The 60,679-nt window shown below is 43.8% G+C and overlaps 1 long non-coding RNA gene across 22 annotated transcripts; it reads right to left on the reverse strand.

The window, feature by feature from the left end:
* Positions 1-12,805: 12,805 nt before the first annotated feature.
* On the reverse strand, positions 12,806-45,526 carry LOC139829200 (uncharacterized). 22 transcript variants are annotated; one of them, XR_011741564.1, is made up of 11 exons: positions 45,327-45,526; positions 42,300-42,450; positions 41,407-41,482; positions 31,122-31,709; positions 30,198-30,304; positions 28,401-28,573; positions 26,484-26,534; positions 22,667-26,119; positions 20,035-20,742; positions 19,611-19,748; positions 12,806-17,600 (listed from the first exon to the last, which is right to left on the reverse strand). It is a non-coding gene; the product is annotated as an uncharacterized lncRNA (long non-coding RNA). The 22 variants fall into 22 exon arrangements; XR_011741558.1 differs by having other exon boundaries at positions 26,479-26,534; XR_011741573.1 differs by having other exon boundaries at positions 22,667-22,880; positions 26,060-26,119; positions 26,484-28,573.
* Between the last annotated feature and the right edge of the window lie 15,153 nt (positions 45,527-60,679).

Raw genomic sequence — 60,679 nt, forward strand, 5'->3', positions numbered from 1 at the left:
TTTATTTTTAGGAGTCCGAGAAAAAATAAAACACTTTAGAAAACAAACGAACAGACACATTTTAAAATGTTTTTCTACTTCTACAGCAAATATGTTTGCCAAATTCAAAAAAAGAAATAACACACATGAATAGCTTCATCCTGGAGCTCCATTTTTCCATTAAATTTCTACTCTGATAAATTAATCCAATTATTGAAAAACAACCTTTGCATAAAGGGGGAGTTTGAGTCAAACTTAACTTTGTGTTGTCACTTCTTGCCATCCATTGCCATCCATGGCAAATTGCAACAAAGGAGCTAAAAGTTTATTTTTCCGTGTAATATGTGGTAGAAAGGGAGTAAATGCCCTTTGCCAGTGATGAATCTCTCTTCCATAATCTCACTTCCCCAGCTAAGAGCTATCTGTAGTTTGTGTTAGTTCCTGCAAATCAAAAGCGATGGGTTTTCCTCTGTTCTACTTGTAATGAACATGTTTTGTTTCTCCATCGGGAGAATTTTGTAGTAGAATTAATGGGGCTGTAAGCCCATAAAGCAGAGTACATTTTTGAGGTGGGTTACTTACACCTTGCTTAGTATCACATGTTATTTTATAGTTGCAATGAAGAGAGAAAAAACCCCCAGCCTAAGCTCAGAACACTTTAAGGGTATTGTTCAGACTTGTTTAAATGGTGTTTTGTTTAACATATTCGGAAAGTAATGAAAAATAAAGAGAAGCAGTGTTACATGCTACTTCATATAGGTATGGAAAGAAAAGGGCTTGCTTTTGGTGGGGTTTATATGAAAAGAGAAGGAAAGGATGAATACCTGCGTGTGGAGATAGGGATGGCTAAGAGGGAAATGAACTTACGGAACCACCAAAGCATCGTTCATAGAAATGATGATTGGGGAGAGGGATCAGCAAGCAATTTGGCAATGATCTATTCTGGCGAAACAACAGCGTTTTGAAGAAAATGTTTTTCCTTCTGTGAAGGAGGAAATAGTTCCCATGTGGGTTGTGTCATGAGGACGGCGATGGCTGCAGTGGCCACAGGTGAGAGTGCAGAAGGGGACAGGTAACCAGCTGGTAACCAGCTGGTTGTGCAACTCAGTCAAGACCATGCTAGTCTTGAAGATACAGAAGATATCACCTCTGAATTAAGCTTGGGAAAACATCCAGCCATAACTCCCCATAAACAAGTCCTGATTCAGATGCAGGCAAAGCATATTCACTGCGTGGGGCTCTACCGCTAGTATAATAGAAAAAACTATCTTCAGTTATGGGTTTCTCTTGGTCTGGGTAAGTACCTGGTGATTCCATCTGAGGATGTATTTTTGGGGCTGCAGAAGTAAGCTTGACATCCTAAATGAGGTCTAGGACTTCCAGATCTGGCTACTTGTGGATAGAGACCTGGGATAGAAAGGGTGGGATGTGAGTGCTCAGAGGACTGCAGACCTGCTGTGGCGCCCTCCCCAGAAGATGCTGCCTTGTGCTGCACTTGCATCTCGAGACTGATGCAGAAATCTACCCCTCACTGCTTTAACAGGAATTTCTGGTAAGTCTTTATCCATTTGGTTGACTTTCCCTTCTGCAGCTAATGGTTTTTATACAAAGATTATGGAGTGAGTTTTCCTAGTCATGAAGACAAGATTGTTCTGTGGTTACATCACTTTTGTTTGATCCTCTGTAAGTCCTCTCCTTGGAAAGAGTGACGTTGTAGAGAAGAAAGACTCGAAACATCTAATTCCCCTAACACAGGCGTAACTTTCCAGCGAGTTTGTATTCTGTTTGCTAGCATTTAGTAATGCCCAGAAACAACTTTTGCATGAGGAAAGCGCAAGGCAACAACTCTTTGTCCGCACAATTACTGTGATTGTCTACACAAATCAAGTGGTTTTGTATGCAAATGGCCAGTAAGCATCTAGTGGATGCAATGGCTTGAATTTCAATTTGCAATGAATAGTCGCATATGCAAACACGTGTAAAAATGTGTATGTGTATTAATATCTGACAAATCATCAGCCTCCCTTTCAAACAGTTTTTTGGCTTATGTCAGTTAAAAACTCTTTGGTGTGCCACATGTAACCCCTTGCAAGTGAACAGTGGCTCTTCCGAAAGCAATGATTACTGTTCACTCCCAGTCACTATAATGCTTCCAGATACGGTAGCAAGCTTATTCCCAATAATTAGTAATTAGCAGTAACTATTTTATGGAGCAGAAAAGAGTTGATTACAGTTGTTTTATCAGCTGGTATAATAATAGGGGAAAAAAGCTTGTATCAGAGAAGGGAGAAAAAGGGACAATTTCAGAAAGTTGGCTGTCACTTGCCAGTCATCCATCAGCAAAACAACAGCTTCAGGGATCAGGAATTATTGATTTTAAGGGGATTAACTCTCAGCTACAGATAGTTCCGTTTCAGGGCATCATTTGTAAGCTGAGCTGTAGCCATAAACCAGCTGGTGCTGAGGACCTGATCCAAAACTGCCTCAAATGATTTGGACACCAATTTCAGGGACACCTTTGGGTTAATCAGTCCCCAGGTTGAAAGGAGTCTCAGTTCTCAGAGCACCTGGCACCAGGGAGAAGCCCATTTACAGACAATTTGCTCAAGACAGAAGAAAAGTGGTTTCCGAAATGAGGAACAGGTTTTTTTTCCGTGGAAGGGAGCTGTGGGGATTGCACCTGACACACATCAATTCCTGCACAGCCCCTGGTGCCTTTTGAGCCAGTCGAGAAAGTCCAAACAGGTAAACACAGTCTCTGCTGACACCAGGCTCTCCCTTCTAATGCTCACCGAGTTAATTAATTTTTGCTCAATTTGATTTGACATTCAGATCTGTGATATGTTTACCCTTCTAATGGGCACTTCTCCCTATTCCTGGCTTCCTCTGAAAGGTTTAATAAATGACAGGGACTTTTGGGATGGGTAATGAGCCTTTAATTTTGTACTTATTTATTCATTAAGCTTCAGTAGTATCTGGAAAACAACAAATTGAAAGACTGTCTGTGGATTTAGTCTCTGTTCTTGAAGAAAAAAAAAGCTCTTACACCGACAGGTCTATTACAACCTTGGCACAAGTTAGACCTAAGGTATCTCAAGGATTACATTTGTTATTCTGCAACTAAGGCATATATCATCATAATGAGTCAAATTTCTCTGAAAACCTCTGTGGCCTACTCAGTCCTTGGGCTTTCTATGGGGACTTCAAACAGTTACACCCAGCAGAACTAACCCTAAATGTCCTTGTGCAAACCTGAAATAAAACTCATTTCCCATTTTCAATCGATCCCTGCACATTTCTGTTACCAGGAACCTGTGCTTCACGTGGAGGGTGGGGAAGTGGCTCCATTTCCCACTTGAATCCTATGGAACTTCGCGTAGTATCGGTGCAGAAATGGATCTGGTTACTGATAGCATGGGGGCTGTGAGACAGAAGAGACAGTGATTTAGGAAGGGGGGCAGAGACAGAAAAGAAGGAAGAAGATGGTAAATGAGAGAGGTGTAAAACAGTGAAAGACACAGGAAAGAAAGGAAAAGCTGGTAGAAAGGAATAAAGAAATAGAGACTGGAGCCAGCCCTCTAAAGCATCTTGCTATGGTGACCATCAAGACAGGACACCAGACAGGATGAACCACTGCTAAGATCTAGTTGGACAATTCCTATGATTGGCAGGCAGGCAGCAAAAACTATCCCACAGCTATAATTTTAGATCTGGTGATGTTAGCAAAAGCTGGCAGACAGCTGGCTACCAGGCAGAGACATTCAGCAAGAAAGCTGACTTGGAAATGGTATTTTTTCCTCAAAGACAGTTATTCACAAATAAGACTGAATTGCGAGAGGGGAAGAGATCCACTTCAACTTATTCTGTCGTACATATGGCGAGGACTTAAAGGAGCTCTGTTTTATTTTATTAAAGTGCTCTGCCCTAGAGCACTAATTCTGCTTCCATTACCCAGGGAGCACCATGTGTGCCCAGCTCAGCTGGGTCTGTATTGCAAAGGGCTCAGAGAAGGGACACCAAGAGCAACAGGATGAACAAAAGATGCCAGTGGGAGCTCTCACCCGATCCTCCTGCTCCTGGTAAAGTGAAAATTGCGTTTGCCCTGATATTATCCAATACCACTTGTGAGAATGTCTCTCCCACATATTGCTAATAACACAAGACAGGTTGGTCCTCTTCCAGGGTGAACTCCAACAATGTGGGAGCTGCAGGTGTTCACTTTCTGCTCAGATGATTTTATTAGGCTGGAGCCTGGTCTTGTAATGATTGAGCATCTTTGTGCACCAGCCCACAGCTCTGCCTCTCCCTGAGACAGCTCACTGCTGACCGCGAGCACCTGGTCCAGCTGTGTGTCCCCCAGCCTTGCTCTTCACTGACCCCCTCTTTGGTTTTATTTATTCAGGAGCACTTTGTAACCCCCCTGATTTCTGTCTTCTCCTCTTTCCTTTCATCTTAGTCCTTTTGTATTTCACTTACTCTCTTTCCCTCTTACTCATTGTCTCCTCTGTTCCCTGAGTCCTACATCCTAGCTGCAAGAGACATTTCCAAGAGTGGCCCTTGCAGAGGACCCTCTCCCAGCACTTTCCTATGGCTTCCCAGGGTTCCCAGGAAAAAAAGGGCTTGTTGGGGTCCCCCTTCCACACAGTATTCCTGTTGCCATGCATACTGGCAGGCAACAGCTTTGGAGCTCTTCCTACCTCCTTTCTCATCCTGTCTCTATGTCATTTTACTCTTCAAGTTTTTTCACAGTTGCACACACGACAGCCAGCAGAACTGAGAACTACTGGAGAGGCAGCAGAAGCACAAAATGACCAGCACAGGTGAACGAACAAGTGAGTAAAGATCAAATTTGAAGAGAAGCAGGGCTAAGTCCCCTGGAGACGTCCAGAGGTCCCAAACCAGCCCTTCAAGCTCTCTAGTCTGATGTTCTGCACATGGCAAAGGCAAATCCCAGCCTCCTCTATTCTTGCATTTCAAAGCACCTTCATTTTCCCATCTTTCCTAGGCATTCCCCCGCTGTCAGCAATAGAACTGTTTTCCTGCCTCAGTATTGTGCTTTCAATGCTCTGCGTGCGTGTGTGAAAAAATACGAGTGTGTGTGTGTGTAGGTCTGACCAAAAGGGCTGATGTGCTTTCTGCCCATTGAAACACATTTTCCTACTGTGTAGCACAGCCCTCAGGACACTCTCAGCTATTCACTTCTGAGCTTAATCCTATAATTTTACCTAGTGGGTGGCTCAGGCATGGTTGAAACTAATGGGAAAGAACATAATGTTGTGATTGCTAATTGTTCTAGAGAATGTGGCACTTTACCTTTGGATGGGGGTCTGTGGGTACACTTTGTTCCTGGTGTCTGTGGTGTGGTTTGTAGGGTCCATAATCATGCTTTTCATTCCCTGTGCAACATTTCCAAAACAGAGGTGGTTTTTGTTGGCTATTTTTGCTGGTTTTATCTACTAGACAGTGTACATGGTCATTTTACTTTGGAATACTTTTAATCCACTATGTGTTTGGAGATTAACCAAGGGCATATTGGAACTTAGAAAATAATCTTAAAACTAGTGTCTGAAAAGCTGGGAAGCTGGAGGTTTTGTCTGTGATATTTCAGAACCAAATTGAGCAGCAAGCGTGTGTCACTGGACTCTTCCAGTACCAGCATCTGCAGCCGTCACAGCCCCAGGGACACCAGCAAAAGGCCAACTCAGGTGCTGGTGGGGGATCCCTGGGTGCTATAATGTTTGTCTCTATCTTTACAACCTCTGTAACACCTGATCCTTGTGTCTCACCACCCTCTTGCTGTCTTTGCTCAGCCCCACGGTTTGAATCCAGCTGGGGATGGCACTGCCTGATTTACCGTTGGTTCATCAATAACGGATGCCTTTTTAGCTCAAAAGCCTGATTGTTTACTGCAGCATTTCACAATTTCCCTCATAATTAGGTTGTCTAGAAATTAGACCGCGCATGCATAGCAGGAAGCCAAATGCATCTTCCCTGCTGTTAATACAAGAGCCCACCCACATGGCAGACAAGAGCCCCGACACCCGCTCTGATGGGAAATAAATCCAGAAGATTCATCGAGAAGGGAACACGGTGAGAGGGCTAAAGGCAAAGTCACCTGGAAAAGCAGAGGGGTTGTGGGTCCTTTTGGCCAAGCACACCTGGCAGGTGGACATCAGCCGTTTCAGGGCCGGGTGTGCACATTGCAGCTTCCCTGCGATCCGGCTCACGGATCTCAGTGCACGAGCAGTTGTTTACCTGGGAGCTGATCTCAGTGCAAAATTCATGGTGGCAGCTACCCAGAAAATATTGTCCTTTACATGTTGCCCTCAGCCCAGACCCTCTAGGCCCTTTACTGGGTAATAAACCAGTCCTAACCTCCCCTGCTGCCTGCTTGTCGGCTCTCTTGGCCTCTCTGCTCCCTGTGCCTCACTTGTACCCTCACTTCATTTTGCTTTTGCAGTCTTTTGGTGGGATACAGCAGGCTGTGCAGTGGCCACAGGCAAAGATGACCCATCTCCAGCCTCCCTGTCAGCCTCACCACCCCATCTGGCCAGGTAACTGGCTTCTGGCCGAGTAACCAGCTTCTTCTGGCAATCTGGGTCTCTGTGAAAGGTCTTGGGACGCTGGTGGCAGCAGGCAGGGCCAGATTACAGAATCACAGAATCCCAGAATGTCAGGGATTAGAAGGGACCCTGAAAGCTCATCCAGTGCAATCCCCCCATGGAGCAGGAACACCCAGCTGAGGTTCCACAGGAAGGTGTCCAGGCGGGTTTGAATGTCATGGTCATCCTGCTGTCCACCAGAACCCCCAGGTCCCTTTACTCTACACTGCTCTCTAATATTCTCTAAGTTTATAAGGTAAAGACATCACCGATCTTCACGCTGGTCTTCACTCACATGCTAAAATAAGCAGGAGTTTTCTTGCCCCACAGTCTTTGCTGGACCATCTTGCACGGTCAGTAACTGGCTCCTAATTTAGCACAGCATGGCAAAACTCCTTCAAACGCTGTGTTTGTCACTTTGACAGCTTTCTCCATGCTGCCTTCTTGCTGCTTCTACCTGATACTCTCCTACACATGTGGAGAACCCCTCCAGTCCATGTCCCAGCGCTCAGTTTTTCTCTATCACTGCCAAGAGAAACCTTTGATTAGATTTAACATCCAAGCAAGCACGGGATGTGCCTGTGTTTTGGTGGCAGCTCCCCCAGCCTTGGCAGCCTCTTTCTGTGCAGAAACTCACTTTCTTTGGGAAAGAAAGTGAAATCCCCGGTTCCATCCTCCATGCTTAGCCCATACAATGCAGGACACGACCTTCCAGTGCATCAGATACTTCTGAGTTGCCTAAGGAAGCATCAGGAAAGCGTATCTGTGTTCACCCAGTGTGGCACAAAATAATGAAAGGGGAAAAAAGATGCAGTCTGAATTTTATACCTGAATTTTCTATTATTACTATATCACTGTGTCAGAATTGAAAGCAATGTAAGCTTTCTCAAGAGGGGCCATCCATAATGCATTGCAGAGCTGTGTGTAGGTATTTTATGAAATATATTTTATTCAAACCAGTATATACAACACTAACATTATTGAAAGGAACTGAAGGCGGCCCAGTCTTCTCTCCTTAAAATATTCATTATTCATGTTATAGTCCTTTAACAAAAACTAAAGCCAAATACATATTCAATTTATTTTTTTCCCCATTCAGACTTAGCTGCTATTCATCTTTGGTGTCCAATGGAGATGAAATGTCCTCTTATTATTCCTGTATTAGCTTCTGACAGTTCAATTTCTCTGAGTGCTGTGTTTGAGACAACCCTTAACAAATAGCCACATAGGTAATTGCTCTGATCCAAATTTCTTGCCAAATCTTTTAGATCTGATGTAGATCACAGGCAGTAGGATGTTTACACATTCTCATTCAGCCCTGGCAGCTGCCTCCTGGAGGCTTTTTCTTCTGATAAATATCATTAGGATACCTTTCAACATATGCACAGTTTCATTCTCTCCTTCCGAATCAGACCTTGCAAAGCTATTGTGCCAGAAATGCTCTACAACCTTGTTTCTGTCTTCATTTTGCATTCGCAGAAATTATGAGGGTACCTGGTGGGTTTAAATTGCTGTTTCTTTCCAGGTGACTTTTTGGAAGACAGATCTCACCTGTTCATATAACCTATCAGCACCCTGAACACCCAACAGCTGTTCAAAATACACAGTAAGATTACTCCATCTCCCACCAGTTCCAGGCCATACGTGCGGTTCCTGAGGAGAACTGAGACAGAGAAAGATTAGGGACCATGATTCTCAAATCATATTTAAAAGTCTAAACTACCTAGTTGTTTTAAAGGTGTCTAAATTATTTTCAGGATCTAAGACTCCAATGGGCCAGTTTTCCCTGGCAGTTTGTAAGAGAGGTGCAGAGTGACACAGCCAGTCCTCAGTTTTAGTCACAGGCTCACTAGCCCTGCTGCAGGCTACCATAATTTTGCCTTGTCCCCCCAGGTGGGATTTTGTGTTCCAGAAGATTTTGCCTGTGATGAGTTACTATTGATTTTTCCAGGCTGCCATTAATCTTTCAAGCACTTTTAAAATACAAAAATATCCTCTGGATTATGAACACATGTCTGGACCTTTGTACCACTGAAATCTGAGCTCAAAGTGCTTTGTCTCCTACCCAGCCCCTCTCCCTCCCCTTTCCCTTTGCTAAGGGAACTTACATCTGTCAAACAAATACAGCAAACTGGCAGCAAGAGCTTAATAACAGGGTCTCCAAACAGCTAGAAAGACAAAAAAAAAGCCACACTCCTGCCATAGCTCCTGGGTTTTGTATGGGAGCAGTGATCCTCTGTGCTGAACTAAAAATGTCTTTAGTTCTAATGGTAAATGATAGGCAGCTGGGTAAGGTGGAGAAAATAGCACTTTTCCACTGGGATATGTAGATGCAGCACTTACTCTGGGTCTCTGGAGGGAGCAGCTAATGCACACCACAGAGCATGAATGAAGAAGACCCCTCTTTGTTTTCAGATAGACGGTTCTTTTTGCATATGCACAGTTGCAGCTGAGATTTGCACGTTAAGTGCAAAGCCAGGCACAAGCCTGCCTTTTCCTCCTGTTCCAGGCTAAATGTGAGCAGCAGAAACATCTGTCTTGAATTTCAATATGAAATTTAGCAATTAACTATAAATATTGAAATTATACAGAAACAGCAGTGCTGATGGGCAGTGCTTTAGCAGAACATGGGCTGCATGCCATGGACTGAGAGCCAGGTGTCCGTTGCATTCACACACCAAAGCAGGGCCTGTAAAACAACAGTTGTTTCCTTTTTGTGGTTTTCTAACCCCAAGAATGATTTAGGGAATTCTCTAGTCCTGTCTTTGTATTCCCCAGCACTGTGAAGCAGCAATGCCACTTGACTTGTCCCAGCAGTTCTTTCAGTCTGGCCATGAACCTGCTCTTGAGACCAGATAATGTCCTTTTGGTGTGAGAAATGGAGTTTGTGATAGGAGAAAAATCACTTACTGGTCCGTTAGCTGCTTCGAAGACTCCAGAGACCGAAAGAAGACTCTACATGAGCAAATCCTGAACACCACAGGGAGTGGGACAAGTATTATCCCACCTTTCCCTGAAGAGAAGGAACAGGTAGGCAGCAGCAGAGAACTGAACCCCATGGCTCATTTCAGGCTTCACTGGCAGAAATGGCTCCGATTAAAGTGTTGCACCACAGCAACTGCTAGTGAGATCAGTAAGGAGCAGCGTGACATAGGAAAGTCCATTGATCTGATCCCACCGTCCCAACTACAAACATCTTAACCGCAAAATGTATCTTATCATGACCCACAGTAGCTCAACAAACTGGCAAAAACTATATTATGTGAATTGATTACGAAAATGTTGCAAAAATTGAGGCCATCTCACCAAAGGACATTTGGCTGCCTCTGCAAAGCTAATTCTAGATAAAAGTTGAGGGTGAGGAGCATTTTTTGCTAGAAAGTGAGCAATGTAAAGAACAGCGCGAAGGGGCAGTGGGGAGTCAGCATCCCAGCAATCACGGAACAGAAGTCCCTACCTACCATACGAGTCAAGACTGATTGCCCTGGTACTGCGTCTTTCGTACCATTTGGCATACAAATATGTGAAAGCATATCTAAATGTTGCCAAGCATTGCCCAAGACAAATACTAACAGTTATCTGTTTTTTTTTCTGAGCTGACTAGATGTGAACTTCTAAGCCAAATCCCATAGCAAAGTAAACTGTTAGTATAGCTGTCCCCTGAGAATGCTGAAACGTAATTGTACATTCGCACAGACAACAGGAGAAGACACCTGACAAGCAGTAGCTGTATTGTCCAGCCCACAGCGATGTGATGGGCTGAGGACAACAAAAGACAGTCATGAAATCATTATGATGCCTATTTGCTGTCAAGTCCTATTGTTATTTGGGTAGTGCTAGGCATTATCAAACGTGTTGAGTTATATCTGTTCTTATTGTAGGGGGGAAAAAGCATTTTTTGTGGAAAAATTGGTTACTCATGTGATTATAGCGTGTTTTATTGATTTTGCAACTACCAAAAAGTGGTGTTATACACAAAACAGGGTGGATGTTTTCTTCTCTGTGTACTTCTTTTTCAGCAAAAGCTATGTGAATTTTGGGTCTAATAACACTTGGGAAAGTCAGTTCAGAGCTCCAGTAAGGGCTCATTTGTACAAGGGCGAATGTATCTTCCAAATCTGTCTGTCTGAAAGGAAGTAAAGCTTTAAAAAATAATTAAGATTTCCTACAAGTGCCTCATTCACAATAGAATTTCATAATATAGTTACATTAAGAGGAAATGAATGCCTCTCATTTGAGGCTGTTACCACAAATTGATTAAATGAGCAGATACCTTTTAGACACCGGTTTTCAAACTTGGATTCAGCTCTGAAATGGATGAGTTCCAAAGATGCTCCGCTAGTGCAATGGCACATGAACAAGACGTGTAGTGCCCAGGTTCTGGCACCCAGGTCAGGTTGACCTCGCTACATATTTAATCAGGATGTGCTGCAAACAGCCTGCACCTCATTACCAGGGGCTTTTGGCAGGATGAAGCCAGTGACTTTATGGCAAAATAAAAAAAAAAAATGAAAATGTGTTATTTTTTGAAATTCATCTGAAATAATGAACTTGGAGAGGCCCCAGTATCTCCTATCCTGACCCTACCAAAATGAGCAGATGAGCACTACGCAGATGTGCTGGCCTGGATGCACATGACCAGATCCATTGCTCTCTGGCTCTAGTTCTTCACCAATAAGCTCTTCTGAAGAGCAGGTGGATAAACGGTGTATTGAATCAGACTATACGTGGTTATCTTGGCTAAATATGCTTACTGAATCTCATGAGTGGAGTAGGGTCAGTAGTCTAGCTGATATGAATTGCTCCATATTTAATTAGAATATTTTGCTTTTCCTCTGGGGATCCCCAAGTTCCATTGTTAGGGGACCCTTCTCTTTTACTTAATCTTAAATACCAAGCCTGCCTGCTTCTTAGTGAGCCACAACCCTATCCAGGGGAAGGTATGGATTGCTATCAAGTTTAAACCAAGTCTTTTACTTAAGTAGAGACAAACTCTTGGTTAGTCCAAAGCACTATTCAGGGACCTCCCACAAAAGACACTCAAACATCCTCTCAGGACGATACTGAGTGCCTAAGAGCATAGATGTACAAATTACCTCCCTCTAGCAATACCAACAGTCCAGGCTGCAATTGAAATAACTTTTCAAGCTTTTAAACTCATCTTTTGTATCACACTGTTTGCAGGTAGGACTTGGTTTATTTTCTAAGCTGATCCCCTGGTTTTTAGTATGGGCTCCACTCAAACCTGTTCTCTTTCGCAGCTCTGTGAGTTCGGTGTCTCCTCTCTTGAATCACTGCAGACCCGTGTTTTAAAGTCGGTCCCAGAGAGCTGCAACTTGGCTTCTAGAGAGCAGAACTTATGCTCTGGAGCAGCGGCTCGTGATGCTGGCCACCCTGCCCTCCTCTCCGCTGGCAAAACCGGCCAGTCGCAGTTTGCTGTCAAGAAGAGCAAGAACTCACTTCTCCTGTTCAGATGAATAAGTAAGTAAAAAGCAGAAACAGGAATGTGAGACTTTAGTGATAGGAATGCTGTTGTGTTTCCAGCAGGACACTTTCTGCTCCCGGCAAGAGGAGCACGAGCTCTGCACGTCATTATTGAGACATCAAACCCCTGTTCCCCAGGCTCTCATTCCTGCCTTCCTCAGCCCACCTCTACATAGAACAGCTGGGTGTCCTCTTTGCTGGAAGAAGGGGATTGATGGTTTCCTAATTTCTGTCCTCGTGCTGCAAGCAGCATGGCGTTTCTGGTGAGCAAGGCGGACAAATCTGAAGCTCAATTTGTTCAGAAAAACATTTGAATTGGTGACAGTAGCTACGTTGGTTTGTGGTTTGCAATAAATTCCTTCAGCGTAAAAATTAAGACCTAGAATAAATACCTTCTTATGCACTTACCCTACATGTTCAGCCCGTCTACCTAAGGTTTTATAACCTTCTTAATAATTAATATTCATTCTCCCTGCAGTAACTTCTCATTACAGTTGGGTTTTGTCTTCATACCTGACCATATTTTAAATAGCATTTGATGAGTGTACTATGATTTCCTGATAAAAGACATTAAGTCTGAAGCTCGTCACTAATTCTGCAAGATGATTACTGTATTTCAGCCACATGCTTTGATAATATCATTAAATGTACAAAAAGGATATTAATTCCTTAGCTGTGTCTGCTCAACACACACAGGAAAGGCTTTCAAACAAAGTCCAAATAAATAAGTAAAATACAGGTTGACGTGGAGACTGGTTTATTAGCTCCTCGGTAAGTACAGCTGTAAATAAATGTGTCTCTGGTGTTTTCTCAATATTTGAAACAAGATGACACAAAGAAGGGCACACAGACTTCAGCCCCATGAGGCTCGGCTGTTGCATAATCGTAAAATAAATATCTAGCTGGTGCTTTTCACTTCAAGTATCAACTGTGTGGAAGGGAACATAAGGGCCTACAATCAGTTGTTTAATCAGCTTTAAATAATAAAATGAAAAACCCACAGACGTTCAGACAACCTACTTGTGCGTAAATGATATGCTTGATTTGTGAGAATTATGGGCAGTAATCATATTATCATTTCCATTAGATTTTCCTCTTCCACACTTTTGATAACTCAAGTGATTCATCTAGTCGATGAATATACAGACGCAGACAAATACTTCAAAACGGTTCTTTTTCGGAGCTGTTTACGTTTGTCACATAACAAGTTCGTCTCACCTGATTTTCCAAGAGCTGAAGTTGTAATTACGAACACAAAGACATAAAGATTGTCATGGCCATGGAGTAGAGAGGGAAGAAGAAACTAGACAAGGAAATGGAGCCTATAGAGTGCCTACCGAAGGAAGGGTGCAGCGTGAGAGCAAATAGAAAGGAAGAATCGCAGTGAAGAAGAAGGTTTAGGCTTGCAAATTTGCAGATTCTTGCAGATTGAGAAGGATCTGGTTTGGATGAGGCGATGACAGCAGGCAAGTGCCTCACTCGGGAGTCCAGCTGGTCAGGGGAACACAAAGCTGTCTCGGCTGTCAGGACTTGAGGGTCACATCATGTGTCATCGGAAAGATCAGCTCCCCAGACTGACAAGAACCCCGGTGCTCCTATTCGGGACCTTTACAGTTGAAGCCAGTGATGATCTTGTGCACCTCAGGGAGGGACGAAGATTGACAACTGCAAACAAAGAGTCACAACACTTTCATTGTCTTGTGTGTGAAAAATTCCTAGAGCATTATTAATTTCCGATGATACTTGCAATCAGTCCAACTCATTCATTTTTTAAGTTTTGCTTATTTGCGGTGAGTGGATCCGTTTCTCAGCTGGGTAGCTGCATTCATTTTGCAATAATGGTGTTTGTTTGACATCTGAGAAATTAACAATGCAAATGCCTCCGCGTCTTAGTAGCACATTTAAAATAAAATATCTCCTCCTGCAGAATTGATGGCACGACTGTGAAAAGGGCTCCATAATAGCTGAAACATTTTTTAAAACCTGTTAAAATGTTAGGTACTTTAATGCAATGGGGTCGTCTCTTGGGGCCCAGCTCTATCCACACTGCCCTGCTTGTTCCTGAAAATGGTGATATCAACCAGCAGATACCCCCTGGACACCCTGATACTGAGCACTTTCATTGAGAATCTTGCAGTGTTACACTTTATAATTCAGATTCATGTGCTAAAAGAAGAAACGTACTGACAATAAATGTGGGAGTTTTACCCTTATGTTTACAAATAAAGGTCTAAAAATGTTTAACAAATACTAAAAGTGGGAAAGAGAAGAAGAAAAAAAAAACCAAATGGAGGGCACTATGTTCACAGAAAAACCCTCATTATTTTTAAGCAATTCTTTTTTAATGGGTGAGGTAGAGGCTGAAGAAATAATAGTGCATTCCTCCCCTGCTCTGACTGACGTGAAGGCCCACAAGGATTCACACTGTACAGCTTTCCAGTGCTGTCCTGTTTCTATAACCCACCTACACCTGCTTATTTCTATATTCTCTTTGGTTCATAACTATGAGGAAAGCCCTTAGTTTACAAGCCATTGATAAATTGTCATTTACAGGAGGCAATAACTTGCTTAAAAATTTGCATAATGTTTTTACTGGTCATTTAGGGCTGTTGCATATTATATTAAACCTCAAATGGCAGATTTTTATTATGCATTAAGCTTCAAATAGTATTACAAATCCACCAGCCTCACTGGAATATTTTCTGTTTCCTGAAATCTAATTGTGTTGCAAGCCAAGGCAGCTCATAAGCTTCAATAAGTCCCATTAGTAAATTGAGATGTTGAACTGGCTATTTGAGATCGCTTCCATTAAATAAAATGGACACATCATGTTGCCGGCAGGTGCGCAAGGACTCAGGTCACAGGGAACAGATTCAGAGATGGACCGAGGAGCAGCCCGCCTTGAAAAGCACTTTTCAGCCTGGTTGTGGGTCTCCTCTCTGCCTCACAAGCTCTGGCACTGGCAGCAAAGGATATATTATATATATAGGTGGACATATAGAATAAGGGCATAGCCTCCAAGACATCAGGTGTCCTCCAGGAGTTTCCCTTATGGCAAGGACATATAAGCGGCTGTAGGATGGTGCCAGGGCTATAAGCGGCTGTAGGATGGTGCCAGGGCTAGTGCAAGAATTGATGTGGTCCAGATGAGTAGGAAGAAAGAGAACTTTGGGAAATTGCTCCTTATTTCCTGGAAACGTGGGTCACAGGCTGGTAAATCAAGTGATTACTGCTGTTGCCTGAGGTCTACTTCAGGGGCCATTAAGTCAATTGAAAGCCTCTCATGGACATCAGATAGCTTTGAGTTAGAGCCCAAGGTCAAGTTTACCTGCCAGTGAGATTTGTACTCATAGAAGTAACTGTCCTTAATAATACGTATTCGACTGTCGTGGACCAGCTCACTGCTTAAATTAACTTGCTCAGCTGGACTTTCAAATAAAACCGCTTTAAGAATGCGGTGTGCCCTAGAAAGTCATTTGTTTCTTTCAGATTTGGTACCAAAAGCCTAGTTTGATTTTGATTTTAGAGAAGGCAGCAACTGGTAAAGTGGGTAATTTGAAACTTAACATACTTCTCCTCCCTAAGATCCGAACGCATTAAAATTAGGTGCAAAGTGCTTCTAATTTGTCAATCATTCCTCGGGTAATTTTAGCCCTCCAAGAAAATTGCCTCGGAGAGTGTTTCCTTTTTCCTTCATCGCATCGTTCATTTGACTTGATCCCGGTTCAGGCAGGCGAGCGGTACCCCCGCACCCACCTTCACGTCGTCTCCCATCGTGCCAGCTGCTGCCTCCAGATGACACCTCTCTCTCGCCATCTGAAGAACAGCTCTGTAGACAGGGTAAAGACAAAAGGACAACTGAACAAGCCTTCCATCCAAATGGCAAGCTCTGATTCGTGTCTACGGTTAAAATAGTCTTAGCAGAGGAAGGAATGGAAGTATCCCAAAAGCTCCGAGGAAAAAATGGTTCTGCTGATGCTTCCCGTTCATCCTGTCGAGTGCCAGAAATGGCTTGTGAAGTTTCCACCTCATCTCTACAGCAAGGAAAGTTCAGATAGATTTCTGATTTGGAGCCATCAAAATACACGCAGCGTAACATAAAACCAAAGTAAAAACAAAAAAATATCAGTTCTTGGGGTTTGTCAAAAATGCTTACATTTACATGAATTTCACAGTGCAGTTTGGAAAGGTTCGTAAAATCCAAGCCCAAGTTTCAGGGCTGCGTTTCGTGCAAGCTGTTCAGAGAGATACAGATAGTTATCTGCGGGCTTCAAAATCAGTTCATGTCAAACAAAGCTGGGAGGCTGGATGAAGCTCAGAGTTATGTCAAACTACTCAGGGAAAACCTGTGCTAAGCAATCCTGCTTTCCAGCTCTAACAAACCAACCTGAGGAGTGTTTAACTGGAATTACAAGAGATCAGCCCACCAGTAACATGGGATTGTGAGAAAATGTATTTATCTATGGCTCGATCATAAATTCTGCTCAGAATTTAAATGTACCGGTGTCATTTGCAGTTCTAGACCTCTAAGCCAAGCATGAAGTACTTTGATGATTTGATAGCAGCTGTCTTGTCTCAAATGCAGGAGCCTTGGATTTGCTGTAGTGGATTGATTTCTCTCTGAGAGTGGCCAATATCAGCTCAGGGTAAAAATACCCCCGTCTGCTACTATAGTAACAGGTGTGCAATGCTACACATGGAGGGATGCAAAAAAATGGGGACGGAAGAGCAAGAGAAATTCCTTCTGCAGATTTTATTCCTTCTATTTTTCTTTCTAGCTTCAGCTTTGGGTACTCCGATGAGTGTTTGTAACTACAGGTGTAATAGTGCCAGAATCACCCCTAAAATTCAGCGCTAGGTTTGGCTCCTCAACCTCTCGGCAGTGGAGGGGGCTCATCAGCTGGTTACACCCTGCGTGAAACAGGATTTCTTGTCATAAATTCAGCTGCTGCTAATGCCCCCGGGTGACCTCGTGTTTCTTGTGTTATGAGACAGGCATAAAGCCTCCAATGGGTTAGTGCCACACTCTTCAGCCTTCATCCCCACCCAGAGAGCTCCTGCCAGCGGCAGGTGGATGGTGAGCACGGAGATGTACTCAGAAGCTTGCTATGCATCACCATGAAAACTCTTTGTTCATAAAATGTTGTGGTTTTTCAAGAACAGCAGTAGAAGAGATCCAGAAACAATTTTCCCAATTCTCTTCCTTCTCAAGAGCTGGTTGCTTCCTGCTGAAGCCGGCATTTATCAAGCAAATGCAGCCTTTTAGCTTGGCAAAGGATGCCACAAAAGGGCAAACTTCATTCTCCCCTTTCCCTTTTATGCTTTAAGTTGGAGAAAAACAGGTCACTTGAGGGAATTCCTCCCAGTTGCTGCCCATCCGTAGCCTGTTGGCATAAACAAGCCTGAACTGCTGCACGTACCACGAAGCCAACGGAGCCGCAGAGGAGCATCGTGCCTCATGCATCACCAGCATCATTGCTGCAACAGGACAAAAAGCATAGCTCGGTTTTCAGCCATTGGATTTAGCCTGCAGCGCTGGCAGAGAAAGGAAAAGAGAGAAGAGGGGGAGAGGAAAAAAAAAATCAAGTTTTGATTTTTAAAATGAGCAAATTGATGTGAAAGTCACAGATGGTGAATAAATATGGGCCACAGAATTGTCATTTGGCAGGCAGTTCTCCTGACCAATTTAAGAGGGTATGCTGTTATCAAGTTTGGTACAGGGAAAATATATTTTGGGCAGCAGTTAGTCATCTAAGAGGCCTCATTGTTTCATAAAATATATTTGGGTTTAATACAAACACAATTAATTCAGCTTTCTAATATTGTGTTTGAACCAAACCCAAAATACATGTTGTAAACATTTATTCTTTTATGTCATTTATTGGTTCCTGGTTCTTTTCTGAAAGCTTAAATTTAAAAAGGGATTTGCAACAAAGAAAGAACATTTGGGGTGACTTCAGCTGGTGCAGCAAACTCCATTCTTATGCACTGTTTTGAGATGTGCCTCCAAATTATCTGACAAATGATATGTTCCAATTTAAGTCCCTCATTACCCATGCTTTTCTATTGCTAAGTGCTGCACAGCAATCTTCATTATTATAGCACTGTATTTTGGGGACTTATTAAGCTTTGCTTGTTGGGTCTAGCAATTGAAGCAAAGAATTTGCGTCAGGCGTAGCACAGGCGGCACTTCTGCCAGCTGAGCACCACAACTGCATCTAAACTCTCATGCTTTGGTTTCCCAAGTGATGCCTTTGAGGACATAATGGTCTTGTGAAAGACCATCAAGATCTCCAGCCCTCCTGATCCAGAGGTTTCTTTTCTCCCAGCTACCCACACAGGGTTTGTTTGGATAATTTGTGCTTTGCATGCTGAAAACAAAGGATATGGCAAATGAGTTGTAATGCAGAACAGTTTTTCCAGGTCAGGAAGTAGCTTGTTGGTCTCCATCTCATCATGCTGGGTGCTGCAGCAATATAAGGAGTTCTTTGGCAGGAGAGGTGGTGCAGCGGGTCTTGCTTTGCACCCAGGCCACTGCTGTCCCTGTCAGCAAGTGTCACAAAGCCCATCAGCAGCTACCAGAGCGCAGCTTCTGCCCAACCCAGAAAGCACCAACCACCACAAATAAGCGCTGGTCCTCGACCTGCACATCAGCCCTGCCTCTCCTTCCCAGAAATGTTTATTAGCCAAAGGTTTCTATAAAATCCTGGTTTCCAACATGCAGCACACAACTTCCAGTGGTTCTGAGTTAGGCCAGGTTCGGCATCAAACTTCTCTGAGTTCAATTGACAATTACTGACACTATGGGTGACAGATTGGGGAAAATATTCTAATATCTCCACTTAGACATCAGTCCCCTCCTCCACATCTGTGCATCTTTAGGGAGAGAAAGTAACTGGACACAAATATTTCAAGACTATGTTTGGTTTTTCCACTCATGTTAGAGACCCCATGATGTAAAACTCTGCTGCAGATCCCTCTCGATAACCAAAGTGAACCGAGCTTTTTAAAACAAATGAACAAAGCCTACTCTGCCATACATTATCCCTCATCTGGTGGTAAATCAGGGCTGCTCATGCCATCACTGACTTGCAAAATGCATCCCTCCATCCCAGACATAAATACTAATTAGCGAGATTTCTGCTTCAAATTAGTGATGCCAAAGCATTTTGAGATCCACACATGAAAAGAGCCACAGAGGCCAAAGTGTTACTGCTTTCTTTGGTCACGGTGTTTGAAATGGATATCCTTTAAAAAGTCTGTTTTCTCCTAACAGGTAGTTTGGTAAATGAGCCCTAGCGCCCAGCCCGCCTCAGAAACAGAAGGCAGGAGCAGAGCTCTTTGAAGCTCCTCCACAATTACAGTCCTGTGATGGGAAGAGGGAGCAGGGCGTTAACAAGTTTCAAAGTATATGTGTAAACCATAGAGATCAGGACTTTCAGAAAAGCATTCAATAAAAGTCCTTTTCAAGTCTAAGATACATATCTAATTTATTCACTATCTCCAGAGAGGAAAACGACTCCTGATGGTATCTTCTCTACTCACCACATTATCATATCAATGATGAAAAGGCCAGGCAAGCTTCCTGGCTTTGGAACTCATAACGCAATTATTACTATTTGCATGTTGTCCCCTCCTTTAGGTGGGTGTCTGGATGAAGGAAGGCTCGAGGAGGGCAGGCAGCTGAAGAGGAGAGAACAGCACAGGAGCACCAGCATTAATTCTACCACAGTGAGAAAAGAAGGTTCCTGCTCCTCAGCTTCCCTGTCATCAGCAATAAGGGGAATACACTGTGCTCCTTGCCAGCTGCATCTTTCTCAGGATGCACCATTACTGTGGCTACTGGGATGGAGCCAGGAGACAGGGAAGAATAGAACACTCCATGGCATCGAGTGCTTGGCCTTGAAACACACGGCACCCAACACCCTGCGAGGTCGCACCAACCCACACAGGTGAGACGTGTTTGTACCTCTCGTCACGAACAGGTTTTCTGAAGCTTATTGCATTCATGAAATGCCTCAGGAAGCCATGTCAGGGACCTGCTATTGTGTCGGGTAATGTTAATCATCTCTGCGGGATCGGGAAAGGTAGGGGATGCTGCACACAATGGAAAGGAGATGGTGAGACGTGTATCGTGCTGCTTCGATAATGCAAGGTGTGAAAAGTGCCTTCTGCAGTAAAGAAATAATAGTAGTTAGGTTTAATTGCAGGTTTAGAGCTAGGGAATCCCACTGGGTTATACACATATGGTAAACGTCTTCTCCACTTTATGGATGGAGAAAGGAAATCATGAAAGAGGAAGAATTGCCTGCAAACACACACCAGGACATATAAAAGCAGAAGTCCAAAAAAAAGCTTTTCAAAAGTACAATGAGATATTTTTCAAACCATAAATACCTTTTTGTTTTAAAACCAAAAAATGTCTGTTTGGATTCCAAGATTACATGCTCACCATGTAATCTCATTACAATGTATGACATACCTTACACTACAAATGCTCCATCTGGATGTCACAAGCTTGTCACTGCAGAGAAGAGGAGGGCAAACCAACTCACCTGTCTCACCCAGAACTCATGGACACTTTTGCAGGAACTAAAGGACTAATTTTCTTGATTTCAGCTTATTCAACTACTGTAGTACTGTGACCAGCCAACTCAGGAAGTCGAAAAGTCAGGATCTGTTCAATTCAAGGGTATAAATTAAGGGTGAGAGTAAAAGATCTGCTTTTTCTAAAACAACATCACAAGATGACCAGAAATACTGGCCTCATTCATTGTCCGTTAACACCCAGCACCTTCATGCGAATAAGACACATAAGTAAAATACTGCCCTCTCACACCCTTAAGTCCTATGTTCCATCCAAGTGCAACTTGAAACATATTACATGTGAGAACCTGATTTTCTACTGGTATGCCATTCACCATTTCTATGTTGTAAAATGTAAAAATGAAAAATGAATGAATGTACAGTGGAACAACATGCTTGTTTAAATCACTTTGTCTAGGTGTACTACATTCTTCTAGCTAGCAGAAAATAAAAAGGCCAGCTAGGATATCAACCATCTGTTTACTAATTATTTTACTAAAAAGTTTCAAGTTTTTCCATGAAAAAAAAGATATTCCTTTAAGTAACAGTATAGCTAAACTATAAATTGTCCATCCAACCAGGCTTGGCATTTTTCTCTGAATACCTTTATATCCACATTGGAAATTCCAAATATCTGGGCTGTAGGTGGCTCACGCAGCTCCTGTCCTGCGTGAGCATCTCAACCGATTCCCGTCCCCATCCCATCGCAGGGCGGTCACTGCTCAGCCCCATGGGGCTCAGACGCACCCCCGTCTGCTCCAGCAGTCCTGCCAACCCCGGCCCTACGCTTCCCAGCCCTTTGCAGCGCTGTCCCTTTTAGTCCTCCGCTCAGCAGGAGCCAAGAGGTACTTAATACCGAACCATTTGGCACCTTCACTCTGGGCTGCCTATTCCAGGTTGCCAATACAAGCGCAGCAGCTCCAAACTGCCCAGCCATGCCAAGAATTCTCTCCCTTGTGTGCAGCTCGCCAGCCAGAGGCAAATACATGAACTTTAGAGACTATCTAGGGGGAATATTCCAGGAATTTAGATTTCAGCCCCAGCAGTATGACCATACATCATTAAAGCTGTCTCTCCTGCCAATGCGAAAAGCAAACATTGATGATTTAAATCACGGTTCCCTGCTGGCTCATTTAAATCACTTGGATGGAAATCAGACCACCTTGTCGCTGTGGAAGAGGTAGAAATGAAAGTTGTGGATTCATGACTCCCAGGTCAACACTCTGCATTGGACATGGACCAGGTGACAATAAATCCTGCAAGGCACAGTATATAATAAGCAATTTTATGAGGTGTGGCACAGATGAATCCTGGTTCTTACAGTTGTGTGTGTTGTGTTTATAGTTTCTATTGTCTGTGAAGTGTGACTATTGACCAAAGCTTTTCCTGCAGTCATGATATGCAATACAATGCTCTTCGGTGTCTTGTGAGGGTAAATGAGTCTTCCATTCTGTAAGCACTTCCATACAGTCTTTCCCTATTTATTTATTTTTTTTTTAACCCACCAGCCTATTATCAAGAAACCTGCACAAGATGCAAAGTTGACATTTGCATTTGCTGCAGAAGCTGGTACCATGTGCACGAGGGGACACCTGGAACCACAGAGCGTGGGACAAGGAGCCTTGAAAGCATACGTCTGATGGCGCCTTCCCAGGAGAAGCTTGACCTGGACACACGCGGGCCTGGACCCACATACCCATACACGTCCTGGGATGCTCTGTGCAGCCTGCGAGATGTGGGACACAAAACAGTTGTCCAGCCCCCATCACTGAAGCATCGAGCAGGGCACATGTGTTAGCAGAGGTGGTCTCCACCACAGAAAATCTACTGTTTGACTGGGGAAGCCTAAGCAAGCTTGGCAAAGTACAGGTGAGTAACCAACACCAACAAAAAACAACCAACCAAACCAAACCAAACCAAACCAAACCAAACCAAACCCCAAACAAACAAAAAACCAAACCAAACCAAAACACCCAAGACAAAACCAAAATAAACCAACCAAACGAACCCCCTACCTTTCCACACAAAGACCAAATCCTGATCTCTCTCAAGCGAGTGGAGCTCTGCCAGCTCGCTGGCACACAGACCTCTTTACATTGGTTTGAATTTTTACGGCTGTACAATAACCAACCAGCAGCAGAACCTGCAATGTAGCAGAGATGCGTTGGCTCCACATTTTCCTGCCTGTTGGGCTTTTCTGAAAGCAGCAGATTTTGTTGCCTGTGTTACCTACAGGAAAAGACAACATTTAGTATGAGAGCAGGTATGAGAACGCAGCCCCAGAAGAATGCTTTGTGTGCAGGCAGCTGCCCACATTTTGACAAACTTGTTTGACACTTTCAGCATTGGGGAGGCGTTTGAGAGGTGACAGCTGATTTTGGTCTCCGTGGCATTGAATTCTGATTGCTGACATTCACAAGTGCTGTTAAAAAAAAATATTCCTGGCTTAGGAACAAATAAATAAAGAAGGAAAGAAAATAGAAAAATAGAAGTAATGTCACATCACTGCTCTCTCCAGCACAGGTTTATGGGAGCGAGAGAGAGAAGACGACATAGATTTAAGTCTCTCTGGCTATTTTGGCTGCTAAAGTGCCTTGTCCATGGCTGGCTCTTTATTGACTATGGCTAGGACAACATTTAGGGGTCTCCCGCGCTATTTAAAAGGTGATACACTCCACACACCAAAAAGGGGAGAAAAACTCCACTTGAAACAGTGTCCTCAGCTGACAAAAAAAAAAGGTTTACCTTGATATGCCTACAGAAGGCTCAGAAGAAATGTTCAGAGATAGCAGAGAGGCAGCTCCTATAATAAGAATGTGCTTTGTCTGCAGATGCACTTAGATGGCTCAGCTCCTTACGAACTGATTTCAACCTCTGCTTTTTGAAGTAATAACAGCTCATTAATGAGGATTTTACTTCCTATTAGGGGATCCTGCTGGCTCTATTTAGAGTCTTCAACCCATGCTTGCTTTCTTTGTTCCCCTTAATGCTTTTTTCCTCAAATCTTTTTCCAGCGGTCAAAGGGGAAAAAATTACTCCTATTTGCATTATACCAAGGGCAGTGATATTATACTTCTTTCAAAAGACCCTTTCACAGCTTTCCATCTGCCTATCTAATGGTTTAAAACAGAGAAAGAAGTCTGGCAGCTGGCAAGTGCCCAAGATCTCCCAGCATGGGGAATGGCTTCAGTAAATAGCTGGTGCCCTCTCTGAATGTGGTGCGGTCTGTGCTTAAGTTTCTTCTATTCTGCTCAAGTGACAGAATAACCCACCAGCCCTCCCAGTGCCCTGGCCTGAGACCCAGGAGCAGCCACCTCTCCCCAGGGTGCTGAGCCCCAGTTGGGTTAGAGATGGGAGGGGAAAAGTCCTTTTCTGAAATAATCAGCTTCCAGACCCAAAATGAGTGACCAAGAGCACAGTCAGTGCCTTTATCTCATACCCCTAAGACCTGCAGAAGAGTCTGAGGATGCACATCCCTTCTACTTCCCCGGTAACACAATCCCCTTCACCTCCATGGACAGCAGCATCATAACGGTTCAGCAAAGAAGAGATCAAAGAACATTATGGAAAAAGGTGGTGGGTAGACTGCATGTGAACAACAGCAAGAAGAAACATGATAAATTCATGCTGAGACCTCTGAAGATGGGGACAAGAAGGTGAAACAGAGAAATTTGCAGAAGGATGCAAATATAATTGGGACATGGTTGGAGCTGTGTGATCTCTTAAATTGAATTTCTGTTTGGTGTAACATCCCTTGTATATGTTAATCGGGATGTGCTCTAGCAGACTGATTTAGTGTTATCATCAAAAAGGGTTCCTCAGCCGCCTTTGTCAAAGGAAGATTACAAATTATTTCAGATAAGTAATGGAACTAAAGACCTTTAAAACTAATTGGCCATTGCGCAATCCCGTTAATAACCTTTCTTGTCTAACAAAACGTAAGAAGGCAATTACGGGGCAAATACCAAAAAATCTGAACCTGGTTTCTTGCATGAAAATATGATTTATATGCCACTGGCTGTTCCTATCAGGAGAAAAAAATATGGCAAATGATCATCTATTAACAGCCAACATGGCCAAGAAAACTACAGCTACTTAATAAGGCCTGAGTTGGGAATGGTTTAAGAACCACACTCTCCCAGGTTTGCTACAGAAAACAGGAATTTCCATAAAGTCTCCATATTAAATAAGAAACCCTGGAGTTTATTGAGCCTTGACAAGCCTGAGCTGTAGTATCCTTTGAGATACAGCTGCTTACTGGCAGCTCGGAGAGGGTTGTACCTGCCCAGCAGAGTCTTGGCGAGACATAAAATGGGTTAGCAGGACCCGGCTGTGCAAACCTGCCACGTCCCGGTGACAGCTGGTCAGGATCCGTCACAAAAAGCGAAAACAGACCTTGGAAAGTGCTCTAAGGCCTTCTGGTCCTCCCAGTCATCTTTAATCAATCAGGACCCAGCTGCTGTTTGATGTTACTATTAATAATCATCATCGTAATCAGTTGGTGTTGTTTGCATGATATTGTCTCTGTGTACATCCTTTCCCCAGTCCTAAATGCCTTTAACGTTGCTTTAAACCAAAAGAAAACAGGAAAACAAAAGAACTTGTAAGCCAACCAAATTGCAGGCAACCAAAATTTGCACCCAGCACCTGCAGTCCGGGCGGCACCTTTGAGGATTGCAGCATCGGCCACAACTCACAGGCCTTCATGCAGCCTTTTTTTCCAGAAAACCAAGTCTACCAAGTCACTAAAAGCACCAAGATTTACCTTGTGGGCAAAACATTGCTCCCTAAACACCCCCCACCCTCACCCCGCCACCTTTCTAACGTGTTTTTCATATTTGCAATAAAAAGTCACCCATTTTGTTGTTGTACCAGTGTCTTGACAGCAACTCTTCACTGCTCAAGTAGTTAGTTGGCCATGGCACCTCTCAATATTGGTGTAAGGGCAAACAAACACCAAGTTACAGAGGGATGGTTGTTGCTCAGAAACCAGGTGGGCATTTACATCTAAACAAAAATATACTTTGTCTTTAATGAATTATTGCTTCTTACCAGGCTGCATTTTCCAAATGAGACAGAATCTTCAACCTCCCTAGTAAAAGGGATCTTAGGAAATCTCATTTAAATTTCAAGGACCTCTTAGGGATAGTTGTTAATGGTTATGCTAATTGGCATAGGGTCTGAGTGACAGTTATGTCCTGGAATGATTTGCAAATCACATTTTCTTGGAGCTTATTAGCAGACTCATTAACTGTACAACAGTACATTACTTTCAGAAATTCAGATCTAAGCAGAAAATTAAAATTATTTGCTAAATGACCTAATAAAATGGAATAAAATGTGCTGAGAAAGTGAAAACTGAGGTCTATCAGGACTCCAGAATTTGGCTAAAAATAATCTCCATTTACCATTGATGTTCACCTCTCCTCTGGGAGTAGTTGTAGCCCAGGTGAAACTTGGTTAGAAACCTGTTTAGATATGAAAACAAATGAGGTCAAATCAGCAGTAGCAAACCCCAGCTAGCACACCCAGAGCCAGCATCAAGATCTACCACAGACTTGGCCAGGACTTTATCTGCTGTTGGATCTTGTGGTCCTTCCCCCACGCCTCCATTTCTCCTTCCCTCCAACTCCCTGTGCAAATAGAAACCCAAACAGATGCACCTTCCTACTTCCCTGACAAAATCTATTTGCAGAAAGTTTTGTAATAATGAAAGGTCTTCCTTGAGGTCAAAAGGATTAATGTGAAAAAATGAGAGTCCAGGTGTGTAGTTTTACTCAAAAGTGAGAGAGGAGACACTATGAAATCTCCAACCTGATTAACATACGTTACCAAATCTTCCTCTGTGTAAACAAAATGTTTCCCAAACTTCAGAACATTCACCTGCAAAACAGTTTAATGAAAATATATTTAGATTTTTACAAAACTATTAGGTTTTCATGCTATTCAAAAATACACATTTAAGTGTATGCAGTATAAACATGTATTTCCACATATTTAGAATATATTGTGCAACGCCCAGATACTTAGTGCCAGGTTTTCGAAGGAAGGAGAATCTGATTTCTGATTGTGTGTGAGCAAATGACATTGGTGCTCCAGATCCAAATTTGCTAGCAGGCAAATCTTCACACATTTGATAATTACGAACTGAAGCCCCAGATCCGAATTCTCAGCTGACAACACACCGTGCGGCATTGCCCTAAACTTACACCCTCCAGATCTCACTTTTGTGTGCCAGGTGTAAAATTTCCAGCCCCAGTTCTACCACCTCCATTTTTTTTTAATTTGTTTCTTCGCTCTCTAACCATAGGAGCAAGCAATTGTATTTTAAGGGATTTTAAAGTCCTTTTGGAGGACTTTGATTCAAAAATCATAAGAAGGGCTGGTCTGGATCAGACACACTCCCCAAAGTGCTCTGTTAAACTTTTAGGATCCTGGTCTTCACCTCCTATTCAGAATTAAAAGATGTGATTTCTTTTGGCTCTGGAACTCTTTAAATATCGCTACTTCAAAAAATCTTCAGCTGTAACAGGAATAATTGATGAGTGTACAGTATTCTTGGCACACTAAAGTGCTTTTTTCACTGATGAAATCTCAAACCAAAAGAAACTATTTAAATTTAAATGTGTTTGTCAACTTTGTACAACTTTGTTTTACAGAAGAAGCAATCTGATAAGATTGGAGTAATCTACAATGAAAGGCCCGGTGTTTTTTCTTGGACTGACATTTCAAAAGAACCAACTTTGGAATGGAAAGGTTTAAAACCAGAAATTATAATTAAATATTTTGATGTCATAAAAACAATCATTTCACATTAAAAAAATACATTTAGCCATACTGCTGTGGAATTGAGATGCCTGAACTTGTGATAATCTCAGAACACGCAGAAATCTGTGTCTTCAAAATCATTGTTTTCTGAAGTGTCCTGTATAACATTTCACTCTTTTTGGTAAGTATCATGGCATTCAAGTCCAGAAATCGTGTTTTCATCTCAGCAGGTCCTTTCAAAGGTTTTTCCTCAAACTCTAGTGGAAATGCTGTTTTAATCTACATATTACTCTTCATTGTAATATGGTCCGAACTTGAAGTGCTTACAAGCTAATGAGCAATTCCGCTTGGGGGAGCTGGAGAGGTCAAATCATTAAATGCACAAGTTGGAAATGAAGAAAAACAGACTCTAGGGAGATTTTCTCTTTAGAAAAACCTACTTTTGACAAAAATTTGTCGTATTTTCCCCTAATAAACAGGGAAACCTCCTGTAGCAAAGAACCTCGGAAATTGTTGTCAATGTAACATAGGGTGTTATAGCCTTAGAGATGTATTTACACATATATATGGTGTGTATATATAAAATATATGCTAAAAGATAGCATGGTATTTCACCATGGGAAGGCAGTATGATCTTCATCATAAAACACAGTTGCTTTGGGCTGCAAAGTGCCCCTACCTGGGGAGATTTAGCTGTGCTCTGTTAAATAGAAAATGGTACCTCCAGGTACCTCTTGGCACCAAGTGTGGTAGGAAGCACCATGCGGGGACCTTGGGAACTGGTGTGTGCTGGCGAGCAGTGTGAGGACCATGCAGGACCACCACATCAGCAATGAATCAACAGCATAGATGAACATTGCCTGAGGATCCAGACATTTTCCCAAACCGGGCTGGCATAGATGAACATTGCCTGAGGATCCAGACATTTTCCCAAACCAGGCTGGGCTAAGCATGGAAATTTTGCCCAAAGATTGGTCTGACCTGCTACCAAAAATGGGTCAAAGCCAAAATGTTTGGCTGCAAGTCTGAAGCTCCTGGTGCTCCGAGAACTGGACCTGGTGTTTCTGCTCGATGTGTCCTCAAGCACATCTGCATGCTACTCATTCTTCTCCCAGAAGCCAAATAAGGAACACAGGCAAATAGAAACTCATGTCCTAGGAGGAAAGGAAAGGTAGGAGAACAAATGACAGTAAGAGGAAGACTCAACTTCTTTAAGAGTTCAGACTTGCGATGTATGAGCTCCAAGAAGCCCAGTAGTGCTGTCTAACACCTGCATCTTTAGAATTGTTTAAGCTTCAGCAAAAGTGTGGAAGTCTATGAAGTCAAAGCAACCACACGACAGAAAATTTCACATAGTGCCTTTCATCCCAAGCCCTTTTCACATTAGTGACCCAGCTGTGTCTCCGCATGAATTTCCATTTGGCTTCAGAAGCTGCTCAGCATGTCGAAAAATCAGCCGACTTCTTTAGGAAACGGCATGCAACGTTGGGATCTCAGCGGTACACTTCTGCACTTCAAAAAAAAAAAACGCATTCTGTCTTGATTTCTATTTTCTTAGCTTTAAAATAGGGACAAAGAAAGCTCTAAACCCTGCACTGCTCTCCAAAATTGAATGGAGTGGGAGGGGCTGAGGTTGGGGAACTGGGATTCTGCAGTGGCAGAGGAGGTGGTCACTGGTTTTACGTGGTCTCGGTTCTGGCACAAACTAGCTGGTGCTACTAGTTTGCTTTAGGAGACCTCAATTTCCCAACATTTCAACTCAAATCTGTAAGCTACAGCCAGTGTTTCAAGGCATTCAGCCTGCCCACAGGCAGCATTATTCTGATAGCTTCACAAGAGGAAAATATCTCGAGTGTTCATCCTTTTAAAAGCCTTCCCCAAGTATGTGCAGCTCATCCTGTCAGCCGCTGGAGTTTTCCCCTGCAGCTACATCTTTCCACTGTATTTCTGTGTGTGTAGTAATAAAAACAAGGTAATAATTTAGCTCCCATGATTGTTGTACCAAAGCTTGTTTTTTATCCCACTCTCTTATCTTCTCCATTCAGAGCCAACGTATCTTATTACTTTGCAGCAAACATGGTCAGAGATGAAAGATTCTGTCATATATTTTCCTTCATATTAAACCACAAGGCTTTATACTTCTCTTTCATTTTTCAATCTTGGACTTTATTGTTTCTGACTATCTCTGCCAAATGTGATTTTGGCTTTCATGCGGATGTGAATATGTGCATTTCTCTATTTATCCTCTTTATCACAACCAAACAAGATTGGGAGCACTTTAAAATAACTGGCCACTGAGTCCTGTTTCATCAGTTATTTGTTGCAATGACCTTACTAGGTCAGACTTGGGGTTGTGCAGGTACCAGAATAAAACATTTTTTAAGACTTGCGATATTTAAGCACAGAACAGTTTGGGTTGAAGGGACCTTCAAAGCTCATCCAGTGCCCCCCCTGCCATGAGCAGGGACATCTTCACCAGCTCAGGTTGCTCAGAGCCCCGTCCAGCCTGGCCTGGGATGTCTCCAGGGATGGTTCATCCACCACCTCTCTGGCCAACCTGGGCCAGGCTCTCATCACCCTCAGGGGCAACAATTTCTTCCTCATGTCCAACCTGAATCTGCCCTCTTTTAGTTTAAAACCATCACCCCTTGTCCTGTTCTAACAGACCCTGTCTCCATCTTTCTTATGGGCTCTTTCTAAACTGAATCTTATCCTCTCCATATCAGCAAAACACATCCCAGCTGCAGGTAAGGATTAAAATTCTTGATCATGCAGTACCACACTTAATTATTTTCCCCTCTGTCTTCTTCCTTCAGATCACAGGATTTTTTTCATGGTGAAGGGTTGGGTTTGCTCCAGACTCAGTGAACATCATTTCTATCCTGCTGAGGGAAAAATGAGAGTCAGAAAAATAATCAGAGTTTTGAAAACTATTTAAGTAATAATAATTCACCTTTTAAATTTATACTTTGAGGATGGAATGGAAGAGAAGCCAGAAAGATCAGGGTGCCTGAAGACTTGGTATCTGAGTTTAAAGGAATAATCACATCACCTAATTTCATCTCCTAATGCTGGAAGCCTTATGGCTGAGTTCCTTCGGGTTTGTGTTGGCAACCACAAGAGCTCTCCTCTTTCCTCACAGAGTTTTATAGGCAGTGCACAGTGTCTCAACCCATCACATCAGTGTGACTTTAATCAGGTACCAACCGTACAGAAGAAAAATTATAGTTTTCCCATGGATACAGTGTTCACTGGGCCACAATGAGTCCACCTTTATGTGGTTACTTTGCAGTTGTCCACCCACTGTTTAGCTGAAGCAGTGGGTTGGCATAGTAGAAAAGGAGGCCCAACAGGGAACATTGCTGGGTGTGAATTCCTATTCACACCTCTAATTAGTGTCAGTGGAGTCATCAATGGTGTAGTCACATTAATTACACATGAATGACAGCTACAATAGCGTTGAGAGTAAGTACAATTTTACTAGAGTGCCAAAAAGGACATTACCTTCAACATAACACAAATACTGAATGTATTTAGAAATAATTTGTGATTTAAATATTTTAATATTAAATTAGAGCATACCCCTGTGGAAATAGAAAATACGGCAAAAAATGGAAAAACACTACAGCAATACAGTTAGTACTACGCTGGTCGTTATAACTTACTAAAAGTTTCTTATGAGATGGAGTTATAAATACTTACATGGTGGTCACTAAGCCTTCCCAAATCTCATCTGGCAGGCACCATCTGTTCTTCTGGCCTTGGCTGTGAGAGGGTGTGCGTGACTTGCAGGCACGAATGCACATGAACCACTCGTCTACTGGAAGATGCACAGCCCCGCTGTGGTGTGGGGAACTGAGGGTGCTCAACACACCTTCAGGGCACAGGACCATCACCACTACTCAGCCCACAACTGATGGAGAGTCTCCAGAGGTGACCATGGATGGGCTCAGTTGCTATCTCCCTTGATCACAGCGAGCTTGGATGGCCTTCTGACATTGTTTGGTGGCTCTGCTTGGGTGGAAGGAGACAGGGCAGCTGAAGCCACGTGTCAGTGGAGTCACTGGGGATGCAGGGGTAAATGAGGATGTGTCTTGTCTTGCATCTACCAGACAGCATGGGGGTGTGCTGGTATCACAGGTAGACCTGCGTGCAGTAGCTCTGATCTGTCACAGGCAACAAATGAACGTGTCACAGCACATCTTCCCCAGCCGAGCTAACTGCAGAGGTTTGGACATCACCGCCACTGGCAGGGCAGGCAAGTCTGAAGTGTTGCCCTTTCCTTGGTTTCTGATTGGGAGGGAAGAACATTTGTAATTACACTCCCTTAATGTCTTCATGGGAGCAAAACAAACCAAACCAAACCAAAAACAAATGAACAAAAACACCCCACCCAAACCAAGCCAAAAACCCAAACCAAACCATAAAAACCGCACACGCACACGACCCCAACAACAACAAAAAACACAAAAATCACAAACACCAAACCAAGCCTTTAAACCCCACAAACAAAGAAAAAAACCCCAAACACACAAAACATAAAAACAAACTTCCAAACTGTGCAGAGACCAAAAATCTCACTACTGAATATTAACAATGTTGAGAATTTTGTTCTTTTTCATTAAGAGGCATTTTCCTGGCCATTAGCATCCCTGCTACTCCTGTGCAGAAGTGCATTACCTCTAACACGGTAGAGCTGACAAGCAGCAAGAAGTGTGTAGCTTCCTGATGGTTAAATCTATAGGAAATGTCTGGTGTTTAATGAAACCCCTATGGAGACCTCCATATTAGCCATGGTTTATTGCTCCATAATGGCAGTCAGTAATTTATCTATGAGCAACAGCAAATCCTAGGTCTCTGTGCATTAAGAGTTATTTATGAGGTAATTTTAACAGTTTCACACTGGCTGGTCATTATGTTACTGAAGGCTAGCTGTCGGTAGTTGTAGCCTAGGAGGAGGGAAATACTTTCCCTGTCACTGGCTGAGTAGTAAACAATGACAAGGGAGCACTTGCGTGTTGGTGGAGAAGATGGCAGAAGAAACAGCTCTACACGAAACACTTGGAGGTCTCTGCATGGACAACAGTGTCTACTTCTCATCTCCCTCCCACCAGCTCTGTCCCAAGGTTCCCCCTGCAGCTCCCATGGTGGCACCTCTCATTCTCTTCTTGTGACCGTTTCCAACAACTGTGCTGGAGAAGAGGTTAGAGAGGATAGGGAACAGCCCGAAGATACTGATGAGCTGGAGAGCCAAGACACAGCATCCCATAGAGGAGATTTGCTGGGGTCTTGTGAAGGAACAGTTGGTGCAGAAGCTACTGAGATGCTGCTGGGGTAGGTAGGTGGCCCAGCACAGCAGGGAATGGTCACGAGGGGGCCAAAAGGATACAGGTGATACCTGCACTTGCTGGAGCATGCAGAACATTGTACAACCACCTACTTACCACTTCAGCTCCACCTGTGTGCTACAGACAGGCTGCTGGAGCATAAACCGTGAAAAAAGAAAGTTGAGGACAGGCACAAAGCTGTAACAGAGGCTCGATGCAGTGTGACTTCAGTCACAGGACAGTGGCAGAGGAGGATGGCACTGCAGACAGATGTGGAGTGGTTACAGGGCAGACAAGCTTGGATAAGGAGGCTGTAGAAAGTCTAGCCACCAGCTGGCCAGAAGTGACAGTGACAGTGACAGCCATGTTCCTTAGTAACAATCAAAATAGTCAATATTTGCTGTGGCAAACCTGGGGCAGAGGGTTTGGTGGTGCAGGGGGGTGAGCGCAGTGTGGGAACCTTCTCCACCGCTGCTTTTGATGTGAACAGTTTAGCAATTAACACTATTGCTAATCACTGCTCTAACAGAACTGAGCTGACAGTACTTTTCTGGCAGAAGAGAAAGAGATTCCCTGCTTGATGAGGATTACAGCAAAAGGCAGGAGGAAATCCAAATGGAAAACGGGGGTGAATAAGGTGCTGGCATGGACACATGAACCTGCATTTCGTGCTTCAGAAGCAAAGACGTATTAATCAGTGGCTGTTCTGAGACAGGGAGTGATGTGTAGGAAGACTCACCCCCTTGCCAAGGAGGGTAAAAAGGATTCATCAGCTATAGAGAACTGTGGTTTAATTTAGCACCTTTATCAAGGAGAGGCTTTTAAGAGGGATCAATTGAAACATCGACTGCAAACACAGAAGACCACAGCAAGTAAACGATTATACTAACTGTGTTTACCTATACTGTGCCCATTTGCCTCAGGTTTTTAGATGCAATTCTTCACTGATGGAATGGCAGATCGGGCACATATATAATGCACACTCTGACTATAAAAACACAGAGGATCTTTATTGTTGCTACGCAACACTCCAACATGGCAATTATTTGACAACTTTATGGCCCCGACGCCCTCCGTTTGTTTTGCTGTCCACTTCGCTAGATCACCAGCTTTGGCAGCTTCACTTACTTTCAGTCAACATCATGTTGCAGTCATTCCCCTCTGTGGATGGGCAAAATACGGCTCCATTCAGAGCAAAACACCCCCACAAATAAACAAAAATAAACAAAAAAAACCCACAAAAAATAATCCCAACCCTCTCAAACCTCATGATCTTCATTCTCAGGACAAGGCTCATGCCATGGAGCTGCTTCCCCACTTTTATCACAGGAAGAAAAATTAATGTTTCTATTTGCTCTCGTCTTTCTGCTTGTGCGGTAGTGAAAAAGCATGAAAGTTGCATCAGAACTGATTCAGCTGCAGACCAAACCGCCCCTCTTGCCTCTCCTGCAGCTTATCCTCTTATTTATCTTACTTGTCAGTGTTTCACATTGAAAAGTTGTCTGGGAAGACCTTTAACCATCTTCAGCTTGGCTGCGCTATACAGGGCACTACTGACAAAGTTCTCCCCTTTACATCTGCCTTCTAGAAGTGAGACAAAGTTTAGAGTACATGATTTTGGAGACTGGTTAGTCCATCACTTTCTAGAAATACAGAGCTGAAATCCACATGCTGAACATCTGCACAGATTCATTAAGTAACCAATCGCTTAGGAATAGGGTGCGATCTATATATGTATAGTTTCAAGTAGCTGGAGGAAAATAGAGTCCATTCCTCCGATAGATCCAAGAATACCAAATGCCCTGCACTGTAACGAGCTGAAGGAGAAAAATGTAAAGAAATATACATATATATATATATAGAAAAAATCTCAAGTAAAGGTCTGGCAAAGCTGAGCTGGTAGTTTGTACATCCAGATACAATTTCTGCAGGAACAGACCAAACCCTGAGCAGCGGCGCTGTATTTCACGTTGTATATGAAAACATCCCAGGGCCTATTGCGGCTGTGCCCCCATCGCTGTGTTCCCAATCGCTTGTGAAGACAAAGAATTCAAGCTGCAGGGATTGGACTTGCTCCGAATCTTTTACAGGGGCTAAAATAAATCAGGTACCTTACTTTTTATAAGAGTTATTCCTTACAATGCCAACGTACCCTGAAACTCCCTTACAAAACAGAGACTAAGTATAACTTAGCGGACACCTGGACAGCGAAACTGAGCTTTTCTACCTCCACAAACCTTTTAGCTCCTGCTGGAACTTGCAGTGCCACAATAGCTACCAGCCTGTGAGGGTGCTCAGCGATGCAGGAAATAAAGCTAAGCCTTAAAGAAGGGTTTCACACGACTAAAGAATTAACGCCTCTCTTCCCGTGCTCAGTGCAAATAATGCTGGGTTTAATGGGGACCCCTTGAGAGGGGAATCAATCCCACCCACAATAAATAAAGTGGTGCCGTTTGTATGTTAAAAAAAGAGCATTGCAAGCCAGTTACAGTAATGATCCATAAAACCGAAATCACAGGAGCAGGGCTTTACCTGCTCTGTGATTCATACTTCTCCAGGTTGGTAAATAATGGGGACTCTTGCTGTTTTTTTATTTCTTGTGCAAGAGCTCCCATTATCAGAGCCAGAATTGAAAATGCAAAGTGAAACAGATGCCTGTCAGAGCCCTGGTACTATAACTCTCTGCACTGTAGGGGAAAAAAGGTATTATTTTACATTTAAGGACTTGTCTATGCAATGTAATTGTCACTAAAAAGTGAAACTGCTCAAAGGTCACCAGCCTTCACCCAGATCAAGACACAACAGTGTCACCCTCCGCTCAGTTCAGTGCCAGAAGTGTAACAGCCTTGTCATATTTCAGCTGAGATGCCCCTTCCTCAGCTGGAGCTCAGGGGACAGCTACAGCTCATCCCTGCTTTCCACAGTGACTTCGTGGAGATCCCCATCCAGGGGACCTCTCACCTGCCTATGGAAAGGGGACAGAGTCCCAGGGCTCCTCCTTGCAGGGTGGACCTATTCTGTGTATTGACCTCAATGTTTACCGTGCTGTGCAGCGCACAGCAAAGATAGCTTCAGTCTCCTCCAAACTAAAGAGCCCCAGCTCCCTCAGCCTTTCCTCACACGGGAGATGCTCCACTCCCTTCAGCATCTTTGTTGCCCTGCGCTGGACTCTCTCCAGCAGTTCCCTGTCCTTCTGGAACTGAGGGGCCACAACTGGACACAAGACTCCAGGTGTGGTCTCCCCAGGGCAGAGCAGAGGGGCAGGAGAACCTCTCTGACCTACTGACCACCCCCTTCTAACGCACCCCAGGTACCATTGGCCTTCCTGGCCACAAGGGCCCAGTGCTGGCTCATGGTCACCCTGCTGTCCCCAGGACCCCCAGGTCCCTTTCCCCTACGCTGCTCTCTAAGTCACCATGGTGATGGTACAGTATACATAGCTTTTTGACATCTATTGGTGATGCAAGCAAAGCCTCCAACTGATGTTGGGGGTTATATGAAGCCAGGAAATAATATCTTGAGCACCAGTTTTGGGGTGGATGAGTGCCTGCTGCAGGCTCTCTGCCGCCTGGGTTTGGGGGTTGTTTCTGAAGTGGCGTTACTTGACTCACTGGGATTTGTTGCACTTTTGTCAGCCCATCAAGCTTAACTGACTAAAATGCATCCATGAAGTACAGAGTCTGCTTCAGCAGCTGTAGCCCTTGTGGAGATGAAACAAACAACGCAAAAATGTTCCTTTTAAAGGCTTTTCATAAGTAACCAAAGAGTACATGAAATTATAAAACTGAAACAAGAGACATTTTCATGGTTACCTTGCGTGCATTAAAATACATAATAAGGTTTTATGAAATAGGCTGTATTTCTCCTCCAGACATTCCCGATGTGTAATAGGGCTCATTTGAATTGGAAAAAAGGAAACTCTTGGAATCACTCTAGACATAATCTTGGGGATTTTCCAATAAATTCAATTTATTTTGGACTTGGCATGTGGGCCTGATTGAGCTTTGGAAGGTTCATGAGAATTTTTTGGAACCTCTGTGTTAGATTTTTATCTGTTAACACAAGTGGGAGCCTGAAACAGTTGCATTTATAGCATGAGATTCACTTCAGCCTTACATCTGGATGTATTAATCAAGATCATATTCTGGCTCCATCCTTAAATGTTTTCCTTTTTTCAAATGTAGATGAGAGGGAAAAACAGCATTGCAGCTCTTCATGTCCGTTGTACCCAAATGATATTTATGTTCCAAAAAAAAGAAATATCAGCAAAATATTTTATCCTCTTTTAACTTGCTTAAGTTTCCCATTTAAGCCACTTAAGATCTTGGTTCATATGATGGAATAAAGGAGATTTCCTTCCAGTGACCACAAAAACTTTGGAGATGGTTGCATTTTCTACTTCATTTCTACCAGAGATGTTTTCTCAGCTTTGCGGCAGTGACATCTCTCTGTCATCTTGCAAGGCTTTTTCTTTTATATACTTAAATATAGCGAGGTAGGCAAAGCACGTGTGCGACTCCTGCATCGCAGGAGCTCAGAGCCTGAGGGAGCCTCAGGAGATCCCCTGGTTTATTCTCTGGCCCCAGGGCAGGATCAGTCCTGCCTGCAGCATCCCTGACATGTCGGCCACACACGTCTTCGCTCACACCACAGGGAAGGGCACTGAAATTCAATGGAGTGCAGTAGGATCCAACAACAACCACTATTCATTTGAAAATGTAATTATCATTAGCTGGGATTGTTTCATTGGAGAAGATCTCTTTAAAAAGCCTGAGCATGAGACCAAATTATTGCTAGCTCGGCCCGAGTGAGCAGAAATGGGGAAACCTTGGTACTATTATCGCATTCTGGTTTGCACAGGGAAAAAGTTGGACGGGAGAAGTAGTAAATGCCTGGTTTTCCCTGTGATTTTTTTTTTCCCCACTTTTTTAACTCAGCTATAGAGTTTCTGCATCCCCTTTGGCTAGAACAGGAATTTAATCCCTGGAGACTGAGGTAACTCAACAAGCAGATGGATCACCTCAGAGTGAAAGACAAGCTGATCAAATCACCTGCTAGTCAATTCAAGTTCATTTTCCTTTGCTGGATGTAGTTTGCAATTATGCTTGATGACTGGAGTTTCGCTTTGATACCAAGTTTGGGCAGGATGCCCTCCTTGCAATGGTTAGCCCAAAAGGCTCTCCATAGGGTGCCAGATACCTTTAAACTCCCCACTGATGCCTTTGCACAAATAAAATTGCTTTTCCAGCAGGCAGGCTGCTAGAGAGCTGGGTCTGACTGTCAGGTGTCTGAAGATCTGAATATATTGCCATGGTTAAGAACCAATGTGATTATGCAAAATTAAGCTCTGTGCATGTCTGGAAGTGCACGCGGGTGTGCAGATGAACCGAGCGCGGTCGCTTTCCCTGAAACGTGACTGCTTTCTCTAAGATAGTGAAAAATTTCTGCTGTCAAATAGATGCTCACGGAGTGCTAATGGAAAGTGGAATCTGAGCAGAAATTAAGGTTCAACCAGATTGCACAGGCTGGATCCTTAGTTGGTATAAATCAGTGCCTAGAGTGGATCTGACTGCTAGTCTACTCTAAGCTAGGCTTATCCATCCTGCTGTCGTTCTTTCCGCATGCCCACGAGCACAGAGGTTGGATGAATGTCTGCACAATCAAGATCCATCCCATTACTGTGCTGCCTGCAGAAATACTTTGTATGTCTCAGAGCAGCCTGGAGTCCACACAAGCAAAGGTTCCTTTCCAGGCCACACTGGCTCTCATGAACAAAACATAGTTGGGGCAGGTCTCGAGGAGTAGTTTTTGTCTCCTTCCCAGCTTTCTTCCTCCTCCAACCTCGCTCCCCATCTTCCTCTCCAGATGTGCCTTGGTGGGATTAAGACAACCCTGACAACTCAGAGAGTACATGGCCTTGAAAATTCAGTGCTATTTTAACAGATACTGAGAGGGAGAGCAAGTGTGAGGAAGAAGGTGAGTCCGAGGAGAACACAGATAAAACAGCCTCCTCTCAGCAGCGGTGCTTTGAAAAAAAATGACTTTCCAAAATCTCCCCATTGCTGAAACACGAGTGTTTCATGCTGGTGGATGTGACAGTCCATGAGAATGAGAGGGAAGGGGAACGCGCCATGAGCTGAGGGACCAGGAGCTGCGGCAGCCTAACAGGTGTAAAATGAGTGAAAGACGCCAGCGGGAAGAGAGGGGACGGGCTGTGATGTGCCAGGATGATTTGCTGCTTCATGGAGAGTTTGCTCAGCTGAGCAACCACCCGCCAGTGGTGCCACACGGGCACCTGCTGCTCCCGGGAACTGCACACAGCGGGTGGCAAAGTGGGATGGGGACAGGGAAGTGAGAGGACAAGTGGGGCAAGCTCGGAGGTCCACGTTGGCTCCAGACGGTGGGGTGCACATGGGAGGATGTGGGCATCGCTGTACACCTGCAGAGATCTGTTCCACTTTTTGAAGTGGGATGTTTTGTACAAGCAAAGAAAGGGAAAGGTGGAAACAGCATGTCTGGGATGTTTGGAGCTGTGGAAGCACCTGCCTTGCCAGCAGCAAACAGCAAGAGGGAGCAGTAATTATGCACAGTGCCCTTTAGCGTGGAGCGACCTCTGGCCAGAGAGAGATGGTGGCACACAAGCCCTCTCCAGAGAACATCTCTGGTTTTCCATCTGTAGCAGCCCAGCCTGCTCAGTGAAAGATATTTTGTGAGACAAAACCAAAAGGGGACAATGGCAGATTGGCTCCTACGTTCAGCCCAGTGAGACATTCTCCCTGGAACCACCCCATTGCAGACCCAGTAACAGAGAAGTGGGAATGAACGATGAGACCACAGCACCTTCTCCAAAGCTGCTACTGCCCAATGTCTCATGTGCTCCAGCTCAGAAGATGCTGGAACAAACCCTTCCCTCTCCTTCAAATAGGAGTCAAAAGATCATTTTGACTACCTGATGACTGATTCAGAAGCATATCATTTTTAGAAAACTTCCCAGGGTCAATAAAGATGAGACATCCAGTGAAGGGATTGGTGATGAAGTCCTGGTTCCTCAAGGGTTAATGGCTTCTTCACACAGTGCTCAGGTGGGCCAGGATTTCATGCTGTATTTCCAGGGTCCGAAACACCGTCTCATTATTTCTGTGATCCAAATACCGTAACAGAAGACTAACAGCAGCCAGAAAATGGATCTTAGTAGCTACTGACCATAAACAAAGTGAAATAAATACTTCTTTTCCTTTAGGCAGGCAAACAATCCATAAGCATTCAGCCAGCTGAGGCTCCGCTCAGCTCACAAATGTCAATGAACATACCGTGCCCATTTGTCGCCCAGCTGCTTGCTCTCTGTTCTGAATTTCCTCTGCTCTCTGACTTGCCATGGGACTTCCCAGTCCTGTTACACTCACACAATGCTCCAGGACAGTCACCAGGAATGGGACTCTTCCTCCAGCCCCCATGGCTAGATGTGAATTAAATGAACTTTAAATTCCCATCTGTTCAGGAGTTTCAACTTTTTTTCTGGGGGTAGCTCTCTAGAAAAACCTTGAACTGCCCAAATCCCTGCAAAAAGGGGTCAAACCTGAGAGAAGCAGCACTGCATCTTCATCATGCAAAACCAGCTTTTGCACCAGTCTGGGATCCCTCTCCAAGTTACCCAACCTTCCCGGTGTGTGCTCTACCCCTGCCAGCCCCTTTCTGCTATTTGCTCAGTACTTTACTGTGCTGATGTATCCCAAGAGCTTTTAAAGGCATAAGTAAATATCTGCAGACTGTTTCATCCTCCTTACAAGGAGAATCCCAAAGGTTATCATACAAGTCCATCCGGATTTAAATATTGTTGCATACCATGCTTTCTGTGTCTCTAAGTGCTACTGTCACGGTGTGAATCGCTTGAGTCTTACAGCATCATTTCAGGAGGTATCATTAACCCACCCACTTCACAGTGCTGCTTTAAGGCACAGGGTGATTACTTGACACACCCAAGAAGAGAACGAGTTGGTATCTGAGGTAAAACAACTCAGAAATCTCAGTGCCAGGCTCCAGCATATACATTTGATGCGGTGTGCATTAATGCAAAATTAATAGATATCCATCACTGTGCAGCAGCATTTGCTAACGGTATTATATAAGCTGGTAAATAATGCACAACACTAATACGTACATGATTTTTGACAGCCAAATGCTCTTCAGGTGACAATAACTTCTGCCAATAGAGAATTTGTCTCTCTAATTCCAAATAAGCACAATTAAAGGAGATATATAAGGAACTGACAGCTCTGCTTCCGAGACCGGACTGTTCTCATTTAGAGTCAGGTCAAGATTCAATCAATTTATAAGGGATTCTTTGTCTTGTGGTACTTTCAGGCTGAAAGGGAAGGCAAGGGGAAGAAGGCAGAAGACAACAGAAAATGCCATTGGGTAGAAATAAAAATTAAGATCTTGGGGTTTTTACGTATGTTTTATTCTTCCTTGACATCAAGCTCTAAGCTTGGCCATATTCTTCCCAGTACATACATCCCAAGCAGTCTCACTGTGCTCTTTCCATGGGTTTAGTCATTATCTCGTCTGAAAGGGAAACTGATAACTTGTCCTTTCAGCCTTCGTGACCATCAGCAAGGGGCCTTAAATGCTGGGGAAAGCTCTCTGCTCTATTTGTATCATACCTTTGGCTTCTGCAGGTTCCCAGCATCTCACGCTCCCCGTCGCAGCGGTGATCCTCCTTCCCCAACATGTGAGCACCTTCAGTGCAAACGAAACAAGGATTCAGTATTTTCAGCAACAAAAACCTTGCAAATCTTCATTTTATTATGCCCTTCAGTTTTCTAAATGTACAAGGGAACATACTTCATGTAGTTTCAAGACAGGGGAAAATCCCCAACAGAGGTTTCAAATCCCAGCTCTAAAGCAAGGTGCAGCTTCTAAAAGGAGAGATTGCTAGGTATATTTTTTTCTGTTAGGATGAGTAAAACAACATATTTCTCTTTATCCTCTTTCTTGGACATTTAAACATTGTTTTGCCTGAACTCTTTCCTAACCAAGTCAGCTGGGGGCAAGAACCTGCTGCAGCAAATTTCAGCCCAAATACTTAAAGTCTGGCAGAATCACAAAGAGTTTGCAGTGAGATGTGTTAGGGGCTCATCGACAGGTAACAGCCCTGCACAAAGAAGGGCTGAATAGTCGATGGAGACTGGAAGATAGGAGTAAAATTAAAGATTGATTTTTGTCAGTAATTTAAAGGGGTCAGAAATGATTCACCTAAAAAGAAGGATGTGATTGAGGACAGTGTAGTAAACAAATTAATAAGACATCTAGTTATTACATTTTAAAAATGCAACAAACGAAACACAGATTAAATAAACCTCAGCTGACCCAGCTCCCTGGCTGCTTGTGTTTGACTTGCCAATAAATAACAAAATCCATCGGTAAAGCTTGTTCACCCATTTCTACTTCAGGTACTAATTTCAGCCCAGAGATCAATTCCTGACACTTAATTAGGTGAATTGAGGAAAGAGATGTTTCTACTGATCGAAAAGTCACAGGAAGGAAAAGCTAATACCATTATTCTTCTATGTAGATGGAAGAAGCCTTGTAAGACGTGGCAGGTCTGGGATGCAGGCTGGGAGCCACAGCATCCTGCAGCACTCACTACATGAAAATCCACAGCTGGCAGCTGTAGCATCGCACCCAGCGCTGTTGGACCTCACCTGCTACACAGGGAAAGATAAAGGCCAGGATACTTTTCAGCCAACAGCTGCGAATGTAGAAGATAAGAAAACAATTCTCAAATTGGAAACATCAGCTCCTGGGGGAGGGTTTGGTTCTCCTCTTTCATGGTGAATACTCTGCAGTTAAAAGACATCAGACAGGTTTTACCTAACTACTCCCCACTTTAGTAGGGATGTACCAAACGTGGTAATTCAGGCTGACTCTGACGCAACTGCACAGACAGGCCCTGAGCAGCAGATTTTCTAAAGCATTTAAAACATTGATTCCCTTTTAAATCAATAGGACTTGGGCACTGAAATATTTGAAAGGTCTGAGCATTGGCCTATAGTATTTAGCGAAATCACAGCAAGTTCAAGTAAACCAAGCCAGCACTGGGAGATTTTGGGGAAGATGTAGTAAGAACCATGCTGTATTTATACTATTAACAGCTTTTCAGTCCGCACAGGCTTGGTGTGACCTGAAAACAAGCAGTTAAGCAGATGCAGCCCAGGCGTTCTGTTCCGAGAGCGCAGTCAGCTCACGTCCTTCCAGCCCAGCGAGCACCGGCAGCGATACAGCAATTACCACAATACTTACACATCCTCGCATCCCACCTTGGGATCTGGAGAGAGAGATGGAGCTCCCTGCAAACGACAAAGTATCATTATCCCCAGGGTGTAGATGGAGAAACTAAGAGATTGTTACGGGCCCACAGTCACATCACACCAGGCAGTGGCAGCAGGAATAGACACCGGCTTTGCACAGTGGCTGTTTGCACAGGCTCAGAAACCAAACGCTGTTTCTGAATATCCTGATGTCTGGGGATTTCATTCCAAGCAATGCCTATGAATACCTTTTTATTTCAGTGAATAAAGTCCCTTTTCTCATTTTAGTGCAGAGTTCCAGTGGTAATTATAATATATTTGTATTATTTAGAGAAAACTAGTGAATATGGAGAAAACAGCAAGGTTACCATATTCCAAATTCCAATGTCCTACAAATATAGAAACTATGATTATCTTAGATGTGATTCAGAATACATAAAGATGATCAGGGCGCAGTTAAAAATGTAAAAACTTTCTCAGCTTGAGTGTACATCATTACTCCCGGTTTCAAATCTGTATCCCTTTCCCTATGAGTGATAACTCTGATATTCCCAAAGAAGAAGGATGAATTTACTCAGTGCTTAGAGAAGAGGAACCTGAGAGAAACACCCTGGATCAGGAATAGATACGTCTGTGTCAGCAGACAGAGCTTATTCAGTGAATATTTTGTAACCCAGCATTATTTGCACCACTCTTCTGGAGCTGACCTTAGTAAATCCCATATTCCGTGCTTAAGGCTACAGCTTATTGATCATAAATGCAATCAAAGCCACGATACATCCCTGTACCTGCAGTGGTCAGTCTCCTGGGACGATTAATTAAGCTTGATACTGTACATATTTTTCATGCACAATTATACAACTGCCTTGTCAAAAAAAATCTGTCCAGCATTTCTGGCTGCATAATATTGATGATGGTTAGATCTGTGGGTAAAAGATTAAGCTAAAAGGTTGCTTAAAATCAGAAAAAAAATCACATAAAATGCTGCAGACAAGAGCACCCACTCAAGTCCTAGGATCCAACTCTACACAGAAGTGCCAAACTAACTTAAATTGGAGGATCACATCATAATCCCATATAATTAATGTTTGTCATCTTGCTGTAAACTGCCAGATTATCATTAGTGCATCTTTTGTATTTCCAGGAGAAACTCATTACTCAGCGAGTGAGACGTTAGGAAATTATTTACAATTATGCTGCCGAGAGCAGTAGGCTAATTCCATCTACTAATTAGCACCACTTACATAAGTATAGGTAGAGTGCTATAAATAATAGTGGTAATGTGTGCCACGCTGGCACCAGCTCTCTGGGTCTCTGTGCAGCAGTGGAAGCTGCCCCCTCTGCTGGCCTTTTAATGGGATTTTACTCAAACCACAAGAAAAGCTCCTAAAAATCATTCTTTGCTTGGGGTGGAGAGAGACGGAGTGACTTGCAACGCAGGTATTTCTAACCTCCTTTTGCAGTGGGCACCTGAACTTAAACACCAGCTGATGCTTCCCAGCCTGCTTGGCACTGCTGGGAGAAAACTGCTGCTGTATGGGCCTTTAGGGGAAGCAGGGTTGATAGGGGGATAAAGGATCCTTTGCTTTGACCTGGAAGGTGTTGTGCAGGTTCCAGGCGGGAGCCACTAAAGTGTCGAGATTTTGATGGATTTTGTGCCGCTGGTGGCTCCAGTCTCCTTAACTCAGCCACTGAACCAGGACAGAGCTTTGCACATCCCCTTTGTACTGGACCATAGGTGGTTTGCAGCAGCAACCGTTGCATTTAACATTCAATAGCGATTAGAAAACAACAAAAACCCGCAAATAAACAAGCCCCCAGTCACACAACAAAACCCAAACAAACAAAAAAGCCCCAAACCAAACCAAAACCAACCAAACAACAACGCAGTTCCTACAGCAGGAATCTGCGCCTCTTCCAGCTGGATCAACTAACGCAAAGGCTGGGGAGATTCGTCCCGTTTAACCAGCACACAGGTGTATAAAACTTGTGCCTGAATGAGTCCTGTGCAAACTAATTGTAGTACTTTGTTTTAATCTGACCTCCACAAACCTACAGTGATGCTACACTACCTCTTAGCTTTCATTCTTCTCCCTCCATGAATCCTGCTCCTCTACAGTAACCTTGATTTGGCAGGGACCCACCTTAACGTACATTGCAACATACACCTCAATCTTTTCCTTGGTGATTCGGGGATTGAGTAGAAACATGCATTTCTGTGTGAATTAATGGAAACCAGACTGGTGCTATTTTAAAAATGGAGGAGGACTTACCTTCCTCAGGAAAGCGTTCCAGGCTGTGGACCTTCCATGGACAAAAGTGGGTCAGAAACAGGCCAGGTGGACCTTCTTTTGGTGCTGTGTAGAGCCAGGCACCTTCCCAGGGTTCTGGGTCCCTCTCAAAGGCCTTGATGGCTGGAAACAAAGAATGCAAAGCTCACAGCCTTCCTTGGATCTAGGCTAACAAATTGACATCTGTTGGGTGAGGCGGGGGAAGGAAGGAAAATGGAAAAAGGGAAAAAAGAAAAAGGTCAGTGCACACTCGAAATGTAATCTTTTCATCGAAGCCAGCATTATTTCACATGTGATTTCTCTTCCCAATGACTTCAGAGACATCTGGGATGTTAGAGAGGGAAGACAAATGGTGGTGTAATGCCAAGGCATACACAGAAAAACAAGAAGTCCGGACAGCATTTTTCCTTAAGGCATCGAAATATGCAGAAATGCACAGCTGCCGTCCTATAACACTTTAAATATTAGTGACATAATAAAACAGTTATTTTCATTGTTTCATATGGTTTTCAACTTGCACACTTAGCCACAGCCAGAATTTCCTGACTAAGAGTGTGGAATTGGCCAACAGCTTCAGCCAAACTGTCTCAGATGTTAGATTCCTTATTACAATGTTCCCAGCACCAACTGCCTGGAACCGTTTAATAAGATGGAATTGCAGTTTGAATGACACACATAATCAAAATTTTCATTTGTTTTCTGAAATAAAATCCATCTAATCTCCAGCAGAAGAGAATGGAAGTGGTTTTGAGGCAGGCCGTTCATGTTCCAATATCAATTTAGATGCAATTTGAAATATCGGATTTGCCTTAATGGATCATCAGGTCTTAATATATAGGGGAAACGAAGGTATAAGAAGGGTTATTGAATGAGAAGGAAAGGCTATATTAAAAGACAACAAAAAATAAGAGAGGGAAAACAAAAGATATATTCCTCTCACTGTAACTAGAAACAATTACTACATACGATGAGATTTTTCAAAATCCTTTGGTAACTTGCTATAGTCAGACCATTTTCCTGCTGTGGCAGGACTATTCCTTATAGCCCATGGTCCAATCTACCAGGCAGTTTTTCAATAATCCATGCAAGACATCAGAATGCACCTTACATGGTTATTACATCACTCCAATCTCCGAGATGAGCTCATATAGTTTTCATTATAGGGAAAAGCCTCCATCCAAAGTGACTTGCTTGAAGAAGCAGCCAAAAGGAATAGTTTATTGCTTTTGCTGCTGTTTTAAAACATATAACATCGATTGTTTCCAGCTCGGTACTCTTTCTTTTCCTCATCAGTGACATTCTCCAAGAAAAGCTGGTTTCTTCTTCCAGCACTCAAATCCCAATGTATGGGGTTGGTTTGTTTGCTGTGTGCTCACTCTCCTATGTCATCTCAACTTTTAACCAAACACATTATTTAGGAACAATATATCCCACCCCACACATTTATCTAGTTTACATGCTTGTTAAACTGGTGCATTGTCCATCACAAGCATGGAACCTATAGTAGAAAAGTCCTCAAGGGAGCACAGGCCGGCACTTCAGACCATTGGTTCCCCACTGCAAAGCCTCACAGTTTGGTCCATCAGCCTTGACCGTCCAATGGTTGATGTTGAAAGACATTGGCAGTTCTGCTGGCACAGGGATGCTGGATGGGCTCAAACCCCAGCTGAGGGGCAGCAGGTTTGTTCATACCGGGTCAGTCTGAAAGGCAGCAGCCATGTCCCTGGGACCAATCTCTCCTAGAAGTCATTCCTAAAGCTCTCCAGACCCTCAGCTCTCCCAGGTATTCAGCACATTCCTTGTGGCGCAAGAAATCTTAGAAGAGAGTTTACAAAGCCATGTGTTTGCCCTCGCACTCACTGGTGCTGCTAATCCTCGCTCTTTCTTGCAGTGGCATCCAGCTCCTGGTCAGACTCCTCGTTTCCGCACACTCTATTGTTCCCTGTTGGAAAGATGCCCAGAATCCCCAGATTCTTCCTGATAATCTTCTTCCCTCTGGGGCATTTTCTTAATTTGGTACAGACTGATAAAACTACATTTCCCAATAGCTCCCAATTCTTCATTCTACGCCAGCCCGTATGTCCCACAGGGCCCGCTGAGCCCTATTATGTCTGGTGTGGGAAACCCATTGTTAAAGGTGGCAATAACAGAGCAGGAGCTACATCTGTATCCTGAAAATTATGTGTGCAGCAAATAAAAGCACCGCCTGGGTGAGGACCAGACCCCACATTCCTCATTCTGAGTCCCAGCACAGGCTGCGTGTCAGTCCAGGACTTACCGACGGGGCCAGTAAAGTTTTTGCCAAGAGCCTCCGGGAAAAGCCTCTGGCCAGTGGGAAGCAGCTCTGAACGCAACGAGTTGTACTTACACTCTGTCTTGATATGTCAAAAGCAGAAATGACTCTGATTTGATCCTGCTCACAGCATTCCCTCTGGGTCAATGGATATCAGGATTTGCTTTGTTGAGCATCAGGAAAGAAAGCCTGGGCTTTGAAATTACCTTTATATAGATGTATACAACCAGAAATATACAGATGTAAACACATGCACATTTGGGGCTTTTTCCTTGCAAACTTTAAAGTCATCACAACACTTTGTATATGTCAAAATCAAAGAGCAGCAGTTCGCTGTTATTTTATTTTTATTCCTTCTTATTTGATTTTGTATTTCCAGCATGTTACAATTCACCAGCTTACACCAGGGTGTAAGCCATAAAAGTATTGCCTCATTACACACACAAATGTTTTGGATTAAAATTATAGGCTAGTGGCATATATGAAAGGCAGATTATAATTAGTATCTAGACTCTCGGGTGATGAATCACAACAGAGCATTATATACCATCAGCACTGCACTGTGTTGCAGGTCAGAAGTTAACGATCCAAAGTAATGCCATTCAGCACAAGTGCTGCAGGACGGGATGCTTGTTGTCACGTCTCCAAGATAACAGGTGACATTGCTTCTTGCGCTTTGCCCAAAAATGAAGGCAGGACGTGAGGGGTGCTAGACAGACCAGTCCAGAGCATGGAGACTAAGGAGGTCTATCTCTGGCTCCTGCATGTCAGGAGGGATGAAGCAGAGAGAAAGCCAGGTAGAAAGCTGGCAAAGAATGAGCGGATAGCTGTTAGAGTCGGGAATTTTACAGTTAAAGAGGGTTTTCCAGGAAAATACCCCTCTCCTGAAATTGAAACACAGAAACATTCAGAGAACTTTTTGCTGGGATGGAAGGGCAAGAGATGGGAGGGTGGACAGGGAGACTTCCCAGCCTCCATGGAGCATCTGTACAGGCTGGAACAGACTGTCCCAGGTCTGATCATCTGCACAAGGCTGAGTAGGTTCCCAGAGGCTTTAATACTTGCTGATTTAAAAAGCCAAAAACTAGCAGCTTGCCCATTGAAATGGTGGATGCCCCATCCCTGGAGACATCCCAGGCCAGGCTGGACGGGGCTCTGAGCAACCTGAGCTGGTGAAGATGTCCCTGTCATGGCAGGGGGGGCACTGGGGGAGTTGGGAAGGTCCCTTCAACCCAAACTATTCTATGATTCTAACTTGATAACAATGAAGAGATTTAGCACTAGGAAGACCTTCCAGTACAGGGACTACCACGGACTCATCCCCATGGCACCCCTCTCCATTGCATGCATTTAAACACTGACCAGTATCACTGTAAGCTTTGCAATGTTATCGTTTTCATGTGTGTTTCTCATCTGACCAAACATTTAAGAAGCTCCAAATTCTGTTTAAATGTATAGCTCACTGTTCACTGGCATGTTGCTCCCAACACTTAGGCTACATTAAAAAGCATAACATACGTACTCATGTAAATATATATATATAGCCATACGTGTGCTCACAACACACACACACACACACACACAGGAGTGAAGATTCCAATAGCAAAACCACCCTGATTCTCATCTGTCTGTAATTCTGCCCTCCAGGGTGGCATATGTGCTGACAGTGAGAAGATTACAAAGGTGATTGAGCTTTGAAATGTATTGTTACTCTCTTCAATAGTGCTGATTGGCAGCAGTGATTAAATGACTCAGGCAAGGGGAAGCGGTATTCAGAGGCTGACCAGGCAGATCATGGATGCAATCAGCTTAAGCATCTGAGAATAAGTGCTGGTTTTCTTCTTGAACAGCTCTGGATGGAGCCGGGTGAGGATACGCATCCCATGTGGCTGGAGTTTGGTTATTTCTCAGTTCTTTTCTTACCCCGTCTGGTGGTTTCAGGGAAAAAAACAGGTGCTAAGTCTTTATCTCCATCTAAGTCTTTATCACCACCACAACTTGAGTCACAGGTCCACTGTCATACCGCCTTAGCCTGCAACAGAGCCAGCACTCTTTCTTGGTATTAAAACATCTTAAACTAAGACTTTAGCTTTACCCTGAAGACAATTGAATTAATAAATTCCAGCTTGGTATTGAAATAAAGCTCGCTTTCTCCTAGGTGGGTCAAAACCACACAATCTATATCGGTTGTTCTGTTCCCATGAATTCTATTACAATATGTTGCAAAGGGAAAGATTACAGGGAAGGCAGAGCCAGCAGCATGCCTTGCTTTATGAGGGAGAAAAACACACACGCACACAATTTATTTTTCATTGCTTTATGATGAATATGAATTCAATTACATGCAGAAGAGAACTGCGATAGTCAGTCAGAATTATACTCAGCGAATATAATGGCTTTTAACAAGGAGAGCTTATCATCAAGGTTCAGACAAGCTTGAGTCCATGTTGCACCTGATGAACCTGCACAAGGAGACAATGGCTATCACAGCTGAGAATTCATCTCTCATCTCCACAGCTGGAGGAGGAAGGGGGAAGCAGGATGTTAGTGGAGCCTTCTGGTCATTGCCAACCACACGTGTCAGGACAACAGCCATACAGGCACCAGGAAGCAGAAGGACCACCCGTCAAAACACGAGAACACGCAACAAAAGCAACACAGAAACATGCTTGTCTCTAGTCTTGTTCCTGTCATTTTTCCCACCAGACAAAATGCCTGTCCTGTCCCTGGGTAATGTGTCCAACAGCCTGGTTCAGCTTTGCCCACAAGGCTCACAAGCTTAGAAACCACGTGTACAAAAAATCAGCTCAACCTTCTGCCTCGATTCAGCCAGACATCTGGGAAGTGCCTGTACAAATGGCATCACAGCACCCAAGCACCCCTTCACACACTGCATACATATGTCTACATCTATATATATATCTGTGCCTTTTCACTTATAAGCCTGAAACACTCAAACAATGACCACCCACGCAGGAGCTAGGAGTTCTTTAAGGAGGCCTTTTAAGCCCCTTTTAGTCCTTCCAATTGAGCAGAAAACCACAGTCATTAACGCGTCTGTGCTTGGCACAAAGTGCCTCTTTGCGCAGCTCCACTGGAGCAGTGAGCAGCCTGCCTGGGGACCCACTGCACCCCTGGGAGTCCCCTGACAACCCCCTGCTCCCAGGACACCCCTGCGATGCTCAGCAGCCCCTAAACCCCGGCCCCTCTGTCCTGCTCCCCAGAAATGGCAATGGCTGCATTTCCCCAGCTGCTGAAGCATCAAAGAAATCCTCAACACACGGGAGGAGGGACAGACGGTCACTATGTACCGTGCATTAATCTCATGAACAGTGCGACTCTCCTAGGGTGTCACTGATGTTTGTACAACATCGATACATCCAGGTTTTCTTTCTTCAAGGTAGCTCTCAGGTTATTTCTTGGGGTGCTTGGCAACTCAGAACAGTAATATTAAAGCAACATGCCAAGCAACCACCTCCAACCCTTCTCTGGCAGCAGGCGTGAAAAGATTATACATCTTTAGCCACTGTTTAATAAACCAGTAGCAGCAAACTTGACTTTGCCTCTGCCTAAGACAGAAGCCCTGAAATCCCCCAGTAGTGTGTGCAAACACACACACAGGTGTTGTCTCACTGTGCAAACACACACACAGGCGTGCTGCTGCCTGTCAAAGCTGCTTTTGAGCCAGACACACCAATCAGGCAAAGGGGAGAAACCGGGGGCACACCGGAGGGCTCAGGCAGCAATAAGCCAGATGAGGTTGGAAGATGTCGTGTGCTTTGTGTAGGAGATCCAGTTGTTAAAGCTCCAGCAGCAGATGTGCTGGGCTGTGCTGCCCAAAGGAGGCTGGTGGGGACAAACTTCCCAGGAGAAGCTGTTCTACCTTCCTCTCTGCATACAGGCAGCGCACACAAGGCTTTGCCCTGTTGCAAAAGCAAAATGTTATCTTGGAGCAACTGTCTGAAAAGGGATGGTCAGGTGATACCCAATAACAAACATTTCAAATTTCCTTACTGTTTTCTGTCAAAGCATTTAATGGACATTTGTGGGTTAAGCTTCGCATCATCTTCAGCATGGAAGATGAGCGTTGCTACTCTTTAGAGACAGGAGAAATAAGACACGGGCATCAAATTTCTTGGCCAAACTTATGGATCAAGACAGAGTGGAGCTCATACAAACCCCTGATATTTACACTACTTCATCCCCATCTATCTGCTCCTTCTCATCAGCTCAGGTGCTGCAGGGTGGCTCTGAAACCATTCTCTTACCCAGTGCCCCGAAAGTATTTATTCAGTGCTGGAAACGCCATCAAGCTGGTGTATCCAAATTTGGGGAATTAAAGCAGGCTCTTTCATTTATTTAGAAAACATATTAATAATTATTACAATTATCACCTAAAATATTAAAACCTAAAAGATACTAACTTGGGGAGAATAGATGCTCATATTATAAAATAAGCGCAGTAGTCACATCTTTCCTCTAACAGCTGGATAACAGCTTCATCGGGCCATTTAAAATTCAATGCCAAGGTAAGACTTCCCATCTTGCTCCTGGTAGTACTGCTTTATTTACACAACTGGTACAGCAAGAGCACTCTGAGGGATTACCAGCAGCGAGCCCTAAGTAGCAGTGAAGTCCTGCATCCATCTCTGCCTCCATGTATTCAAATTCTTCCCCGTGAGCGGCCAGTTCACTAAAACGCTCTCTGCCTTGGAAGAGAGGGTGTTTAATCTCATTTCCATCCGGGTGAGGCTGAGGACCCCAGCCCAGCCCTGAGTCCTTTCCGGAGCCCTCAGTGCAGTGGTGTTAAGCGGAGCTGAGCTCTGCCGTGAACACGGAGACGGCACTGGCTGCGGGGCTGGAATCAGACGGCATCATTAGACAAAATCTACGGGTTTGAGTTCGGCCATCTGCTCACCAGGCTTGATTGAAAGTGTAGGAATTACATTAAATTACCTGATTATGTGAAGGCTGACAAACGATAGCAGATATTACAGCCAATGCTGAACAAGAGCTTGGCCACTCCTGTCTCTAGAGGAGGAGTAGGAGTTTTGCCCTGTGATGACAAGCATTGCAAGTTTCTCCTCTTTTTTTTTCTTTGTTAACTGAGGATGGAGAAGAAAACATACAAATTGCTCATAGTAAGTGGAACACAAAGAAAAAGAGCCAGCTGTACTCACAGATGTTACAATACAACCAAAGGTGCTTCTCTATTTTCTCTCTTCCTAGAACAAGCCGTATACATCTAATGAATAATGCAAGCGAACTCCTCTATAGAATTAATAGCACGCAGTCCTTGACTTGCCTTTAATCACACTCAGCACCCAGTGGGCCTGGGAAAGTCACTGTTATTAATTTACCCAAACTCTGTGCTTGTCAGCCATTCGAGCAGCTTGAGCACCACAGTTTTGGGAACAAACTCAGAATCCGTGGGCAGCCCTATGAGCTTTGCTCCTCATCATCAGCAAAGTCTGGATTAAAGTCAATTGACGTTTCACTTGAACATAACCAGTGTTTACAAATTATGAGCGTAGGAAAAGTCTCTGCTTAATTAGATGGACTCATTCAGTTTAATTCATGCCCAGTGATACTTCAGGTCTGTATTTGTGCAAATTCAAGGAGATCCAGAGGATTTCACTCACTTAAAGCAGGTGGATTAGATGTAGATCTGACCCTATCAGTCTATAAGATGCACCTACACTACTTATTCCAAGTCTGTTAGCCACTTGTTATTAACAGTGCAAATGGTATGGCTTCAAGTATCCCTGTAAGCCTACAGCTCAAGACTGAAATGCAGCCTTTTTCCAGAAACTAATGAACGCAAAAGTGTCTGTGAAGCTTTGCAAATTAGGAGATGAAAAGATAAAAGGAGTTCAGATATGGTTGCATCTGAAAAGGGCTCAGGATTTGCAAAAAAGGGATTTGTAAGTGGTCTCTCCTGATCTGGCTGGTGCTGGTTCGGAAGACAGGAAGGTGTAGTGCTGTGGGAGCTTTGCCTAAAGACAAAATAAATCAAGTATGAGTCATAGGCAAGTGTTAGAGAATATTGCAGACTGGAGTTCCCATCCATCAGAAAATCTGATTCCCTTAATGTGTTTTGTTTAGAAACATTTCTACATACATAGATCAAAAAAGTTTGTTTTTCTCTTGTTGAGTTGTTATGGCAGCCAAGCAGCTTCCAACCCAAATACAATCTCCCAGGCTCAGAGGAGACCCTCAGAAGGACGGACATTTGTCTGTCCCTCTGTCCTGGGGAGGCACGGGAGCCACTGCGCTCTCCAGCAGCAGAACAGCACAAAATGTCTGAGCAACAGCTCCTGCAGGGCACAGAACCAGCTCTGGCAAACACAAAGAAACATCGAATTAACTGAAAATGGTGTGTTTTGATTTGGCTTACCATGCCTAGCTAGCTTGGTCTGGGTCCGCTAGAGTGGAATGATACATTTCATTTAAATCTCTGTGATGGAAGAGAAAATTCTACTCATTGATTCGATTTAAAATCAATTTTTTTCCCCTAGAAAAATTGATCTTTTTACAGAAACTGCATTATCCGTATACACAAACACTTAAGCACCTCTAATTACCACGCATTGGTGAGTTTGCTAACAGATTTCTTGTGAGCTATAGGACATAATTCTCAATTACAGTAAGGTCATTTTACAGCCTCTTACTCCCTAGAGCCATAAAACAGGTGTAAAAATAGTTATGGAGAAGCAGTAAGAGCCCCCAGCCAGAATACACTTCTGTTTGCAAAACTGTGTGGGAACATGAACTGCTACGGCTACATCTGATTGTCCTGCAGGGGTTACCCGAACCCCGGGGATCCCTCCCTTTTCCTTATGTCCCTTCCAGGTGTCAAGAGGAAGTTCAGAGAAAAAGTGCCCAAGCTGGAGGAAAGGGGAAAGGAGATCTTCAGTATGTCTTCAAAAAACACACATAACCCTTCCCACTCCCATGATGACTTGTGTATTTGTCAACTGATCTTTATGGGAAAGCGGTAAAGAAGATTTCCGATGCCTCATACTGACATATATTCCCACTGAGGAACAAAGTTTGAACAGATTTCTGAATTTTAAAATTGTTGAGAGGAGGGATTATGACAACCAAGAATAACTGTGTGTGAAAGGAAATTGATTTCTAGTCTGCTAATAATTTATTTTACATTCTGCAGAAGCATATTCCAAAAAGCACATATTCTTGAGCAATAAACAGTTCCAAGGACTCTCCTCGTTTGGTCTCCCCACAGGATTCTTTGGACTTGCTTAATTTCATAGCCCAAGGCTGCTCTGGGGTTTAGGTGAATTTCATATCCTGCCTGTTTAAGATGACAAGACATCAAAAAGCTGCAGTTGCCTCCCTGCCAGTGCAGGGTATCCTACCAGTGATGGCTCCCAGTGCTCTCCCCTGCTTCTTAATAATCAATTTTATTTGGTCTGCACCTGTAGCATTCAGGTGTTTCCATATCCAGCCTGTGCCAAGACCCAAGGATCTTAAGAGGATCTTGCTGCCTTCCACTGCAGCAGATGGGATTTGCAGTGCCACCTGCCCATAAGGGCAATGTGGATGTACGGATTTGAGTTCTAGGATGCTGCAGGCTGCCATTCCCCGGACAGCTGAGCCAAAGCAAGTGTTAACATAGCTCCTGTGCTTCAATTTAAGCCTGCAGAATGAATGTTATTCTCATGGGCTGCAATAAGGTTGTAACATGCTTAAATACTTCATTAATGAGGGCTCCGTAAGAACCACAGAGACAAACAAGATTTTAGAGGGACAGAAGCCTTTGTGCTTTCCCCTTCTCCACAGGGGACAACTTCAACTCGCTGTCCAATTTGCAGTTGCTAACAGAAAATTTTGCACATGGAGTTGGATTTGCTAACACGGTTTGTGCCTCCGTCTAATTGTTTTTTTGAACTTTGCATCTTGCAAAGAATTAACCATCACTCTTTGGTGGATCCCTATTCTTATAGTCTTCCAAGTTTTTAAATTTTTCTTCCCATAGTATCCCATAAGTTTCTATTGCTTTCAATTGCAGAGCCAAGTCATCTTCTAACTAAGACCTGTTAATTCCAGAGCACGTCAAGCTACCGGACAAAGCATTTGCAGCCTGTTGCAGAGATTAAGACAAACTTCCATAGTGGGGAAAACTATACCAGGAATAAATGTAAATCTTGTTAACATTATTGTTGGTATTCTTTTTAACTGTACACACAAAAACAGATTCATTTGAAGAGAGGAAGGATGAGAATGTGAGAATAGGAGGATGCTTGATCAAGACCACTGGGGCCAGGTATTTGCACAGAGCAGTTCCTTGGAGCCTTGCAGCACTGGTTTGGGATCACAGGGGAAGTGGAGATGCAATAATGGCTCTTACCAGCCTTCCCAATTTGGCTTCTGCTATAATTTAAAAACACCTTCTTTAACTGATAGTGATAGATAATCACTGCCAAAGGTCACACCATCATCCAGGACATGACCCCACCACCTGCTGTGACATGCACACCCCCTTGGCTTCTGCTTTAAAGTCCCCTGTGTGACCTTAAATGCGATACAAAGAGGGTGGACCTTACAAAGATCTGGTCTATGATGGCTTTAGAAACATTCTGGGCTATTTAAATTGTTGTGCTTGAAACTAACATTGGCTCTGGTTTTAAAGTGTTCTTAAATCCTCCTGCTCAGGGAAAGGGGATAAAAATATCCCATCACACCTGGCTGAGGTAGCCGCTTGTAACAGCCACTGCTTTCGGAGGGTAGGTATTTCAAGATGTTGTCGCTGAACTGCTTTTTTTCCAAGCATCTGACAGATTAGGTATTTTAGGTTTTAGGCAATGCACACCAAATCAGAGAAAAGGCCAAGAACTCAAGGCATTTGTGACTGGTAGAAGTATCAAAGCCCCGCTCACTGCAGCACTCTAACACCCATCCCTCTACTTTTGCTACCACAGAAGTTTCTGAACTAATTTCCTTCAAGGGAGACTGGTTCCCTTTCCCTTGCTCTGTCTCAAGCAGGCTCCTAGAAATAGAAACACTACCCTAACATCTGTGCCCTTCTAATGTCAGTAAAAGCAGGGCACAAAGTGCTTTAAACCAGACTCTCATTCTCTGGAATAAGGAGGATCACCGCTCTCTGGTCAAAAGTCACAGATGGCAGATGTTTGGTTTTATCCCCTTTGGCCGTTGGTAGTGGCAGATTCAGAGCTGTTATGAAGTGCTGAGGCTTTGCACCCGCTCTTAGCTCTGGGAAATCCCGGCTGTCTGCTCTCATTCATTCTCTCGAACCAATCTTTAATCTTCCCAACGTTCCCTTCAGGCTCCCTGTTCCAAGGCCGTGGCTACAAGAACGTCTTCACACGGTCTCAAAGTCCCGACGTGCAATGCCACCTCAAGGCACACAGTGAAAAAGAAATCAGAACTCCCTCTATTAAATTAAAGTGATTGCTGACCTCCCCGCCCATGAAGATACTTAATCTGCTCATCCCTTTGACCTTCAAGTCCTGTGTTTCCTCCTCTCCTCATCCTTTTGTTTTTTTTCCTTATTGCAACAGAAGCACCAACCACAGACCCACTGAAGCTCTGGGTTTGCAATGGGTCCTACAGCCTTTATGGCAGCTGGCATTTCCCATCCACTTTGCCTACCCTGAGCCTGCTGATCAGCATCGCTGACACACACAGGCTCATCCACGATGGAATCTATAACCATGGTTTTCAAAGGAACTCCAGGTGCCTTTGACTGTTTGAAGCTTGAATGGACATGAACAAAGTGCATTCAGAGCCCTGTGGTTCTCTGGCCCCACGATCTCACCTGCAATGAAAGGAAGAAGGTCCATGAGGTCCAGGAGCTTGAATATCAGAAAGCACTTAAACACACCTTGCACACACTTCCCTGAAGAAGATCCTGCCATGACTATTGCTACTGCCCTTAAATTTAAGAGTTGAATTACTTTTCTTCCTTTTCCGACAGACCTGACGTCAGCACACCAAAGGCAGACATGGAATATGGAAAAACACATCTTATTTTTTAAGTTGAGTGAACGCAAAGGAAACATAGTTAAGAGATAAATGAAAATAGTAGACAAGAACATGGAGAAATTTTCAAGCTGGCTGATCTGCAGGTGAAGAATGAGCCTGAAACAGAACCAAAGCTACTAACCAGACCTAGGGAGTCATCTGAGGTGAGACAGAATCAGCAGAGATTTCATTACTCAACAAATCCCTCCAGATGCCTTAAATAATTCACAGCAAACACTGGGACATAAAGACCAGAAGCCCCATTAGGAGGCACATGGTATTGTTTCTGTTCATTAGGGTGAGTCACACAAAACACATTATTGCATAAAATGGGATGTCTCATTAATTACATCAGTCTGAGGGCTATAATGTACCAGTGCCTGGAAGAGCGCTGGGAGACGCAGTCCTTGTTCTGATTGTTCCAGAAAATCCCACAGTGTCTCTCTGCAAAGTCACCCGTCACTCCCACCCCAGCTGTCACTCCGGGTGTGGCTCCCAGCAGCCTTGCCATGACCTGCCCATGGGTGCCAGCATGCACTTCTGCAGCAATGTCACCTCTCCTGTGAAGTGGCCCCCGAGGACACAAATCACATCTCGTGCTCCCCCAACACAAGCAGGGCACCGCTCCTGCTGGGTGCTCAGCTCTGACGCCAGCGAGGGAAAACCTGTCCCTGAGCTGAGCTCCTGCTGCTGCCATCAACTGAGAATACAGGGGAGGGTAAAGGAGGAGCTTTCATCACTGTTATAGAATCATGGAATCATTTTGGTTGGAAAAGACCCTCAAGATCATCGATTCCAACCATTAAGCTAACACTAAACCATGTCCCTAAGAACCTCATCTCTGCATATTTTAAACATCTCCAGGGATGGTGACTCCACTGCTTCCCTGGACAACCTGTTCCAATGCCTGACAGCCCTTTACAGGAAGAATTTTTTACCAAAATATTGCTGCCAGGATACAGTACTGATTGCCTGTACAGAATCTATAGAATTTATTGGTGCGAAGAAGGGAAAAGGTCAGGGAACATCCTTGCATATTTTACTCTCTAACAGCTAGTCCTTGTGACTGTATCAATATGCAGTAGCAATGACAGGGACAATCTAAAACTCCCTGCATTATTAATGTACTGTGAAAGATGAGGTAGCTATTGTGAAAAGTATCTGTTTGCATGTTTAATATACAATACTGTAACCTCAATGCACTGCCACTGATGATGCCACATTAAAACACAGCTAACCTTTTGAGAAGTCCCACACTGAGCAGAACAGAAAATACTTGCTGTGTTCAAACACTCCAAAATGTTCCAGGCTTGGAAATAGGACTGTTAAGACCAGGAGAACCAAACAAAACAAAAACGTGGGGAGATAAAATGCAGTTACAAATGCCAGTGGAAGGTCACATGAATGGTCACATTGTACCTGATTGTGATGTGATCTAAAGAGCGTATGGATATGGCAGAGCCAGGCCTTTAAATTCTGTAGTAACCAAACCCCAGAAATACTTTATCCTAAGCTCTTTAACATAGAGTGACAGACCAACACATGTAAAACTTGTCTTAATGCTTTCAGACAGCAAGGAGTCCAGGAGACGTGGTTTTCTTCCTATTATGTTAAGCTTAAATAGATTTATATGGTCTTTAGTTTACCTTGCCATGTAGGCACATTAGGCATGGATTTCTCTAAAGCCAGAACATCACAAACTAACCGAACAGCCTTGTCATTGCAATTTCACAATTTCCCTCTTTTGTGCATCTTTAAGCTCTGACTGCAGTAAAATTTCTTCTCCTCAGCCCACTGCCATCTGGAACAAGGTTCAGACTCAGTCACCAGCATAATGGGAAAGGATATTTCTGGAGAATGGTGGGAAGGTTAATGATGAATATGCTTAGAGCTGGTAATCTTTCTGTGTCTCACTGTGACACTCTGGTCTCCACCATATGATCTGGAACCACTAGGAGGAAGTTACTGGGAAGACAACAAGAGCTCTGAGATCTGATGGGAATTTGGGACTACAAAACCTCAGTCAACAATGTAGGGGGAGTATCCCCAAAACATTTTCCATTTTAAGTTATCCTGATTGATCCAGGAGACTGGAGTGGCCCTTAGACCATCTCCAGAGCATCAGAAGGAGATTATCAGCAGCTGTGGGGAGTTTGCAACTCCCAAATCTGGGCAAGCTCAGGGGGATGAAGATGGATGGTGTTCAGACAGGTTCATTCCAGGTTATCTGTTAGGCTTCATAGCAAACGTCAGACCTTAATTATCAGGGTTAAAAAGGGACATCAGAGGATGCCTTGTAACCTCCTGCCGTCAAGAAAACAGGTGGTACCCATTGCCTTGCACAGATCAAATAACACACCAGCTTTCCAAACTGCCCTCTGGCTACGGGCTGGATCGCTCTGTACCGACTTCAACAACGCACGGCATCTCCTTTAACTGCTTCAGCTCTCTGACAACCTTCTTTAGCCATTTCAGTGCTCTTGCTCTTTCTCCTGTGGCCCTGCCTTACAAGGCTACATTCCTCCAACCTCCACAAGGCAGAGCCCAGGAAGGAGGAAAGGAAGAGAGATGCTAATGCCTTCACTACTTGGTGTTGCAAGCCCATATCGGACAGGCTGTTTGTTTCTGCTGGGCTTAGCTGAAGGTCTTTGGATGCTTTTATACGACTTGACATCCGCCCCTCAAATAATCCACCCTGCATCCCCAAAAAGGCCAGAGACAGACATGTTATTTTCTGATGCTATTCCTAGCATTGTCCAGCAGACACCACAGGGAAGAAGAACAGCTGCAGCTCAGGCGGTCGTACAAGCTGTTGCTGGCCCGGCCATTCCAGGCAATGTCTGTCAGGTCTGAGCGAGCTGGACGCTGGTAATCGGGCAAAGCTGTTGTTTGTTAGCCCCTTGCGGTCTCTTGACTTTTCATCTTGATTAAAGACTATGCTGAACAATAGAATTAGCAAGGCAGGAATCCTAATCCTTTTGCCGCTCCTGAAATCCAGTCGCCTGCACACGTGCTCATCCTCAGGGCTACCAATTAG

This window comes from Patagioenas fasciata, chromosome 16 (assembly GCF_037038585.1).
Source record: "Patagioenas fasciata isolate bPatFas1 chromosome 16, bPatFas1.hap1, whole genome shotgun sequence".
NCBI classification, from domain to species: domain Eukaryota; kingdom Metazoa; phylum Chordata; class Aves; order Columbiformes; family Columbidae; genus Patagioenas; species Patagioenas fasciata.